The sequence below is a fragment of the Rattus norvegicus genome, chromosome 5 (genome assembly GCF_021556685.1).
Source record: "Rattus norvegicus strain SHRSP/BbbUtx chromosome 5, alternate assembly SHRSP_T2T, whole genome shotgun sequence".
NCBI lineage: Eukaryota > Metazoa > Chordata > Mammalia > Rodentia > Muridae > Rattus > Rattus norvegicus.
In genome coordinates, this window is record NC_141538.1 from 19,551,926 (window position 1) to 19,624,014 (window position 72,089).

At 40.2% G+C, this 72,089-nt stretch overlaps 1 long non-coding RNA gene across 3 annotated transcripts; it reads right to left on the reverse strand.

The window, feature by feature from the left end:
* Positions 1 to 41,981: 41,981 nt before the first annotated feature.
* On the reverse strand, positions 41,982 to 46,177 carry LOC108350923 (uncharacterized). Of its 3 annotated transcripts, none has more exons than XR_015621399.1 (4): positions 46,062 to 46,177; positions 44,241 to 44,340; positions 43,430 to 43,626; positions 41,982 to 42,850 (listed from the first exon to the last, which is right to left on the reverse strand). It is a non-coding gene; the product is annotated as an uncharacterized LOC108350923 (long non-coding RNA). The 3 variants fall into 3 exon arrangements; XR_015621398.1 differs by having other exon boundaries at positions 46,039 to 46,115; XR_015621400.1 differs by having other exon boundaries at positions 43,470 to 43,626; positions 46,062 to 46,107.
* Positions 46,178 to 72,089: the final 25,912 nt, after the last annotated feature.

A 72,089-nucleotide genomic window follows, 5' to 3' on the forward strand; every position in this document is an offset into this window, starting at 1 on the left:
ATGAGTTAATATTAATTTAAACTAGAGGACTATAAATTTCAGTTATTAACTGCTATTCCTAGGATAACTACCCAAAAAAGAACCTCTAAAACTGTACATAAAAGATAAGTGGAAAAAAATGGAAATAGCAGTCTAGAAAGAATTCAAACACAGATGGACGCCACAGGGACAAATTGAGGAACAGAAAAGATATAAGGCAGAAGACAAAGAGGAAATAGCAGAAGGGCCTCCCAGTCAGTCTAACTCCACTCTTTAGACTCTCCCATTTAAATAAATATGCTACCAGAATAGCTAAAAAATATATCCAACTCCAAGAGGTCAGTTGAAATACAAAGAACATTTCATTAAGCCAACAATATAAACAATAGAGTGGGCATGGCCATGCTAATGTTACATTAGAGTCTAAAAGTCACAAGTTGTTACAAAACAGGACAAGATGCATCAGTAATTGCAAACACATGCATATCAAACAGCAGAGCCACAAGTACATGAAGTGACCATTGGCAAAATTAAAGGAAGGTATCTTAGCTAGGGTTTCTGTTGCTGTGATGAGACACCATGATCATGGCAACTCTTGTAAAGGAAAGCGTTTAAGTGGGACTAGATCTCAGTCTCAGAGGTGTAATCCATTATAATGATGGGAAGAATGGAGGCAAGCAGGAAGACGTATAGCTGGAAAAGGAGCCACGGGTTCTACATCCAGATCCTCAGACATATTTGGAAGTTTGGCCATTGAAACTCAAAGCCTACCCCTCTAGTGACAAACTTCCTCCATCAAGGTCACACCTCCTATTAGTGCCACTCCCTATGAGCAAATGGGGGCCATTTTCATCCAAACTGCCACAGAAAGAATAAATTGTTCTAACATAATAATTTCAAACTTAAGTGCTTCATTTTCAATAACTGGATAGAATGTCTACACAGAGGGCCACTTAGGAATAGCAGATTTGAACAATGGTGCAAACCTGCCAGGCATATCAGACCTCTGTATGGCACTTCATCTAACAAAAGGTGAATAAACAGTTCTCAAAAACACACAGGGAGCTTGTCCAAGAAGAGTCCATTTTAAAAGACCAAAATCAAGCAAGCATTTTTTGGCAGGGCCATAATTCATTAAAGCAGAAAATAACAGAGGAAACTGAAAATTATATAGATATGTGAAAATTAAACAACACGGACTTAAATCAATGGTCAAGGAAGAAATCACAAGGGATTTAAAAAAATTCGTAGAGGCTAGTGAAGTGACAGCAGATTAGGGCATATGTCTCTAAGTTTAACACATGAGTTCAAGCCTCAGAACCCACAAAGTGGAAGGAGAGAAAGCAGTCTATCAAATTGTCTTTTGACATGTGCTGTGGCAGGAGCACACCGGTGTAACATGCATATGCACACACACACACACACACACACACACACACACACACACAGTGGAGAACAAATAAATTTAAAAACAAAAAAACTTAGAGAAGACAAAAATACATAAACAAATAGTTGAGTAAGTTTATGGAGTGCTTCTCACAAGCACAGTGTTTACAAAGAAATTTATATTAAAGAGCCTAACTCACTAGTTAAGCAGTCTAACTTTTCACCTTAGGGGGACTAGGCAGGGGTGGAATAGAAAACAAACTAGATACAGAGCCATCGGACTGAAAGCACAAAGATCAGAGTATTTAAAAACAACATAGATTCATAAACCTAAGTTGGCTCATTAGGAAGAGCAACAAGGTCACCAGCTCCTCAGGGATGCTCAACATTCATGACTTTCAACATTCTATTATAAGTCCAGAAGAAATTACTAATGGAAGGGCTGTGGGCCAAGACTATTGAAAGTGCTACAAATGAACATGCTTCTAGGCCATCTTGCCCTCTTGTGTCCAAGAATTGAGAGGCCCTTTTGTCCTGTGTACACATTATTCTCTAAGTCTCCAAAGGAAAGGTTAGCAGTTGACTTAGCAGCATATGCTTTGAGATAAACTGAGGGACTGAGAATGAACAAAGCACACATGAGCAGAAGGGATTCTCAGTTTCTGCTATTAGATGAACAGCAATTCCTGACCTCATCCCTGGGTTTATTAAGTTTGACTTTCTGAGAATAATAGCAAGGTTGCCCTATTTTTAAAAGTATAGAGAATCTTTTAGAAACAACAGTGATATTCACCAAGACATGAAGTTTGATCTTGCTGTTTTTCCATGACATCTTAGTTTGTTTTCTGTGGTTTTAGTCCCTTTAGATAAAAATTCTGTGCCCTAAACCTCTGACTATAATTAATTCAATTTATAAGTTAAAATAACATGTATTTGGCTTCCTCTACAAATTCTTTTATTATAGAGTGACATGAAAACTATGTGAAATGTCTGGCTTTAATCTAAACAGTACTAAATAAAAGACTTAAGGGCATCATTATTAAAGGAAATTAAATCAACTGAAAAACTGGATGTGTACAATAATCAGACAAAAGGAAATGTACATTTATTGTGTTGATCATTATTGTATATATAGATATATAAGAATACTCCTGTTCACACGGAACATTTATTATATTTAAGCTTAAAAATCATGATGTATTAACCCTGATGAACAAATAAAAATGAAACCTACATTAAGTCAATAGATAAACCAGTTGAGAACAGAAGACTTTGATTTTACATACTGTTTTGTGGTGTTTTAGTTCTAGCTTCTCCTAAGAACTGGATGGAATCACCTGGATATCAGCTTATCAGGACTTTCAATAGTCTTGACCCAAAACCTGACCTGTTTAGTGGAGATGGAAGACCTGCCAACTATTCCTCATTTGCATCCTGGGCTAGGAAAATGAAGAAAGAGAGCTGCATGGGTTCAGAATAATCTGTCTCTGATAGTGAATGTAAGGAGCGATTTCACCCTCCTGCTGCTTTTGACTTGCCCTCCAGGATGAACTGTGAACCAAAATAAGTCTTTTCTCTCAAAAGTATAATCACGTGTGTCTGTAATGAAAAGGAGAAGTCAAATCAAAACAACTTTTAAATTTTATCTTACCCCAATCAGAATGGCAAAGGTCAACAAAGCAACTGACAGCAAATGATTAAGGGGATGCTGGGAAAAGGGAGCCCTCATTCACTGTGAGTAGGATTACAAACTGGTAAGCACTATACAAATCAGTATGAAAAAAATCTCAGAATTCTAAAAATAAATCCACCATATGACCAAGCTATAGCATTCCTTAGCATGTGCCCTTAGGGCTCAGCAAGCTGTTCAGCTATCCATGCTCATTGCTGCTCTACTCAACATAGCTAGGAAATGCAAGCAGCCTAAAGGACCTAACTGATGGAATACTATTCAACTACTAAAAAAATTAAATTATGTATTTTGCCAGCAAATGGGCTGAATTAAATGATCATATTCAGTGAGGTAACCCAGCTCACAAAAGACATACATTGACTGCATTTTCTCTTTCATTAGAGGATCCTAGCTCAAAATGTTCTGATATAAGTATAGTCTTCACCACTCATCAAGGAAACTTCTCTTTGCAAAAGACAGAGACCATTGCAGAAGACTACAACCAATCAAAATGTGGAGTTGAGCCAGTCCCAGTGGGAACATCTACAAAATGCTCTCACACCTCAGGTTCAGGGAGCATTGCAGCAGAAGGGGAAGAAACATTGGAAGAGCCAGATGATCAGGGAGGGTGCTGTGAGATCGTATCTCCTGGTAACATCAGATGCTACATCCCTAAAGTTTCACCAACATAACTACCCAAATATGAGGTGAACAAGGACGATACCAATGGACATATTAAACTCAGCAGAGAAAAACCAAAATGTCCTCAACTTTACACAAAGAACTGTTGGCAAATGAGTAATGATTGTTTTCCTCAAGGAAATGGACATCAATTGACTGTTCACTGGCAACTGGTATATACATATATGACCAAGCCAGCTTAGTAAGTCAACAGGGCCTCAAGGGAGGGAGCAAGGATTGAAAATAAAAAGACAATTAGACAACATTATCACATGACTCCAGCCAGTTTTTTCCAGTCTGCTTTTTTTTAATCATTGTAGATACATATGAAGAATATGGTCAGTTCTAGATCAAGGAACAGACAAGGCAATAAACAAAGTCCTGTGGTATTCGGAGACTTAGCAAGATGATCAAGAGCCTACTTCCTTGTCCTAAGCAATGTCAAATTCTTGCCAAATTTCTAGAAGCAGCCCCAAGTGCTCTCCATACCACCCACTTTTTTATTTCATAAACAAGACTGCATCTGTCTTAGGTTGTTCTGACAAGAATGCCTTCCTTACCTATAGTAGAATATGCATTATCAAAAGCAATGCATTTCTGTCTAAGATTGATAAGACTCTGTGCAGACTGCCAGCCTATTAAATTAATGATTCTGTCTGGGGATCCATTTTTTGTTTCAAGTCATGTATTTTGGCAACCAACATACTGATGTTGTTGTTTTTTTTCTTTCTTTCTTTCTTTTCTTTTTTTTTTTTCGGAGCTGGGGACCGAACCCAGGGCCTTGCTCTTGCTTGGCAAGTGCCCTACCACTGAGTTAAATCCCCAACCCCCCCCCCCCATACTGATGTTGTTAAAGGCAAGTTTTAACACAAGGGGCAGGAATAAAAGTATTCCCGGGCAATAAGGGCTAACATGATCAAGCTATATAAGCCATTCTTAAAGCTTGACAAAGATGAAAATACTGACCTTAAGGCATGAATAATTTTATCAGCAATATTCACAGCATTAAAAGTCAGTGGACCAGCATTCTTTAAATTAATAATATCGGTATGCAAAGTTAAAATATCCAGAGAGATATTAGAATTAGCCTAAATACCCTGCAAGTGCCTTTGAACTGTCTCCCAATTATAGTGACTATCATTATGAATTTTAGAAGTGACACAAATCTATTGGTATTTAAAATGAGGCAAGATACCTTCTTACTCTTAAACTCTGATCCTCCTCTCCAATAATTTGAATAGTATCATAAAGAACATTTATTCATTGTTCCAAATGCATATCTAAATCCTATTGAATACTCAGAGCATTTATAACATTTTCTGCTAAATGATTAACAAAACTGTCTTAACATCTTGTGTCAAAGCAATTGCAGAAGCAGTGACGCTAGATATTAATATAATAAAAGCCATTATACCAGGAATAATCAAGCCCACTACCCTCTTGCTTCTACTTAAAGCCTGACTCAATTCTTCCAATATCTGCAAACTTTTTTCAAAACACAAAAGTCCTGTAATACTAACAGACAATAAAAGAAAAGCTTTTTGATAAACTACCATAATAGACATGCCAGATTTCAACACACTAACATAATTAGAAAGTGTACAATCAATATGAACTTACATTAAATACTATAGAAGAAGCAAAAGTAATTTTAACATGGCCAATTAATAAAAGACTAGGAACCTTTACACATGCACCAAAACTTGTTCACTCCAGATCCTTTTATTATTCTAAACACAAATCCTATCCCAATTTAATCTATTGCTAACATATATTCATAAAGAACTGTACCTAACTTCAAAGTGTATCTGAAAATGTCCAGAACCTGATTTCCAAAGACCTATGGACATCTCCTTTGTCCAATGTTTGACTGATTCCCAGACCAGTCCATGACTGAGTCAGAATAACTGGCCATACTAAAGAAAGGAGAAGGGTCATTATAACAATTTTTCTATTTGATTAAATTTTATGAGTTATTTTATTTATATTTCAAGTGATATTGTATTTTGTGGTTTTCCCTCTAGAAATCCCCTATACCATGCTCTCTCCCCCTGCTTCTATGAGTGCTTGCCCCACCTATTCCTGCCTCCCCACACTGGCTTTACCTTCTAAGGACCAAGGGAATTTCTTCCCATTGATATCCTACAAGGCTATATTCTGCTATATATGGAGATAGAGCCTTGGGTCCCTTGATATGTACTCTTTAGTTGCAGGTTTGGTCCTTGAAAGCTCTGGGAGTCTGTTGTAGATAATGTTGTTTTTCCTAAGGGGCTGCAAACCCCTCAGTTTCTTCAGACCTTTCTCTAAACTCCTCCAACAGGGACTCCATTCTCAGTTCAATGGTTCTCTTAAAGCATTCGCCTCTCAGGAGACAGCTATATCAAGCTCCTATCAGCATGTACTTTTTGTCATCTGCAATATTGTCTGGGTTTAGAGGCTACATATGAGATGAATCCCTAGGAAGAGCAGTCTCTGAATAGTATTTGCTTCAGTCTCTGCTCCAAACTTTGTCTCCATATCTCTCCTCCAATGCATATTTTTATTGTGCCTTTTAAGAAGGACTCAAGCATCCACACTTTGGTCACCCTTGTTCTTGAGCTTCATGTGGTCTGTGGATTGTATCTTGGGTAATTCAAGCTTTTAGGACAATACCCACATATCAGTGAGTGCATACCATGTGTGTTTTTTATGTTGGGTTACCTCTCTCAGGGTGATATTGTCTATTTCCATACATTTACCTATGAATTTCATGAAGTCATTGTTTTTGATAGCTGAGTAGTACTCCATTTTGTAGACTTACCACATTTTCTGTATCCATTCCTCAATTGAAGGGCATCTGGGTTCTTTCCAGCTTCTGGCTATTATACATAAGGCTGCTAAGAATATAGTGGATCATGTGTCTTTGTTGTATGTTGGTGCATCATTTGGGTATATGCCTAGGAGTGGTATAGCTAGGTCCTGAGGTAGTACAATGTTCAATTTTCTGAGGCACCACCAGACTGATTTCCAGAATGGTTGTACCAGTCTGCAATCCCACAAACAATAGAAGAGTGTTTCTATTTCTCCACATCCTTGCCAGCACCTGTTGTCACCTGAGTTTTTATCTTATCCATTCTGACTGGTGTGAGGTGGAATCTCAGGGTTGTTTTGATTTGCATTTCCCTCATGACTAAGGATGTTGAACATTTCTTTAGGTGCTTCTCAGCCATTCAGTATTCCTCAGCTTAGAATTCTTTGTTTAACTCTGAATCACATTTTTAATAGGATTATTTGGCGCTCTGGAGTCTAACTTCTTTGGTTCTTTGTATATTTTGGATATAAGCCCTCTATCAGATGTAGGATTGGTAAAGATCTTTTCCCAATCTGTTGGTTGCTGTTTACTCCTAATGGCAGTGTCCTTTGCCTCACAGAAGCTTTATAGTTTTATGAGGTCCCATTTGTCAATTCCTGATCATAGAGCATAAGCCACTGGTGTTTTGTTCAGGAAATTTTTGCCAGTGCCCATGTGATGCTTCCGCACCTTTTCTTCTATTAGTTTGAGCGTATCTGGTTTTATGTGGAGGTCCTTGATCCACTTGGACTTAAGCTTTGTACAGGGTGATAAGAATGGATGAATTTGACTGAACTGAACCACTCAAACAGCTCTCTACACCCAAATCCCAGGAGTGAGAGAGCTGGACCCTCAAAAGTGTGGACACTCCTGAGAAATCAGAGGAGACTACCCTCTGCCCACATTATGACGCCAAGAGGAAATCATCTAATGCCATCTGTGCTCCCTGGGCACAGGAACCTAAAAGCAGACAGCAGCGGGACCCTTCTAATTCCTGCCTGCACAAAGAGCTGAAAGACAGTCACCAGGAGCTCCTACACACCTGAGAGCTGAAGTAAACCAACTTTTGGGCTCCAAGTGACCTGCCTGGTGTACTCAGGACACACAAAGACAGAAGTCCTCTGGGACAGGGCACTTTCAGTTTCTGGCTGTGCCCTGAACTTAACTGATTCCATCTCATAGCTCCCTGCTCCCAAATCCCATGGGGGAGAGAGCTGAACACCCAGAAGTGTGGACCATCCTGAGACCACAGGACAGACTGTCACTTCTGTCCACCTTTGCCCACATTCCTTGCCCAAGAGAAAACTGCATAGTGCCTCTGGACATGGGAATATAGGAGCAGTCAGCAGCAGGCACCTATGGTTCCAGTCTGTGCCCAGAAATAAAGTGAACCAGTCAAACAGCTCTCTGAACCCAAATCCCATGAGGGAGAAAGCTGGACTCTCATAAGTGCAGATACTCCTGAGAAATCAGAGGAGACTACTCTCTGCCCACATTCCTGACCCAAGAGGAAATCTCCTAGTGTCATCTGTGCCCCTGCACACGGGGCACTAGGAAAAGTCAGGGGAAGGACCCTACTGATTTCTGCCTGCACCAAGAGTGGAAAGACAGTCTCCAGGAGCCACTACACACCTCAGAGCAGAGCGCTTTGTTCCCAGAAAATGCTGAAAGCAGGAAAACGGGTCTACAGGAGTGCTGACACATAGGCCTAAAGGAGGGTCAAGACACTCTCAGAAACAGCAAGACAAGCTAACACCAGAAACAACCTGATGGCGAGAGGCAAGCACAGGAACCTAAGCAACAGAAACCAAGACTACTTGCCATCATCAGAGCCCACTTCTCCCTCCAAAGCAAATACTGGACATCCAAACACACCAGAAAAACAGGATTTAGATTTAAAATCACATTTTATGATGATGATGATGGAGGACTTTAAGAAAGAGATAAATAAACCCCTTAAAGATATACAGGATAATGAAAGTAAACAAGTAGAAGTACTTAAAGAGGGAGCTGAAAAGTCCCTAAAAGAATTAGAGGAAAATACAACCAAACAGGTGAAGGAATTGAACAAAACAATCCAGGAATTAAAAATGGAAATAGAAACAATAAAGAAAGCACAACCTTGGAGATAGAAAACCTAAGAAATAGATTAGGAATAACAGGTGCAAACACCACCAACAGAATATAAGAGATAAAAGAGAGAATCTCAGGGGCAGAAGATACCATAAAAAAATCAACACAGCCATTGAAGATAATGTAAAATGAAAAAAGCTCTTAGCCCAAAACATCCAGGAAATTCATAATGAGAAGATCAAACCTAAGGATAATAGGTATAGAAGAGAGGGAAGACTCCCATTTTAAAATGCCAGTAAATATCTTCAACAAAATAATAGAAGAAAACTTCCCTAACCTCAAGAAAGAGATACCCATAAATATACAAGAAGCCTACAGAACTCCAAATAGATTGGACCAGAAAAGAAACTCCTCCGAGCATCACATAATAATCAAAACACTAAATGCACAAAACAAAGAAAGAATATTAAAAGCAGTAAAGGTAAAGGGTCAAGTAACATATAAAGTCAGACCTATCAGAATTACACAAGACTTCTCATCAGAGACTATGAAAGACAGAAGATCCTGGGAAGATATCATACAGACCTTAAGAGAACACAGATGCAAGCCCAGGCTACTATATCCAGCAAAACTCTCAGTTTACATAGATGGAGAAACCAAGATATTCCATGCTGACCTCTACTTGAACCAGCACCATTTGTTGAAAATGCTATCCTTTTTCTATGGTTTTAGCTCCTTTGTCAACGATCAAGTGACCATAGGTGTGTGGGTTCATTTCTGAGTCTTCAATTCTATTCTACCGATCTATTGGCCTGTTTCTGTACCAATACCATACAGTTTTTATCACTATTGCTCTGTTATAATTCTTGAGATCAGAGAAGGTTATTCCCCCAGAAGTTCTTTTATTGTTGAGTATAGTTTTCACTATCCTGGGTTTTTTGTTATTCCAAATGAATTTGCAAATTGCTCTTTCTATCTCTATGAAAAATTGAGTTGGAATTGTGATGGGGATTGCTCTGAATATGTAGATTGCTTTTGTCAAAATGGCCATTTTTACTACATTAATTCTGCCAATCCATGAGCATGAGAGGTCTTTCTATTTCTGAGATCTTCTTCAATTTCTTTCTTCAGAGAATTGAAGTTCTTATCATACAGATCTTTCACTTGCTTGATTAGAGTAACACTGAGGTATTTTATATTATTTGGGACTATTGTGAAGGGTATCATTTCCCTAATATTTTCTTCAGCCTTGTCATCCTTCGAGTAGAGGAAGGCTACTGATTTGTTTGAGTTAATTTTATACCCAGACACTTAGCTGCAGGAGGCTTAGTAGTTCTCTGGTGAAACTTTTGGGGTCACTTAAGTATACTATCATATCATCTGCAAATAGTGATATTTTGACTTTTTCCTTTACAATTTTATCCCTTTGACCTCCTTTTGTTTTCTGATTGCTCTGGCTAGGACTTCAAGTGCTATATTGGATAAGTAGGGAGAGAGTGGGCAGCCTTGTCTATTCCCTGATTTTAGTGGGATTGCTTCAAGTTTCTCTCCATTGAGTTTGATGTTAGCTACTGGTTTGCTATATATTGCTTTTACTATGTTTAGGTATGGGCCTTGAATTCCTGATCTTTCCAGGACTTTTAACAGGAGGAGTGTTGAATTTTATCAAATGCTTTCTCAGCATATAATAAAATGATCATGTGGTTTTTATCATGAATTTGTTTATATAGTGGATTATGTTGATGGATTTCCGTATACTGAACCATCCCTACATCCCTGAAATGAAGCCTACTTGATCATGATGGATGATTGTTTTGATGTGTTCTTGAATTCAGTTTGCCAGAATTTTATTGAGTATTTTTTTCATCAGTATTGATAAGGGAAATTGGTCTGAAGTTCTCTTTCTGTGTTGGGTCTTTTTGTGGTTTGGGTATAAGCATAATTGTGGCCTCATAGAATGAATTGGGTAGTGTTCCTTCTGTTTCTATTTTGTGGAATAGTTTGGAGATAGTATGGGTATTAGGTCTTCTTTGACAGTCTGATAGAATTCTGCACTAAACCCATTTGGTCCTGTAGAAGATATTTACTGGCTCTTTAATTTGGGAATCTTCACTCTCTTCTATACCTATTATCCTTAGGTTTGATCTTCTCATTCTGTCCTGGATTTCATGGCTATTTTGTTTTAGGAGGTTTTGTATTTTCCATTTTCTTTGACTGTTTTGTCAGTATTTTCTATGATATCTTCTGCACCTGAGATTCTCTCTTCAATCTCTTGTAGTCTGTTAGTGATTCTTGCATCTTTGACTCCTGATCGCTTTCCTAGGTTTTCTATCTCCAAGGTTGTCCCCCTTTGTGATTTCTTTATTTCTTCTATTTCCATTTTAATGTCCTAGATGGTTTTGTTCAACTTCTTCATCTGTGTGGTTGTGTTTTCTTGCAATTCTTTAAGGGATATTTGTGTTTCCTCTTTAATAGCTTCTACCTGTTTACCTATGTTCTCCTGAATTTCTTTAAGGGAGTTATTTATGTCCTTCTTAAAGGCCTCTGTCATCATTATGAGATGTGAGAATCTTGATTTACTGGTATATTGAGGTATTCAGTGGGAGAATGGGCTTCTGATCATGCCAAGTGGTCTTGGTTTTGTTGCTTATGTTTTTGCACTTGTCTCTTTCCATCTGGTTATCTCTGATGTTAGTTGTTCCTGCTGTCTCTGACTGGAGCCTTTCTCTCCTGTGAGTCTATGAGCCTGTGATCTTAGTTGTGTCAGCATTCCTGGTAGCCCAGCTATCTCCAGCAGGAATTTGTGTCAATAGAGCTATGCCATAGAGTTTTTTCTGGGGTGCAGATGAAGGCCAGAAGGATCCTGTCCCCAATTGCTCCACAGTTCCTGAGCCCTTTGTTTTCCTGGAAGGTCTCTCTTTGGCCAGTTATTGAAGCAAACGTGTTTCTCACTTATGGACTTAGGAGTGACAGCACTCCTCGGAGATCAGCTCTCTGGGTAGGATTTGAGTCCAGTGTGCTGTTTGATTAATTTTTTGAAGGCAGTTTCCACAGTCTCCATGTTTTCTGTTCCACAAGATCTAACATCTTGAAGCAAGACAGCTTGTCCAGTCTGGGTTAGAATCAAGCAAAGTTGATCAATAAAATATGCTCAACGCAGCTTCCCTGACACTCTCCAAGCTCATAATCAGCACCATTCTTTGTCCCAACATTGGTATGTCTCCCCAATCACTCTGGAAGCCACAATGTTCAAGCAGCATCTTTCAGAAAAAAACACAAACATGCCCTCTACCCCATATTAATCATAATCAGGATCATGCTATGCCATATGCTAGTAAGTAGATCCTTCCATTTCACCCAGCCATACTTAGTTCTAGGGTGCCATAGACCCTCAGCAGAGAGTCCCTTATCATCCAAATTTTAATTTTTTTCCAATAAAAAAAGCATGATTTAAATAAATTTCTGGTATATAGGAATATCATTCCCCCTTTTTTTATTTTATGAAGATATTGTTTTAAAGTTCCACAATGCCTTGTCTTTGAGAGTTATAAGAAATCACAGTAGTAGGGGCAATATTCCATTGTCAGCAAAACATCTCAAATGCTTGACAGCATTAGCCAGTTCCACTATCTGTCTTAATCTGATTTGGAACACCCAGCATAGAAAAACAATGTAGGCAACGAATAATTACATTTTTAGTTGCTTCTCCTGTTAAAGCAGTTGCAACAAGAAAGCTGGGAAGGTATCAATAGTCACATGTACAAATTTTAATTTTCAAAAATCAGAAATATAAGTAACATCCACTTGTCATAACTGTTTAGGAATGAATCCTCAAGGATTAACACCATTATGTGGTACAGGAAGAAATGAAGGACAATCAGAACAAGTCTTTCCTGTTTGAAGTGAACATTCTCTAGAAATACCAAATTGTTGCTCAAGCTATTACTATTTTGATGATGCGAAGAATGAGATTGGCAATTGTTCCTATGTAAAGCCTATAGTCTGCCTGTTATACAGATCTGCTGTGGCATTGCCCTCACTAAGAAGTCTGGGCAATCCAGTATGAGTTCTTAAATGTCCTATAAAGTAAGAAACAGTACGTTCTCTTAAATTGAGCTGTATTTGCATAAATAATTGCAAAATTTGAGAATTAGCAGTATCTTAAAAAGGAATAGTTTCAAGCAATTATAAACCATGAGCTATATATTGGCTATCTATACAAATTGAAAGATTGATTTTTCAACATTTCAAAAACAACAGCTACAGCACATAGTTCAATTATTTGTGCTGAAACTGGGGGAAACTCAAGAGAATGAACATGCAATCCAATTACATATGCTGTTTTCTCATTAGATGAGCCATCTGTAAATACAGTAAATATGTTCTCTCTGGGCTGCATGCATAAGTTTACAGGAAATACAAAAGCATGCATAGAAGTAAATTGTGAGGGGCTGGGGATTTAGCTCAGTGGTAAAGCGCTTACCTAGGAAGCGCAAGGCCCTGGGTTCGGTCCCCAGCTCCGAAAAAAAGAACCAAAAAAAAAAAAAAAAAAAAAAAAAGAAGTAAATTGTGGCAACTTGTCTTTTGGATATGATTATCAATTTTGCCTGAAAATTTTGCACATGCAATAGGCCAAATATCAGTATTCTGCAATAACCGACTTAATTGCTGTTTGGAATAAGGAATAAATATTTCATCAGATTCTTTCTCAAAATACTTTAGTGATTCTATCCTACAATTCTGTATTAACACAGCAACAGCTTCATAATAGTGTGTTAGAACTTTACTTGGAGATGAAGAAAGATGAGTCCACATTAATGTTCCCTTTTGCCAAATAACTGCTGTGAGTGAATGAGAAGTAGAAAGAATGCAAAGAGCCAACAGTTGGTTATATCTATATATCTGCTGTTGGCTAATAGCTTCCTCTGCTTTCTGCAAAGCTATTTGTCCCTCATCAGTTAATTGTCCAGGGGAATTAGGACTTGCATTCCCCTTGAGAATATCAAACAGAGGTTTAAGTTCTCCTGTGGTAAGCTTAAGGTGATGTCTTAGCCAACTCACATTTTCTAGCAGCTTTTGAAAGACATTTAAAATAAGTAAACTATCTTTTCTCATTTAAATTTATTATTTGAATTTATTATTTGAATTTATTATTTGAATTCTGTGCCACAATTAGTTTAGGACATAACTGATATCCCAAATATTGAAAAGGATATTGCCTTTGGATCTTTTCTGGAGCAACAGCTAATCCCCAAGATTTTAAAGCTTGTTGTACAAAAGCAAAGGCATGTAGAAAAACCCTTTCAAAGTGATCGGCTAATAAAACACCATCCATATAATGAATAGTACACAATGAAGGATTCAAAGTCCTAACTTCTTGTACTAAAGCAGTAACAATTTTGTTAGATAATGTAGGGCTATTGGCCATTCTTTGAGGCAAAACTTTCCAATGTTATCGTCTCATGTAATTCTTTAAAATTACAGGCAGGTATAATAAATGCAAACTCTTTATAATCATCAGAATGCAAAAGAATGGTATGAAAACAATCTTTTAAATCTATGATAACTTTATACATATTTTAGAATGGCAGCTGGAGTAGGTAATCCAGGTTGTAATGTTCCCATAACTTCCATAGTTTCATTAACCTTTTATAAATCTTGCAATAATCTCCATTTGCCTGATTTTTTCATAATTCCAAATACTGATGAGTTCCAGGGGGAATTAAAATCTCGAGCTTGTGATTAAATTGTAAACTGCAGCTAATGGAACATTGGCAATTTAACTATAATTTTTAAGTTTCTTTTGCAATGTCAGAGCATAACTATAATTTTGGAAAGCAAAGCCCAATTTTTAACAGTGTAAAATATCCATTCTGTCTAAAATCAATACCAAGTACATACTTTCATGTAAAAAAGCTTGAATGCCAGTTCATATATATAAATGCATGATGGTGCAGCTTTTAATACCTCATTAAACAGACATTGTTTTAAATTCCATCTCTTATAAGTCTGTTTTGTTAGGACAAGAATTACATAAAATATTACCCCAATTTAGAGGTATTGTTAGAGACCTGTTTCCTAGGTTGACTCATGCCATTTGTTGTTGTCTAGAATGGCTCCAACCCTGAGTTACCAGTCATAAGCCAAATTTTTGTTACCGATGTTAGAAATTTTTAACCATACCCAATTACCTTTTTATTGGCTTTCTTAAATTGGATTTTTTTTTTACATTTCAAATGTTATTCCCTTTCCTGCTTTCCTGTCCATAAGCCCCCAAGGCCCCTATCCCATCCCCTCTTCCTCTTCTTCTATGAGGGTATTCCTCTTCCCCAACTACCCATCCCTCCCACACCCTTGCCCTGATATTCCCCTACACTGGGGGGTCCAGCCTCGGTAGGACCAAGGCCTTCTCCTCCCATTGGTGCCCAACAAGCCATCCTCTGCTACATATGCAGCTGGAGCCCACCCAATAACTTATAGGCCAATAATCTATAACCAAGATATGTAGAACATATTTATACATTTAGGATCAGTCAGAAATAAACATGAAATGGCTACACACATCTTTTATATATTTAGACTAGACAAGATTCTTACTCTAGCTCTAATTTCAAAGGAGGAGCACCTTGTCACCTGTTGAATCCAATAAACACAGTCACAGAGACTTTTCTAGAAAAAAAAAAAACAGTCACAGCTTCCTGTCCAGAGAAGCCAAGAAGTTGCTAGCCCCTTTAAGAGCAGCTTGTGCAGCCAGTCAGCCCCTGGCAAGGCTTCTCCAGCTGTGCTAGAGTCCTAGTTACAAGTGAAGGGCTCCAAAAGCAGTTCATCAGTTTTTGTTGTGTCAATTGAAACCGCTTTTTTTTTTTTTTTTTTTTTTTTTGGAAATGAGTTCAAACTAAACCAAGAATTAAATGACCAGCAGATAAAATTTTAAACATTTTTCTTTTGAATATGAAACACAGAGTAACAATCAAACAATGAAACAAAAACACAGACATAGACTAACAGACATGGACAGACAGGTGCAACAAGGACAGACAATAGACAGGGAGGGAAGAGAACTAGATGCTCCACCAAAGGGACCCAGATACCCTACCTAGGGGATCCAGAACCAGAACTAAGCATCCATTCCAGTGGGAGCCAAAGAAAGCAGGATGTCTCCTGACCTCCTCCTGTCCCTAGGAAAGCTCTAGAGCAGCTTCCATGCACTTTCCTTTTCTTTTGCCAAAGCATCCCTGGATGCTTTTAGGTGGGAATATCTGCTTTTCTGAAACCCATTCTCTCTCTCTCATGTCTAGGGTCTAAACTATCCCTAATCAAGGTCCAAAAGCTAAAAGCATCTATGAGAATTATGTTTGCTCCTCTAGATTTTAGCATAATTCTAAACACTTACACAAAAAGCATTCTACCATTACCTTGTTCTTTTACAGAGATTATTCATTGCTGGCCCAAACTTTCCTTTGTGCTCACTCCTTTTTCCACAGTGTCCTTCACTGTATCTCTTATACTTGGGCTCCAACTTTGAGGTGTCATCTGACCAAGCCAGCTCAGTCACTCAATAGGGTCTCAAAGGAGGGAATGAGGATTGAAAATAAAAAGACAATTAGTCAACATTATAACATGGCTCTAGCCAGCACTGAGGCTGAAGTGAGTTTATATTTCTATTCTGCTTTTACATCATTTTTGGTACATACAAAGGATGTTTTGACCTTGTCAGTTTCAGGTCAAAGAACAAATAAGGCAATAAACAAAGACCTGTGGTATCCAGGCACTTATGACATAATCAAGACCTTGAGCCTACTTCCTTGTCCTGGCCCAATGTCAAATTCCTGCCAATTTCTAGAAGCAGTCCCAAGAGCTCTCCACACAAATACACATGCAATAACAGTGAAAAAAGAGGCTACAAATTTAAAGGAGAGTGGAGGGGGTATGTAGGAAGGTTTGGAAGGAGGAAAGGGAAGAGAAAATATTTTAATTATTTTATATTCTCAAAAATAAAATAAATTTAAAAATCACAATGTGTACAATTTACCATTATATGTCCGGGAGGGAAATGAGGTATGGAGAGGAAAATGGTGTGATGGCTCATGCCTCCTATCTCAACATTTGGGAAACTGAGACAGGAGGGTTATTAGTTTAAGGCAGCATAGGCTAGTTCTAAGCAAGTTCCAAGCTTGTGTGGACCCTGTGCTATGCAAGACCAAGTCGCCAGAAAAAAATGTTAAGCAAATTTATGTTTAATTTTTGCACTATTTTCATTTTTGCAACATTTTATACACTTGAAGTTGTTTCCAAACAGAAATTAAGGGAAAACATTAATTATAAAGCAGTCTTTTGCACCAGTTAAGCCTTTCACATACTAAGTACACTCATATTTAAAATAAATTTAAAGATCATGAGATACCTAATTTACCATCATATGTCTTAGGGTGAAATGTGGGGTGGGAAGGAAGCTGGGCATGACGGTTCATGCCTAGTATCTCCATTCTAAAAGGATGGACTGGAAGAAACCAGCACCAGCACCTATGCAAATATTTCCAAATGAATGACAGTTATGAGGCTACTAAACACTCAAACACCTCACCCTAACAAAGTCAGGTTTCCCTTTTCCTTTTCAAAACTCATTTAAATATAACTAGTTTGTGTATTTCTATTTTCATATTTTTTATGTTCACCTCCTCCAGAATCCTTTTCTAGAGTCAGCTTACATTTGGTCCAAAGCATTGTTTGCCCAGAAACTGCTGTAGACAGGAGACTACATGCGGAGCACTGGAGGCAGAGGGGCAGGGGGTGGGGGAGAACTGACGACACACCACACGGGACACCATACGGGGACTATCAGTCCAGAGTATGCTTGCTTTGTGTCACCTATTCAGACTGCTTTCTCCCTAGTTGTGACTGTTAGACCTTCGGGATCAGGGGTGGACATTTATCTGTGAGACTTAATATATACTGACAGACACAGACACCAACAGGCCATAGAAGAGTACCTTTTGCAAGGATTAGAGAACCATCACTGCACTTCATTAACTAAAGAATCTTGGACAGACCTGGGCAGTTCAGAAAGCATCTTTGGGTCCATTCAGTAAACACTGTTCCTGGATCCAGGCACTGACAGGGAGCCATCAATTCCTGCACAGGTGCATGACCCAGGCTCTTGGCTAACTCTTCCCTTCTGTTGGTCTCATCTAATCCCGCTAACAGTCTTTGAAGCAGGTATCATTGTAATGAAGGGATAAATAAAGTCATGGCCAATCTAAGCAACAATCAGATTTCCCACAGGATGTTGTTCACGTGGTTGGGAACTTGTGTGTCATTGTTAACACACCTCAAGGAGACTGAGGCTAGGGATGTTTGCAGGGACATGGACATTTCTTTAATCTACCAAAACACAAGTTGACTGGCTTTAGAAATGTTAAATGGGAATTGGCATCACCTCATAAACAGAGATGAGCCTACTGAAGTCAGAGCATCTCCTCTGAATGGTGAGTGTCCTAAAGGATGTGAAAAACAAGCTAGAGAAACTGTGCATGGGTAAGAGGTACACAGGGTCTGGAGAGCACTTAGAACAAGAGAGAATGTTCCTGGGTTCCTTGAGAAGTCCTGGAGAAAGTGTTTCTCTCCAACACGTAGACTGGAACCTATCACTTTCATTTCCCAGTTTCAGTTTTGTCGTACTATGACAAGAAAAATTTTGTTTGGATAATCATCAGCCTCCTGAAAACAAAGCTAAAAAGCAAAGGTTTCTGCTTTTCTCACTTCCACAGACACAGATTAGGACCTAGATTTTGTTCTAGGTTTCTTTTTTTTTTTGTCTTGTTTTGCTTTATTGTTTAACTTTTTACTTTTGTAAATTATCTAAATATTTCACCACTTGAATTTAACTACGAAATTCTAACATTGGCCAGGAGGGAAGATGGTACACTGCCATAACCCCAGCATTCAGGCAACAGAGGCAAGAGCATCACCACAAGGTTTAGGCTGACCTAAGCTATTCAACAAGCTCTAATCAGGCCTGCAGAGCAAGTCCCCATATCAGAAAAAAAGCCCCCAAAACCCCAAACCAAAACAACAAAAGTCCTCTAAAGTTCGGCAGTAATTTTCCTTCCTTCTAAACAAAATGCCCGTAGAGTATCAACTCACACTGTGACCTGAAAGATCACACTCAAAATGCTGTCAGCTATTTCTATTCTTTGTTGGTTTTACTTTATCTTCCAAATTAAGTGATGTCACTGCAGTAGGAAGTTCAGCTGAATACTGCTGGTGGTGCCGCTTTAGGTGTCCCCCTCAGAGCCTTGGGGAGCTTTGTTCTGGGTCAGTCAATTCTGGAGCAGGGGTATCAAACTAGAAAGAAGTCACCTGTGTGCTGGCTGAGCAGACAAACAGGATGCCTGTCGTGGAGTCAAGCTCAAGCTTAGAAGAGTGACACACCCAAGTGACCGGACCTGCAGTTACTTAATATAAAGTAAGTTCAGATGTTGAGAAAAACACTGACCGAAGGGTCCTCACTTGTAGATAACTCACACTGAGAATGGGATTGAGCCACATTCACTGGTCATTTGAGCAATCTCATTTGAGATGCTACTCAGAACTAGGAATATAGGGTTTGCGGGTTGTTTGCTTGTTTGTTTTTTCAGGTAATGTAGTCAGGTTGTTGAAATTCCTGAATGTGGAAAGCTGTGATAACATTCGCCATTACAAGATGGCGCTGGCTTCTGCCGCGCCAGCCCGACTTCCTTTCAGGAAACTAGCTGTGTGTGCATGTGCAAGAGTGTGTTCACGCCAAGTCTTTGCCCACCCCGGGGCGTGCCAATGAGATCATGGGTAAGCGACCAATCAGGCGTGGACACGCCACATTAGGGTGTATATAAGCAGCGACTTTCTGCGGCTCGCTCTCTTCCTCTTTAAGATGCAATAAACGCTTTGCTGCAGAAGGATCCTGGTGTCTGCACGTCGTTCTTGCTGGCAAGACGTTGGGCACGCAATATTTGGTGCCGAAACCCGGGACAAACGCCTCACCATCGCTGGCGCCGAGGAGAGCCTCCGCTCTCGGAGAGGGTCCAGAACTGCAGGACGCAGGTAGGCTCTGAGAGGCATGTTTAGTCTTGATCTCTCTCATCTCTCTCCCCCATTAGAAGATGCGGTGGAAGCTTTTGTTATCGTTTTGGCAGCGCTCATTCTTTCTCTTTTGGTTTTTGATTTTGCGGCTGCCGCTAGGCACAGTCAGAAATTGTGCCTAGAAGATGAGAAATGCTGCCCAACAGTAATAGCAGGACAGGGGGCATTAGAGGAGTTACAGGACAGCATGTCACAAACAGAGCGAGGTGAAAGATTAGAAGCTTTAAGAAGGAAAGGTGCACCTAAGAAAAGAGGCCCTTCCAAGGACCTTGGATCCGAGGAAGCGAGAGATAAGGGAAAGTACGCCCTTGGAGAGAAACAGGGAGGAGATAAAAGGAACACAGTATTTTGGGAGAAAAAAATTGTCTTTGTGCTTGTAAAAGGTGTGATTAGGCTCTGGAAACTTCACAGAGTCATACTGATCAGATTTGATAGAGGTAGACCGCCTGAAACATTTATTCAGGAGAATCAAACAAAAAGATATCTCAATTCTAAACTTTTGTCTTCAGAGTTGTATTTTACAGAGTGTGCCTACTTGGATTCCTGGTCTCAAGGACTTTTAGCTGGAACCAGTCAGAACACATCAGCTACAGCATTAGTTTCATTTTTCCTACCCCCTACCCCCAAGGACATCTCAACGCCCATGCACAGCTTGATGGAGTTAATGTAATTGGGTTGTGAGTGGAAATATTCAGGACTGTGTTTCACTTCCATACCATTTGTGAATGTCAGTCGTGCTGCTCAGATATCCCGTAATATATCTCAGTATCTTACAGGAATTTGGTTTCAACACGTTGATGGACTAGTCCAGGAATTGAGACAATCCATCGTCCATATCAACTCCACTCGAATGGATGGTCACCGTGGAAGTGGTGGGAAAGGGGAAATCCTACCTCTGCTGCTGACTCCTATTGGAATCTGGGTCCCTTTGGTAGGACACCATCTAGTTTTTTTCCCCTCTGCCTATTGTCTGTCCTTGGTGCACCAAGCTGTCCATGTCTGTCAGTTTATGTCTGTGGTTTTTGTTTCTCCTTGTTTAAATGTTTTATGTTTCATGTTCAAAAGAAAAAATGGTAAAAACATTATCTGCCAGTCGTTCACACCTTGACTTGGTTTTAACTCGTTTCAAGAAGAGAACAATGAATAAAAAGCAGTTTCAATTGGCTTTTAGAGCCTACATCTGTAGCTAGAAGCCTAAGTCCGCTGGGCAAGCTCCCCAGGGGGCTGGGTAAATCTTTATACTAGCCGATCCTAAAGGCACCAGGAGCTTCACAGCTTCTATGGTAATGAAACTGATGGCTGTTTCTCTTAGAAAAATCTTTGTGATTATTGGACTCAACAGGTGACAAGGTGCTTCTCTTAAAATCACAGCTAGAAAACTAAAATTGGTGCTTGGTGTAAATATTAAAGACATGTGTAGCCACTTCAATTTTGTTTCTGATTGGTTTTAAATGTATAAATATGCTCTACATGCCTTGGTTATGGACTATTATTGGCTTTTAAGTTATTGGATATGGTTAAAAAGGTATAATTTTGGTAACAGAAAGTTGACATAAACCTGGTAATTTGTATGTAGTCATTCTAGACAACATGTGGCATGAGCCAACCTAGGGAAACAGGTCTAAATTAAGATAATATTTTTATGGAACTCTTATCCTAAAAACCAGGCTTCTAAAAGAATTTAGGGCAACGTCTCTTTGTTGAGGTATCGGAAACCACACCATCATGTGTTCATATGTAGGAAATGGCAGTCAAACTTTGTAGCATGAAGGACAGACTCGGCGTTTTGGAGACTGGATTTTGGAGACTAGCTCATTTGTTGGAGGTTGAGTTTTGCTTTCCAAAGTTGTGGTTTGCCCTGAAGTTACCTGTATTTTAATGCTAATTCCACTGCCCCAAGGATAGCTGCCTAGTCACTACTCAGAACTCAGGTGACCTTGTGCTCTGGTGTTACAAGGAGAATTTAAGGATTGTGATTAAGGATTGCCAGTGTTTCATTGACTAACTCAAACTTATTTATTATTGAGAAAAAATCAAACAGATAGAGATTGTTACAGGATTTACGAAGGATTGATGAGGTTTTAGAACTTGTGAGAGCATTACAGCCAGTTTGCTTACTCAAACTGCCATTTCAAGATAGATTTAGAGGATGTCATGGCGATTGTGAGTTTTCATTTCGTGAGCTTGCTTATAATTTTAGAGAGCCCATAAAGTGATATCATTAAAAATTTTACAAAGGAATGGCTAATAGCCTTATATTATATAATTTTGTCGCTTCTTCAATGTAAGAAGTTAGAACTTTAAATCTTTCAGTGTATATAGGAATTTTTACTAAAAACCTTTGCTCTCAAAATGAGCTTTAATATTTGGGGAGTAGCTGTTACACTACTCCAGAAAAGAATATTTGAAACTAATTTTAAGCTTCTAAGGATATGTTAGTTGGCTAAGTACCTCACCTTACCAGAGGACTTAGGTCTTTGTTATCCTCATTGGAAATAAAGTTTGTTAGGTGCTAGAGAGATGGCTTAGTGGTTAAGAAAACTAAATACTGTTCCTTTAGAGGCCATTTAAGAACTCAAACTGGATTGCCTAGACCCCTTAACGAGGGAGGACAATGATACTAGACAGTTTATATCTTAATAAGTAAAAAAGGGGAGTTATCCCTGTATGCTAAATAATGCTCCTTTTATTTCAATTTTAAAATTTGGATGCCAAGGAACTCTGAGTGTTTATGGCACCCTATAACTAGGCATACTTCTGCCTAGGTGAAATAGAAAGATCCATATATTGGCATGATCCTGTCCAGGTATTTTTATGGGGAAGAGGGAATCTTTGTGTTTTTTCTACAGGATGCTACAAGAGTATGCCAGTTGCCAGAGGTGGCTGGTGAGACTTGCTGATCCTGAGAGCATGAAGATTCAGCTCTCCTGGTTTGGGTCCCTGAAGTCATTCCTGTGCCGTTAAGAGGAAGATAGAAGATTCCCCCTCATCTTTTGTCATCACAGAGATTTTGGCGTTGCTGCAGTCAGCGTTACCACTGTGTGTTCCCGTCTCACTGTGGCCTACGCTCAGACCCTCTGTGCACTGCTGCTTGCTGGAGAAGACTGGACTCCATTACCCTTGCCCCCCTCATTCCCCTGGCGACTCTTGCTGCCTTAACTGGTGTTGTCATTTTGCAGTCTGTAGCTTCACAGGAATGCCATCTGCGTGAAGCTGCTGTGGACTGGGGAACTCTGCCCTGGTTGTACAGATCTCAGACATGGTTCCATTGCCTGCTGGTTGGTCCAGAGAAGAATGACTGATCCTGAACTGTCCTGGGAAAGACCTTGTTACTTTCGCTGCTATTGTAGCAGCCATTACTGCTGCAGCCATTGTGTCTGCAGTGTCTAGAGTTACCCTCCCCCAATCTATTGTTAGGCAAGCACAGTGGGTGAACTTTCTGGAGTAGTTGCTAACAATTGGGAATTCTAAATTTTATTATAGGAGTGGCTTGACTACAGCCCTTGGTGGTAGCAGCTGAGGAGAACCAGATGAGGTGCCCACTACTTATCGGGAGTGGCTCTGTTTGGTACAGCCCTATGCTGTGGATTAGTGTTCATGCTATGGTTGGTTTGCAAACTCAGATCTCAACAGAACCGTGACAAGGTCGTTGTCACTCAAGCACTTGTGGCCATTGAACAAGGGGCCTCCCCTGGAATTTGGTTATCTATGCTCAGGAATTAGTCGGCATCTGAGTTCTCTGCTCTTGCACCCCATGGATTTGTGGATCCATTGCACTGGGATGAGAGAGACTCAATGATTCTTTGATCAGCCCTTCTACATCGCTGAGGTTTCCTCATTGCACACGATAGGGTGATCATGATTTCCCCACTATCTCATTTTCCGGCTGGCCTCTTTTGTAGAGTTCGCCCTAGATCGTTTAGCAGTTACTGTCACACAGCACTGCGGCATCCAGAGACGGGCAACTTTACTCATGCACAGACCAATCTAAGACATGGGGCCCGGTGGCGATAGGGTTACCCTACGACGGATAAGGCTGTGACATTAGAGGAATGACCTAAGACAGGAGCCACAGCAGATGGACGTAACTGCGGAGGCCTAGACCAGCCTCATTCTAGTAAAACAAAAAGGGGGAGATGTGGAAAGCCGTGATAACATTCGCCATTACAAGATGGCGCTGGCTTCCGCTGCGCCAGCCCAACTTCCTTTCAGGAAACTAGCTGTGTGCGCATGTGCAAGAGTGTGTTCGCGCCAAGTCTTTGCCCACCCTGGGGCATGCCAATGAGATCATGGGTAAGCGACCAATCAGGCGTGGACACGCCACATTAGGGTGTATATAAGCAGCGCCATTCTGGGGCTCGCTCTCTTCCTCTTTAAGATGCAATAAACGCTTTGCTGCAGAAGCATCCTGGTGTCTGTGCGTCATTCTTGCTGGCAAGACGTTGGGCGCATGACACCTGAATGTCAGAGAGAAATGAAAATCGCAACATAGAGAATGAGGAGCCTCCTCCTTTCCTCTGTTCACGTGATTGCTAACTAGCTCTCTATTTTCTGTGTCATTCCCTAGGTTTACACCACATGAAGCTCCATCTCCAGCATCCTTTCTGTGTGCTGGTTTCACCTCCATTGCCTGTCTGTGCTGGCTCACATCCTGGTCCTTATGCCTTTCCTGTACTGTCCTTGCTACCTTCAATGTAGGTTCCACTTGTCATGAACCTCAGTTCATTCTTTCATTGTATCTCATAAATTTGGGCTGAAGGTCTTTTATTTCCTTCTTAATTTCTGTCTTGACCCATTTTATTTTGATCAGAGAGGTGTTCAGTTTCCATGAGTTTGTAAGCTTTCTGTTGTTTTGATTGTTGATATCCCACTTCAATTTGAAGTGGTCAGATCCCACCCTCCCCCCTTTCTCTCTCTCTCTCTCTCTCTCTCTCTCTCTCTCTCTCTCTCTCTCTGAATTCATGGGCTTATCCCATTTCCTGGTTTCCCATCCACAAACTCCTTATCACATCTTCCTCCCCCTTCTTCTGTAAGGGTGTTTCCCCCCATCCCCAACCACCCATCCCTTCCCATCTCCCAGCCCTGACATTCCCCTTTACTGATGTGTACAGTTTTGGTAGGACCAAGGCCTTCTCCTCCCATTGGTGCTGAACAAAGCCTTCCTCTGCTACATGTGCAGTTGGAGCCATGGGTCAGTCAATGTGTACTCTTTGGATAGTAGTTTAGTCCCTGGGAGCTCTGGTTGGTTGGAATTGTTGTTTTTATGGGGTTGCAAGCCCCTTCAGCTTCTTCAATCCTTTCTCTAACTCCTCCAATGGGGACTCCATTCTCAGTTCAATGGTTTGCTGGTAGCTTTCGCATCTGTATTTATCACACTCTGGCAGAGCCTCTCAGGAGACAGCTATATCAGGCTCCTGTCAGCATGCACTTCTTGGCATCAGCAATATTGTCTGAGTTTGGTGGCTGTATGTATATATGCTGGATCCCCACGTTGGGCAGTCTCTGAATGTCCATTCCTTCAGTCTCTGTACCAAAGGTTCTCTCCATATCCCCTCCTATGAACATTTTTGTTTCCCCTTTTAAGAAGGACTGAAGCCTCTTTGGTCTTCCTTCTTCTTGAGCTTCATGTGGTCTATGGATTGTATCTTGGGTAATTCTAGCTTTTGGGCTAATATCCACTTATCAGTGAGTACATACCATGTGTGGTTTTTGTGGAGTTACCTAACTCAGGATAATATTTTCTAGTTCCATCCATTTGCCTAAGAATTTTGTAAAGTCATTGTTTTTGATAACTGAGTAGTACTCCATTGTGTAGATATACAACATTTTCTGTATCCATTCTTTTATTGAAAGACCTCTAGGTTCTTTCCAGCTTCTGGCTATTATAAATAAAGCTGCTATGGACATAGTGGAGCATGTGTCCTTGTTATACGTTGGAGCATCTTTTGGTATATACCCAGGAGTGGTATAGCTGCGTCCTCAGGTAGCACTATGTTCGATTTACTGAAGAACCATGAGACTGATTTCCAGAGTGGTTGTACCAGCTTGCAATCCCACCAACAATGGAGGAGTACTTTTGCTTTCTCCACATCCTTGCCAGCATCTGTTGTCACCTGAGTTTTTGATCTTAACCATTCTGACTGGTGTGAGGTAGAATCTCAGGGTTGTTTTGATTTGAACTTCCCTGATGACAAAGGATATTAAACATTTCATTATGTGCTTCTCAGCCACTCAATATTCTTCAGGTGAGAATTCTTTGTTTAGCTCTGTACTCCATTTTTTAATAGGGTTCTTTGGTTCTCTGGAGTCTAACTTATTGAGTTGTTTGTATACAGTGGATATTAGCTGACCCGTCCAGTGGGTCCAGTTATTCAGGGTCCCGAAGAGGCTTTCTACCTGTGGGTCAATGGGGGTGAAGAGAAGAAGGAGACCAAGCAAAGTTCTGTTGTCAAGGTCTCGTTTATTGGGGTGAGCGTTACAGCTTTTAAGGCTTTCAGGTAGGGGGAGTGACCTTTGTGAAACACAAAGGAAGGAGGGACGAGGGTACTCTGATAGCAGGAGGTGAAGAGGTCATGAGGTGGAGACATCGGGTGTTTGCTCAGGAGACATCTGGTATTTGCTCAGGCTGAAGCATTCTGTGATTGTTATCTTCTTGTGCTGTAAATTCATGGGACAGGATTTTGTCCAACAATCTCAAGACTTTATGGCAGTCATCTTAGGGGTGAGTATCTGTGGCCATACAGCCCAGAGTCACTTTGAGCCATACAGTCAAAAAGTGGCCAGGCCTGTCCCGCGCTACGTCTCGCCAGCAGGAACGACGCGGCACACACAGGATCCTACTACAGAAAAGCTTTAATGCGTCTTGAGAGGGAGAGCATAAGCTTACAATGCGGAGACGGAGAGTGAGGAATAACCGTCCCTTATATAGGAAACTATCCTCGCCTAGGACGTGTCACTCTCTGACTGGTCGCTGCCAATTATGCCAGATGACGTACCAAAACGTACGTGTCCCTTTGAGTAGGGACGTTACCAGGCGCCTGCGTATTGCCCTTTTTACTAGGTGCGTTCTGCCGGATGCCGGTGCCATCTTGTAATGGAGTTTGTGAGGACAGCTCCTCACATATGTGAGGACAGCTCCTCGGACAGCTCCTCACATCTCTGTGAGGACAGCTCCTCGGACAGCTCCTCACACAGGCCCAAATCCAATACGGCCCCCTACAATTAGCCCTCTATCAGATGCAGGATTGGTAAAAATATTTTCTCAATATGTTGGTTGCCATTTTGTTCTAATGACTGTGTCCTTTGCCTTACAAAAGTTTTGCAGTTATATGAGGTCCCATTTGTCAATTCTTGATCTTAGGGCATAACCCATTGGTGTTCTGTTCAGGAAATTTTCCTCAATGTCCATATGTTTGAGGATCTTCCCTACTTTTTCTTCTATTAGTTTGAATGTATCTGGTTTGATGTGGAGGTCTTTGATCCACTTCGACTTAAGCTTTGTACGGGTATTAAGAATAGATCGATTTGCATTCTTCTACATTCTGACCTCCAGTTGAACCAGCACCATTTGTTGAAAATGCTATCTCTTTTCCACTGGATGGTTTTAGATTCTTTGTCAAAGATCAAGTGACCATAGGTGTGTGGGTTCATTTCTGGGTCTTCAATTCTATTCCATTGATCTAACTGCCTATCTCTGTACTAATACCATACAGTTTTTATCACTATTGCTCTGTAATATAGCTTTAGGTGAGGCACGGTGATTCCCCCAGAAGTTCTTTTATTGTTAAGGATAGTCTTTGCTATCCTGTGTTTTTTGTTATTCCAAATGATTTTGCAAATTGCTCTTTCTAACTCTATGAAGAATTGAGTTGGAATTTTGATGGGGATTGCATTGAATCTGTTGGTTGCTTTTGGCAAAATGGCCATTTTTATTATATTAATCCTGCTAATCCAGGAGCATGGGAGATCTTTTCATCTTCTAAGATCTTTTTCAATTTCTTTCTTCAGAGCCGTGAAGTTCTTGTTCTACAGATCTTTCATTTGCTTGGTTAGAGTCACACTTAGGTATTTTATGTTATTTGTGACTCTCATGAAGGGTGTCATTCCCCTAAATTCTTTCTCAGCCTGTTTATCCTTTGAGTAGAGGGAGGCTACTGATTTATTTGAGTTAATTTTATGCCCAGCCACTTTGCTGAAGTTTTTTATCAGGAATTTTTGGGGTCACTTAAGTATACTATCATATCATCTGTAAATAGTGATATTTTGACTTCTTCCTTTCCAATTTCTATCCCTTTGACCTCTTTTTGTTGTCTGGTTGCTCTAGCTATGCCTTCAAGTACTATATTGAATAAGTAGAGAGAGTGGGCAACTTGTCTAGGTCCTGATTTTAGTGGAATTGCTTCAAGTTTCTCTCCATTTAGTTTGATGTTGTCTACTGGTTTGCTGTATATGGCTTTTACTATGTTTAGGAACAGGCCTTGAATTCCTAATCTTACAAGACTTTTAACATGAATGGGTGTTGAATTTCATCAAATGCTTTCTCAACATCTAATGAGACGACCATGTATTTTTTTTCTTGGAGTTTGTTTATATAGTGCTACTTTGATGAATTTCTGTATATTGAACCATCTCTGCATCCCTAGAATGAAGCCTACTTGCAGATCCTTTCTTCATATCTATTCTGTTAGTCTGGGTCTTTTTATTGGAGTTTAGATGCCTTTTGAGAGATATCAATTATGAATAACTTTTGATTTCTGTTATCTTGTTGATAGTGGTGGTGTTGGGGTAGAATGCATTTGTGTCTGTCTCTCTCTCTCTTTCTCTCTCTCTCTCTCTCTGTGTGTGTGTGTGTGTGTGTGTGTGTGTGTGTGTGTGTGTTTCTTTTGATTTTGTCAATCTGAGAATATTCATTCCTTATGTTTTTATGGTTACATTTTACAGGTTTAGGGTAAAGTGTTTCCTCTAGCACTTTTAGCTGAATTTGTAGATATGTATTGCTTAATTTGGCTTCATCATGACATGGCTTATTTTCTCCATATTATGATTAAAAGTTTTGCTGGGTATATTAATCTGGGCTGGCATCTGTAGTCTCTTGGAGTCTGTAACACATCTGCCCAAGCCCTTCTGGCTTTTAAAGTCTCCACTGAGAAGTCAGGTATAATTCTAATAGGTTTGCCTTTGTATGTTACTTGGTCTTTTTCCCCTAAAGCTTTTAATATCCTTTCTTGTTCTGTATGTTTTGTGTTTTGATTATTATGTGTTCAGGGGAATTTTTTTCTGGTCTAATCTATTTGGTGTTCTGTATGCTTATTGTAATTTTCTAGGATTCTCCTTCATTAGCTAAGGAATGTTTTTCTATAAATTTTTAATTTATTCTTTTCTCATAAAATACATCTCAACCACAACCTCCTCTTTCTCCCCTCCTCCAAGTCCCTAGCACTTCCCTTCTCCCCAGATCCACTACTCCTATCTTCAGAGTAAAGCAAGCCTCCCACTGATTGCAGCTGAACTCAGTATAACAAGATGTGAGAAGACTAGGTATATACCAGCATATCCAATCTGGATGAGGCAACACAATAGGAAGGAAAAGTCCCAGAAGCAGACAAAAGAGTCCTATTGTTAGGAGTCTAACAAAAACCCCAAGCTAAAGAACCACAGCATGTATGGACAAGGTCAGATGCAGCCCCAATCAAGCTTCATGGTTGTCACTTCAGTCTCTGTGAACCACTATGAGCCCTGCTTAGTTGAGTCTGTGAGCCATGTTCCCTTGCTGTCCTCAACTCTTTTAGCTCCTACAATCCTTCATCTGTGACTCTCTGTATCTGCTCCCATCAGCTACTGAAGGAAGCCTCTTTGATGATGATTGGTCTAGGCACCAATCCTGTGAGTATAACAGAATATAACAGTATAACAGGAATCCTTTCATTGACTTTTTTTGTCAGTCTTGTTTGGTTCTACCCTAGGTCTCTAATCCATTCAGCTCCCAGATCCTGGCCATCAAGGCAGTATTGTACTTTGGCTCAATTTCTTTGACTTTGGCTCAGTTTCTTTGTGCAGGCCTTAGGTGGAACCAGTCATTAGTTGGCCACTCCCACAAACTGTGAGACACCTTGCACCAGTGCATCTTGCAGGCAGAGCAGGATGTGATTCATAGATTTTGTGGCTGAGTTGGTGTCCCAGTCCCACCAGTGGGAACCTAGCCTGGTTACAAAAGATGGGTGGTTCAGGATCCATATCTTCCATTACTAGGAGTCCTCAATAAGGTTAACTTCATAGGTTCTAAGAATTTTCCACTGCATTAGGTTTCCATATTGCAGGAGTTTTCTGTTGGGGTTGTAGGCCAAGCTTTGGAGCCCAAGAGAGGAGATGCGTTTGGGGACTTCTAGGGTTCTTAGTACCAACAGGGCCTATGGTAGAGTTGGAGTCTTCTGCCAGTGTTGTGGGACTAGATATGGAGCCCAGGGGAGGGGCATTATGTTCTTAGGCTAGCATCTAGGCCTCTAGGTTCATGGTGATTATATGTCTAGGTGTCAATTTCTGAGCTTGTCTTTTTTTTTTTTTTTTTTTTTTTTTTTTTTTTTTTTTTTTTTGAAGGATTTTTTTTGTTGGTTTCTGTTTCCTTTCCTGTATTCTGGCTTATATGGCCTGAAGTTGAGCAGATACTCTCCACTGGCCTTGGGGTCTGCTCTTATAAAGCATAGGGTCTCTGCCCAAGTAGTAGGGGGCAGGAGTTCTGGTGGGCTGCTTGGCTTCTGTTCCAGCAGGAAGTCTCCACCCAGGCTAGAGGTTGAAGTACTGGTGGCTTTGTGACTTGTCATCCAGCAGGGAGTGTCCTTCCAAGTTTGTGGCTGGAGTATGGCCGTGAGAAGGGGATTGGGGGGAGAGGGGAAGGATAAAGTGGGCAGCTTAACTGGTCTTCTATCAGGTGTGGCCTGTGATTTGACAAGGAATATCTGCCAAGGAAGCAGAAAAGATAGGGTGTCCATAGTTGGCATACCCATCTGACCTCAGCAACTCCTACTTATTCCCCGTTTAATTTGCTGTAATGGATTCCAAATTTCTCCCATGTACATGTCCTTCACATAACCTTCATAAAGTTTTTGTCTAATTTTCTATGTATTGGTTCATTTTAAGTATTTAAACAACCTGGTCACCTGTCAAACTCATGGCCAACTAAATTTGTCTTCTGGTACAAAGCTTTAGTTAGAGAAGGTCCCATGATCTGATGAGGAACATGATGACCTCAGTTAATAATAGAGTATCACATATTTCAAGATTTCTAAAAGAGAATATTTTACACATTTTACTGAAAAAGCAGTGCAAAGGTGAGAGCTACTGTAGGGAAAAGGCAGAAGTGCTAAGAGCTGCTTTTCTTCTAATACGAGCATCCCATTCCCTTGCTGCTAGAGAAGAATGCTTCTGCTTATCTTCAGTGTGCTTGGCTGTAACCGTCAAACTATTAAAGAAGCAAGAGTATTGTGAGTATATTTTTATTAATTATAGTTAATTAATAAAACTGCATTTTTATTAATTATAGTTATCTGGAATTGGTTGACTACCCTTTATAAGACCCACTAATAACTATATTCTAAGCATGCACAAGCAGTACACTGCAAGCTATCATGCCTGTTTAGCTGTGCCAGCAACCCCACAGCAGTATTCAAAATGTCTTATATATGTTCACTTCCTTTCTTCATACTGATGCTATCTCTAGCAAACCGGAAATTCTAAGTCTCACCTTTGTCTGATCTCACCTTTGTCTGGTTCATTGGTCCTTTCCTGGGGGAGAACACCTTCTTCCACCTCCTACTTTCCCAATGATCACTGTAACCCCCATTACCTGCTTTCTGAGTTTGAGAACAAGTCTACACTCTTGCTCTGATTCACCTTGTTTCGCAGAATCCCATCTAGTTCACCAAGATAGCTTATATGCCTTGGCTTTACTTATAACTCCTTCATTGCAAAGGGGTTCAGTATTCTAAGATGCATTGTTCCAGCCTCCATTGATGAGAAGCCCCAGACCCTGGGAAGCACTGACAAAGGCCAACATATGAGATCCAGAGAAATAAATGTAACAAGAAAAGTATGGACACCTTTGTTCATAGCCTTCTTAGGCAGTGAAGCACTCTGCTTTACCTGCCTACTGTGATACAGTTTCCAAGTAGTTAAACCAGAGCAAGTTTGTTTCCTGAAGTTCCTATCAGAGAATGATCCTGCTGTTCATTAAAAAATAAAAACAGAACAGAACAAAACGAAACCAATGTCTTTTGGTTTTTCTTAATCCATGCTTTCCACAGGCCCCTGGAAATCTACCACCAGGGAAATAAATACTCGGTGTTGTTTCCTGAGTGGGTTGCACACAGATCTTCAGGAAGCCTTACAGCACATCTTTACTGTTACTGGGGAATCAAGGTTCCTTTTTTGTGAATTCTTAGTTTTGCTAATAGAATAAAATAAAAACAGTATTAGAAGGAAGCTTGAGGTCCCCAGAGAAAAATAACAGAGTAAGCAAGTTGTAAATCTCAGCAGCTTCTGGGAGGAGAGACAGATAAAAGGAAGAGCAATAATCATGCTTTTTGAGTCCAAGAAAGGACACAAATTCAGGAAAGGAGGTTGGCAAGCAGCTTCATTGGGGAAGAAAGGAGAAATTTCAGAGAAGAGGGAAATATCTAAAGCCCCAAGATTAGCATGATTAGATTTGGGCCTGTATCCATAGAGGAAACAAAAAGAAAAATGATAAACAGTTACTAATTTTGAGTTAGAAGTCAGAAAAATAGTCAGCTCTACCAGTGAAGATCTTCAAGCAACTGTGAGGGAAAGGCTTCTAGAAACTATAAACGCATTGTCTCACTGAGGAGATTGTTCTATCTCCCATCTCCTTAGCATAAATTCAGGATGAGAAGCTTTCCTTCTAGGTGGTCTCCTGACCATGTGACTGACAAGCCTAGCTGGACTAATATCCAGGGACAGGACAATAATATGTACTGTTTTAGACCCTTTAGAAAAATCCTTCTAATGTTCACTCAGTCAGGTCAGTGACAAAATGTAGATTCTATTGTTTTGACCAGAAGAAAGTAGCTTTCTCTTAATGGGTCTAAACAAAGCCCCCAAATCTCCACCTTTTTATATGGTGTTTTAAATCTAATAAAGGACAAAACTGATAATGAGGTAAGGTTCTATTCTCAATGAACTCCAATCCTGCTAATGCCTTGGTCATTAGCCAATATAGACCAACGACAGTGACAGAAGTCATAGGGATTGCACTTTTGTACTTATATGTTAGTAAAATTATTAAATTATTTTGCCCAAGAAGTTAAGTGAGACTGAAGCTTACTGGGAGAAAGTAGGACATAGAGATCTAGAGGCAAAACATAGCAAATGAGTCAGAGCTGAGAATTCTGAGCCGTTAGGCACTGGCATCCCCTTTATCATCAGAGGGAGTAAAGAGCTGGTCTCCAGCAGAGCTTTCCACAGCAATTTATTACCAAGCATACACGTAAGGCAGCCCACAGCTCTGTACAGTGGCATGCAATGTGGCCTCAGCGGCAGCCTCTGGACAATGTTGAAACATATAGAGAGACCATTTTGTTAGCTTTCTATTCACAACAAATAACTGAGATAATCAAGTTGTGAAGAGGAAATTTTTATTTGGCTTAATAATTTCTAAGGGTTCAGCCAATTGTATGGCCCAATTTATTTAGGCTCTGCGGTAAAGCAGCACATTGTGGAAGGCCAACCATGGCAGAACAAAGGCACTCTCCTCATGGCTGGAACACAAAAAGAAGAGGAAGAAGTGAGCAGTACATGCCTCATAGTCCTCTCCAAGGACTCATAAACATTGACCAAATACTTTCCACAAGGTCCCACCTCTTACAGGTGCCACAGATTCCTACTAGCAACACTCTTGGGTGGCAGTGGACCATTCCAGGAAACTTGGTAGGGTTGAGTGGGTTCAGAGACCAATCTAAGGAGGGTAGTCAACTCCCTGCTCCCTATCAGATTTCTGGCCTGAAACATGTGACCATATTCCCCTCATAATGATGTAACCAATGGTCACATAGATCAGAACAGAGTTTTCTATGCTAATAAGGTATCTAAATGGGCCCTGAGGGTTAAGCTAATAAGCTTCCGTGCCTGGACATTCTTTCCTGCAAAATGTATTTAATCTCCTGTCTACCCTGAGGACATGGTATGCGCTTCCCATTTTCTACAATGAACAATCAATAAACAGTTTGGAACCAACGACTGTCTCCCTCATCAAGAACCACCACGAAGAGCATAGAGAAAGCCTTCGTCTACAGAGCCTTGACACCTAAGTTACCCGCAGTGCTCCCAGACTTGCTGCTGCTGAGTTAAACCAGAGCTCCCTATTCTCCTGGCCCAGGGCTTGTAATCCTCAGCCCCTGGGCTCCCTCCTTTTGAATTCCCTGTGATATACAGTGGCATCTGGATGTCCAGGAGTTTGCGAACCCTCAGCCCCAGGCTCTTCCTCACAGACCTATATGCTCCCCACTCCCTTTTAGTCTCATCACCCTCAGCCTGCAGTCCCCTCTGTTCCCATTCTGTACTCTTCCTCAAGATTTCCAGTGGCGTCTGGATGTCTGGGAGTCTGTGAACCCCAGCTTCAGCCTTAGCCTGTGTTATTTGCCACTTGGGCTGAGATCCTCAAGGCCTGGTTGAATTCTCCCATCCCCTAAGTGGCACTTCCCACAAGCCCAACTCCCAATGACAGCATAGGGTAAATGCAGTCTAATGTCTCCCATTTTACCTGCCCAAGGTGGTATTGTGGGGTCACACACCCTGAGGATTGTTTACCACTGTGGTGGTTTAAGTATGCTTGGCCTATAGAGAGTGACACTATTAGGAGGTATGGCCTTGTTGGAGGAAGTGAGTCACTGTGGGGTGGGCTTTGAGGTCATATGGTTAAGTTCCACCCAGTGGCTGCCCTCGGATCAGATGTAGAACTTCTCCAGCACCATGTCTGCCATGCTTCCTTCCATGATAATAACAGAGACTGAACCTCTGAAACTGTAAGTCAGCCCCAATTAAATATTTACCTTTATAAGAGTTGCCGTGGTCATGGTATCTCTTCACAGCAATGGAAAACCAACTAAGACCACATAGGCTTTTGAGAGAACATTCTTGTAGCACCAATTAAAGAAATACTTCACTCCCCAAAGGTACAGCTCACATGTGGCCAATGCCAATGATTCCCTTCAGAGATATATTGTTCAACATTCTTTTGTAGTCGATACAAATAACTGTTCAGGACTTTTGCAGTGTGTCCAATTATAAACTAACAACAACTTCAACATGCTTTAGTGACTAGGAAAAATAGCTACAGTTGTGAAGGGTTGTTTTTATTATTAAATACAACTGTCAAGATGGCTCAGCAGATAAAGGCTCTTGACTCTAATCCTGATCCCCCAGGTTCACATGGCAGAAGAGAACACATTTCCATAGTTGTCCTCTGACTTCTACACATGCGCTGCAGCATGCACAAACCCACACTAATAATAATAATTGTTATTTTATTATTATTAATTTAAAAATGTTTTAAATATGTATATATTAGGATTATAAGACTATTGCATCATTTTCATCTTCTTTTCCTTACTCCAAACCCTCCTTGTACCCTTACTCCCTCTCTTTCAAATTCATGACCTCTCCTTCTTTGATTACTGTGGTGATTTGAATGAGAATGGTCCTGATAGACATATATTTGAATGCTGGCCCCAAGGTTGGTAGAACTGTTTGGGAAGAGTTAAGAGGTGTGGCCTTATTGGAGGAGGTATGTCACTGGAGGTGAGTTTTGAGATTTCAAAAGCCCATGCCCTTCCTAGTAAGTTCTCTCTGCTTCAAAATTATTAATAAAGATATAAACTCTCACTTAATGCTTCAGAACCATGCCTGCTGGCCTTCCAACATGCTCCTGGCCATGATAGTCATGGATTTATCCTCCAAACTGTAAGCTCCCAATAGACCTATTTGTTGCCTTGGTCATAACGTCTTATCAGGCATTATCAGTAGAAAAGTAACTAAGATAATTGTTATTATTGTTGTTGATGTGGTGGTGATGTGTGTTTAAAATAAACATAAGCTGCTCATTTGTATGTATGTGCTTTCATAACTGACCATTGATACTGAAAAATGAATCGGTGTACTCGGCCCTGAGGAAGACCACCTCTTCTGCTCTTAGCATTCCTTAGTTGCCTGTAGTTCTTTGCATAGTATTGAGGCCTCCTGAGCTTTTTCCCTATTAAGTTTCAGATGGCTCCTGGTGTCAGTCTTATTCAGCTCACATTTTGGCAGTCATGTTGGTGAGGCTTTATAGGTGGAACTTCTCATGTTACTAGGAGACACAATCTCACAGAAAACTCCCTGATCCTCTGGATCTTACAATCTTTCAACCCTTTCTTCTGCAATATTCAACCAAGCCTTAGGTTCTGGGGTAGTTATATAGATATGGCCATTGTGACTGATCTTGTTTTTCTGAAGTGGAAACTTCTAGTTTCTTTGGAAAGTTAGTTATGTCAAATGATGTTTTGCTGGGGCACCTAGGCGAAAGGATGTCTTGCTAAGGCAGACAGGGGAAAGAATGTTTTCTTGAAGCAGACTCAGGTGAAAGAATTTTGATATAGCAAACATGTGAAAGTATCCCTGATGGCATGTAACTATGGGAGACAAGAACTGAAGTACTAAGCATTGATTTGGTTTGTTCTGCCTCACTGTTCTTTGCTAACAATGTGGTTTGCCTTACATAGTATTATTGGCTCAACTGTGATAACACCAACATTGAGAAAAAAACTTGACAAAGAACTTCCTGTGAGGTTCATGTGGCAGCTTGTCACTTCCTTAGCCTCTGCTGAATGGCAAGCCTTGTGATTTCTTCAAAATTGATCTATAGCTGCCAATTTGTGCCTGATGTCAGCTTGCTAAAAGGACTGGACTGTAGCTGCTGGTTCATGTGTGGTGTCTGTCTGCCCAGAGGACTGGTATACAGCTACTGTTTCTAATTTGGTGTTCACTATGGAACTAAACTGCTGAGAAAGAAAATTGAACTCTTGCTGAACAGGTCCACATCTCCCATATCCTAATAACTTTTCTCTTCCACTACCTTTGCTGGGTGGTGGGCTAGAGGAGAGGTTGAACACTTATTAAAAGTAGGTTGCAAAAAATTTGTGCCTACAGCTACCATTATCTTTAACGGTCTCTATAGAAAGAGAAATTTTCTTCATGAAGGGTGAGGACTACATCTACAGGTGGACAAAGACAGATATTTAGAATAGTTAGGAATTATGCTGGTTAGTAAAGTAATGGTTGTGGCTTCTTCTCCAAGAACTATGGTTTTGCCTGCCAAAGTTTTTTTTTTATGTTTATTTTGTTTTGGACTTTGGGTGTTTTGTTTTGTTTTGTTTTTTGTTTCTGTTTTGTTTTGTTTTCAGCAAGTTGAATCCCATGAACAGGTTCACATTTACTGTAGTGCAGTATTTCTTTTGTTGTGGCTTCTTTTTTCCTTTGGCTAAATTCTTATTAAATGCTGCCTTCCTGGGCCAGTAAATGAGATTAAAAATAAAAACCAGCCTTTGTGATTTAAGTGCATACATCACACTGGAAATATTCAGGACAATTTAGAGAAGAAAAGGCTAGAAGGAAAGAGTATGAAACACTAGAGAGCTTCAGTAGTCTGCATCAGTTCCCATGTTCCCACAGTGACTGTCAGTAACATTCAGTGTATCCAATGCTTTCCCAGAGAATGAGAGAGGCTAATATTAACTCTTAGCACCAAGCTAATCCTGAGAAGAACTTAATGTAATCCTTTTTTTGATATTTTATTTATTTACATTTCAAATGTTATCCCCTTTTCCTGTTTCCCCTCTGCAAACCCCCATCCCATCCCCCATCTCCCTGCTTCTAAGAGGGTATTCTCCCAACCACCGACTCCTACCTCCCTGTCTTGGCATTCCCCTACACTGGGGCATCTATCCTTCACAGGGCCAAGGGCCTCTCCTTCCACTGATGCCAGATAAGGCCATCCTCTGCTACATATGCACCTGGAGCCATGGGTCCCTCCATGTGTATTCTTTGGTTGGTGGTTTAGTCCCTGGGAACTCTGGGGGGCTAGGGGAGCTGGGTTCTGGTTGGTTGATATTGTTGTTCTTCCAGTGGGATTGTAAACCCCTTCAGCTCCTTCAGTTCTTTCCCTAACTCCTCCATTGGAGTCCCATGCTTAGTCTAATGGTTGGCTTCGAGTATCCCCCCCCCCTCTGTATTTGTCAGGCTCTGGCAGAGCCTGCCAGGCAACAGCTATATCAGCCTCCTGTCAGCAAGCACTTCTTGGCATCAGCTAGTGTCTAGGTTTGGTAGACATGGTATATGGGATGGATGCCCAAGTGAGATAGTCTCTGGATGGCCTTTCCCTCAGCCTCTGCTCCATACTTTATCCCCATATTTCATTTAGACATGAGCAATTCTGGGTAAAATTTTGGAGATGAGTGGATAGTCTGATCCCCCAACCATGGGCCTTGCCTAAACTCTGTTTATGTTCTCTCCAGGTCCTCCCTCCCCTTTGGTGGGCATTTCAGGTCATCTCTTCCCAAATGGGTCCTGGGAGCCTCTTGCTTTCCTGGCATTCTGGTAGCTATTACCAGTTCCCTATTCCCCATTGCTACACACTTCTGGTCAATCTCCTGACCTTCTGTATATATCCCCAGCTCCTCCCTTACCTGATGCTGCCTTCCCTTTTCCCCTCCCTGTCCTCTCTTCCTCCCAGGTAGCTCCCACCCTCTACCTCCTGTGAATATTTTGTTCCCCTTTCTAAGATGTACTGAAGCATCCACACTTTGGTCTTCCTACTTTTTGAGCTTCATATGGTCTGTGAGTTGTATCTTGGGTATTATATGCTTTTTGTCTAATATCCATTTATCAGTGAGTACATACTATGTGTATTCTTTTGTGACTAAGTTACCTCACTTAGGATGATATTTTCTAATTCCATCCATTTGCCTATGAATTAATGATGTCATTATTTTTGATGGCTGAATACTACTCCATTGTGTACATGTACCACATTTTCTGTATCCATTCCTCTGTTAAAGGGCATCTGGGTTCTTTCCAGCTTCTGGCTATTATAAATAAGGCTGCTATGAACATAGTAGAGCATGTGTCCTTGTTTTATGTTGGAGCATTTTTTGGGTATATGCCCAGGAATGGTATAGCTAGATCCTCAGGTAGTATTATGTCCAATTTTCTGAGGAACCTCCAGACTGATTTCCAGAGTGGTTGTGCCAGCTTGCAACCCCACCAACAATGGAAGAGTGTTTTACTTTCTCCACATCCTTGCCAGCATCTGTTGTCACCTGAGTTTTTGATCTTAGCCATTCTGTCTGGTGTGAGGTAGAATCTCAGGGTTATTTTGATTTGCATTTGCTGATGGCTAGGGATGTAAAACATTTCCTTAGGTGCTTCTCAGCCATTCGATATTCCTCAGCTGAGAATTCTTTGTTTAGCTCTATACCCCATTTTTAATAGGGTGACTTGGCACTCTAGAGTCTAACTTCTTGAACTCTGTATATTTTGGATATTAGCTTTCTAGCAGATGTAGAATTGGTAAAGATTTTTTCCCAATCTGTTGGTGGATGTTTTGTCCTAATAACAGTGTCCTTTGCCTTACAATTGGTTTGCAGTTTTATGAGGTCCCATTTGTCAATTCTTGATTTTAGAGCATAAGCCATTGCTGTTTTGTTCAGGAAATTTTTCCTAGTACCCATGTGTTCAGAGTTCTTCCCCACTTTCTGATCTATTAGTTTCAGTGTATCTGGCTTTATCCAGAGGTCCTTGATCCACTTGGACTTTAGCTTTGTTCAAGGAGATAATGGATTGATTTTCACTCTTCTCCTTGCTGACCTCCAGTTGAAACAGCACCATTTGTTGAAATGCTATCTTTTTTCCACTAAATGGTTTAGCTTCTTTGTCAAAGGTCAAGTAACCATAGATGTGTGGGTTCATTTCTGGGTCTTCAATTCTATTCTACTGCTCAACCTGCCTGTCTCTGTACCAATACCATACAGTTTTTTAATCACTATTGCTCTATAATATACCTTGAAGTCACGAATGGTGATTCCCCCAGAAGTTCTTTTATTGTTCAGAATAGTTGTCACTATCCTGGGTCTTTTGTTATTCCAAATGAATTTGCAAATTGCTCTTTCTAACTCTATGAAGAATTGAATTGGAATTCTTATGGGGATTGCATTGAATCTGTAGATTGCTTTTGACAAGATGGCCATTTTTACTATAGTAATCCTACCAATCCATGAACATGAGAGATCTTTCTGTCTACTGAGATCTTCTTCAATTTCTTTCTTAAGAGACTTGAAGTTCTTGTCATACAGATTTTTCACTTGCTTGGCTAGAGTCATTCGAAGATATTTTATATTATTTCTGACTATTGTGAAGGGTGTTGTTTTCCAAGTTCCTACTTCCTGCATGCTTGTCTTGAGATTTCATCAGACTATCTCCTCTCAAGGCCTGGTGGAAATAGTAGTGGAAAAACATTAAGAGCCACAAACAGTAGGTGACCAAAAGGAAACAGTGTTTTTCTGGCACATTAAGGCAGTTGCACTATGAAATTACAGAGATTGGGACAGCATGCACAAGATCTGCACAAGCTCAAACCAGGTAAAAAATGGTAATAATGGAGTGAGAAAAACCAAAAGCTGAGGAGCTATATTGGTAATGTATATCTGCTAGGAAAATAAGGGTTAATTTTCTTTAAGGGTCTATTCTCTGGTAGGACTAACATGCTCCAGAAGATGGACACATGCCCAAAACTATACAAGTTATACTAATGAACTCCAGTACCAGGGCTGAATGGATGCTGTCATGCTTCTGGCCTTGATAATAATGGACTGAACCTCTGAACCTGTAAGTCAGACTCAAATGAAATGCCCTTTATAAGAGTTGCTTTGGAAGTTTCTGCTTGCGCCCAGAGCTGACCCTGTGACACAGCTTTCTGTACCCAGATCCCTCTGTGAGGAAGCCGGTCTCCAGGAGTGCTGACACAGACGCTTACAGGAGGGTCAAGCCACTGTCAGAGACAGTAAGATCAGCTAACACCAGAGATAAGCAGATGGGGAGAAGTAAGGGCTAAGTATTAGACATTCAAGTGCTCCTTACTAAGCAGTTTGTTGGTTAGAACCCATGGGACTTTGCTCTTTGGTAGGATTTTTTTGCTCCCTAGAGCTACACTCTGTGTAAGACAGAGCAGTGGCCTGTTGTAATGTGAAGAAGAGCACAACATGGTTTACTCTACATTTCTCCCCAGTAACTAAAGGTTAAGTTTTTAAGGCCCTGCAATATCTTTGGAATTATACCAAAGAAGTTCATTTTTGACCCATTTCTCTGATCTAAGGTAAATTCAAATTAAGCTGCATATTTTCCAATGCTAATATAATGTCTACGTCTAGTGCGTTGGGGGCCCTGGGTACGGTCACACACAACCAGGACACAGGGGGTGCAGAGCAAAGGCAGAAGCAACTACATGCAGTTGCAAGCTTTATTAATCCTTGTATAGATATGAATATGCACTACTACAATTTCCATTTTGGTAAGATACCATAAGATCATTATTCCCACGATCTCAGGAACAACTGAGGCAAGACTAAACAAAGAAATACGACTAAACAAAGGTTTCTTCTCAAAATCACCCCTCTTCTTATTATCAAAGTATACTTGCCATTACCAACAGAGCATGAGAACTGCTTCCACAGAAACAGGACACAGAAGACCACAGTTTAAGGCCAAGTGAGAAAAACATTTTCTTCTCAAGGGCGGCATTCCAGCCCCTACTTGCACCTATCCAGTCCTTACTTGACCCTGCTGGGAGCTGCATCTCTATGTCTTAACAATTCCTTCTTTTTTCTTTTGTTTTAAAAGTAACACTTTCCATAATATAGCTAAATGCCCTTGTAGGGGTTTACTCATGCAAAAATAAAGCAACATAATATATAATGTACATAATATTATGGCAAAACTAGCCCATCCCAAGCTATGGAAAATACTTTGAAGCCAAGCCTTGGGATCTAATCCTGTCAATTGATCAGTCAATAATTTAGCTATTTCTTCAGGGGTAGTATCTTCTAGCTGTTTACCAAAAGACATACGAACATCATATTTCAAGGCACTCTTTACTTTTGTAGCACTCTCATTACCTTCTAAATTGGCTTGAATTAACTTCCAGTCATGTTCTGTATCATTATACATATATTCAGTAACACAAAAATTAGTTGACTTCCAATCACAACTTAAATTCACATGTTTTTCAATAGATAACATCATTCGACCCAACCATTCTACTGTTTGTTTTAAAACATCTATTTGATGTTGAAGTCTAGTATCATTTTACCTTGTTCTATCCATAACTCATATGAATCTTTATGCCAGTCTTCAACAAAATGCTCTGTCTGAATAGATGTTTTTAATGCTATGCTGGAAACTCCTGCCAAGTAAGATACAATGACTCCAATCATGTTTTTACTTCTCTTTAGCAGATTATTAAAAAATTCAATAATCACATGATTAAGAGGATCTTGAGACCAATGACATCCCAAATTAACAGGCATCCATACATATAATTCTTGCTGAATAATCATAATAGAATCTTGATTTATATTAAACTGAATAGATGAATTAATACATGAATACAAATGACAGCTAATATAAGCAAATACATTAGTAAAATTAGATCTACCTCTTAAAAACAAATATGGCATATGAATACAAGTAGTAGCCTTTTCTTTCTTTTTTTCTTTCTTTCTTTTTTTTTTTTCGGAGCTGGGGACTGAACCCAGCGCTCTACCACTGAGCTAAATCCCCAACCCCTAACCTTTTCTTTTTTAAATGTGGTAAAATTATACTGAGAGGAAGACTGAACAGTCCCAGAAAAGCTTCCATTAGCAAGCACAACTTCTTCTAATGCAGCAGCAGTCTTCCACAAGTGAATTTGAAACGCAGTAGGATCTTCCACAGAGGCCAGTCAATTATCAGCAATGCCACCATCTCCCCATACCATCAGCAAGAATCCATTAAGGTGTTCCTTCTCCTCTCTGGTCATCCTGGTAACATTAGACAAATCACAAGTGGTAACATTCCATTCTGAACATGATTAATAAATTGACCATAAGGACCCCAATTTATCTATTTATCTTGAATAATTTTTCCAAATGTGCCAAGGCAGTTCTTCCAATGAATGGGTGATATTTTAAGCCTATATAAGCAAATTGAGCACAAATAGGATATACTGACTCACTAACAAATATAATGTTATTCCAGTTTTGGTTTATAGACCAAGCTGTCAAGAGAGTCCTGGAAACTGTAACATTTATTTCTGGTAATAGCCAACTTTGATAGCCCATTTGGAGTCATGGTCTCTGTCCTAAACATAAAGGCATCTTAGAGCCAGCATAAGTAAAATTATACAAAGTTCCATCATGCTTGTTCAAATAAGTCAAATTATTCCAAGGAGATGATAAAATGTTTGGAGTGTTGTATAACACCACATCTGTTTCCCCTCAAGTAGAAGGCTCAAATAAGGGTGGATTAGGAATATAAGCCCAATAACTCAGCAGAAGATACTGTGAGTATAGCACACATTGCTAAAAATAAATGCTCAGCAGTAAAGAACTTTCCCGTACGAGACAACATTTTTCGTCCTTCAATGGTTAAATGCTTCACCTGACCCCAGGTAGGCAATGGGGTTGTCACTGTACGCATCCTTCTCTGTTGTTGTTTATCAATCTTAAGAGAAGCCATGGCCTCAGTAATGGAGGACACCTCCTTCATCTCTGAAGGACTTCCATCAGGAGAAAGTACAGCTGGTTTAATTGGATTCCTGCAGGGATAGGGTGCAGTTCTTATCAGTCCGTGCTTGGATCCATCTTCCGGATAACCAGAGTTGTCTCCCATCCTGTAACAAGACAAAACCCTATCCCCTACCTAAATACAGTAATGTCCCTTCCTGCCATTTAGCATCTCGGGCAATTTTTATCCATACTGGCTGTTCCATGCCTTCAGGAGGAAGTTCAATAAAATGTCTATCTGCTCTTGATAATACTTCACCTTGTGGTAAATTAAGAAAATTAATAACAAATAATGCTTGTGCCAATATAGCTCTGGGATTAGTCTGCAAACTCCAATCAGGCTGTGTAAGGTCATCTCTTTTCCTCCTTTTTAATTTTATAATTTGTTGTTTCAGGGTATGGTGAACTCTTTCAACAAAAACTTGCCCTTATGGATCGTATTCTATACCAGTAATATGTACAATATAATATTGTTGGCAAAATTGTTTAAATTTATATGAAATATATGCTGGCCATTATCAGTTTTAATTTTAGAGGGCAGTCCCATAACAACAAAAGTTTCCAATAGATGCTGAATAACATGAGCAGTACATTCTCCAGGCAATAGCGTAGCCCATACAAATTTTGAAAAAGTATTTATGCTTACATGTATATATGAAAGGCGACCAAACTCAGAATATGGTTTACATCCATCTGCCACAATTCATTAGGTTGCATTCCTCTGGGATTAGTGCCAGACAATACATCTTATATATAAAGGCGTAAAAATAGAACAATTAGCAATAATTTGTTTGACTTGAGAATAGGGAATCTTATATTTAATATGTAAATATCCTGCTTTGGCATGATTATGATTATGTTCTTCTTCTGGGGTAGCAAATGCCACTAATTGATCTACCATATGATTGCCAAATGCTAAAGGTCCTGGCAATTTTGAATGTGATCTAATATGTGTAATAAATATTCTAGAGTTTTGTAATAACAGTAGTCCTTTAATATGTGAGAATAACATATTTAATATAGGCTTAGATGTAGAAACAACAGCACTCACAATATTCTGTACTACTTCTACAACATAAGCTGAATCAGCTATAATATTTATACCATGAATAAAATCCTGTAATACATTAATTACTGCTAATAATTCATTTTGTTGTACTGACCCAAAAGAAGATTCTTGTACCCAAAATTTATCTTTGGTCCAATAAGCACTCTTGGTTTTAGAGCCATCAGTAAACATAGTAACAGCAGATGATAATGGATCAACAGAAATTAGTGTATTTATCACAAATTTTGTTTTCTAAAGCAATCCCACAATTTACTATGGGAAAGATGAAATTCAATATTTCCAGTGTAAGAAATCATGACTAATTGAAAAACCTCAGACATCTGCGTTAAATATTCCACTTTACCTTTACTTGATGGAAAAACAATAGCAGCACAATCATATCCCAACAGTGTAACAGGTCTTTGTCTGCCTTGTTGAACAATTGAAGAAATTTGTTCCTCATAAGTTGTTAATGTTTTACTAAATTTATGTTTAGTATATATCCATTCTAAAGGCAACTCATCTTGAGCTAAAATGCCTGTATAATATTCAAAAGTATTTAAAATATATAATTTAATAACTCTATCTGGATCAATACATGCCAAAATGCATCTTTCCATTTTCAGAAGAGATATCCTTGCATGCCTTTATATAAGCATTAATATCTCCAGTCTCCTTTATAGGTAATAATGCTCTCTTACAGTCCTCATTAGCATTTTCAAAAGTAAGCCCTTTCAGTAGTTGTCCTCTAGCTTTCTCTCCTACTACTGTTCTTTCTAATGTTAATTTTAGTATAGATAAAAACTTAATATATGGTTCATATAAAGTTACTGCCTTTTTCAACCAACCAATATCATCCTTTATCATAAGTTGGTTGGGCCACACCTTGAACTGGTGCTGGCCTAACTATAGGAAAAGAAAAAGCAGGTGAATTCATCATCATCATCCTCTGAATCTAATCCTTAACATGTCATCCTCGGGAAACGATGTAGAAAAATATTGTTTCAGGCAGCAGTGCAGACAGCGAAACTTTTACTTTCACTTTCGTCTTAATGAAGCTGTAGCTTCTTGTTCTGTATTCGTTATCACCCTGTCTTCATTCATGACCTTGAACACAGTAAAAATAACAGCCCAAATACACCAGAAGGGAATTGGAATCTTTTTGCCCTGCCTGACAGACAGCCTTTTCCACCTTAGCTTTCACTTTGACCCAGATATCAGAATCTCTGGAACCCTTATCAGGGAACCAAGGAGTATACTCTCTTGCTGTCTCTAAACACATTTCTAAATCATACTGAGAGATATGAATTCCCTGCACTTTTAAAAGATGTTTAAGCATAACAAGATGAAGAGAACATTTATCTTGTCCCATTTCCCTGCAATAAAATATACTTACCTTACCTGACCATCCTGACTTACCTTCAGGGTCCCTGTTTGGGTACCATTTGTCAATGTCTAGTGCAATGGGGGCCCTGGGTTTGGTGGCACCCAACCAGGACACGGGGGGTGCAGAGAAAAGGCAGAAGCGACTGCACGCAGTTGCAAGCTTTATTAATCCTTATGTAGATATGAATATGCATTACTACAATTTCCATTTTGGCAAGATACCATAAGATCATTATTCCTACGATACCAGGAACAACTGAGGCAAGACTAAACAAAGAAATATGACTAAACAAAGGTTTCTTCTCAAAATATTCACATAACAAATCACCCCCTTCTTTTTTTTTCTTTTTTTTTCTTTTTCTTTTTTTTATTAACTTGAGTGTTTCTTATTTACATTTCGAGTGTTATTCCCTTTCCCGGTTTCCAGGCAAACATCCCCCTAATCCCTCCCCCTCCCCTTCTTTATGGGTGTTCCCCTCCCCACCCTCCCCCCATTACTGCCCTCCCCCCAACAATCACGTTCACTGGGGGTTCAGTCTTAGCAGGACCAAGGGCTTCCCCTTCCACTGGTGATCTTACTAGAATATTCATTGCTACCTATGAGGTCATAATCCAGGGTCAGTCCATGTATAGTCTTTAGGTAGTGGCTTAGTCCCTGGAAGCTCTGGTTGCTTGGTATTGTTCTTCATATGGGGTCTCGAGCACCTTCAAGCTTTCCAGTTCTTTCTCTGATTCCTTCAACGGGGGTCCTGTTCTCAGTTCAGTGGTTTGCTGCTGGCATTCGCCCCTGTATTTGCTGTATTCTGGCTGTGTCTCTCAGGAGCGATCTACATCCGGCTCCTGTCGGCCTGCACTTCTTTGCTGCACTCATCTTGTCTAATTGGATGGCTGTATATGTATGGGCCACATGTGGGGCAGGCTCTGAATGGTGTTCCTTCTGTGTCTGTTTTAATCTTTGCCTCTCTATTCCCTGCCAAGGGTATTCTTGTTCCCCTTTTAAAGAAGGAGTGAAGCATTCACATTTTGATCATCTGTCTTGAGTTTCATTTGTTCTAGGCATCTAGGGTAATTCAAGCATTTGGGCTAATAGCCACTTATCAGTGAGTGCATACCATGTACGTCTTTCTGTGTTTGGGTTAGCTCACTCAGGATGATATTTTCCAGTTCCAACCATTTGCCTACGAATTTCATAAAGTCGTTGTTTTTGATAGCTGAGTAATATTCCATTGTGTAGATGTACCACATTTTCTGTATCCATTCCTCTGTTGAAGGGCATCTGGGTTCTTTCCAGCTTCTGGCTATTATAAATAAGGCTGCAATGAACATAGTGGAGCACGTGTCTTTTTTATATGTTGGGGCATCTTTTGGGTATATGCCCAAGAGAGGTATAGCTGGATCCTCAGGCAGTTCAATGTCCAATTTTCTGAGGATCCTCCAGACTGATTTCCAGAATGGTTGTACCAGTTTGCAATCCCACCAACAATGGAGGAGTGTTCCTCTTTCTCCACATCCTCGCCAGCATCTGTTGTCCCCTGAGTTTTTGATCTTAGCCATTCTCACTGGTGTGAGGTGAAATCTCAGGGTTGTTTTGATTTGCATTTCCCTTATGACTAAAGATGTTGAACATTTCTTTAGGTGTTTCTCCGCCATTCGGCATTCCTCAGCTGTGAATTCTTTGTTTAGCTCTGAGCCCCATTTTTTAATAGGGTTATTTGTTTCCCTGCGGTCTAACTTCTTGAGTTCTTTGTATATTTTGGATATAAGGCCTCTATCTGTTGTAGGATTGGTAAAGATCTTTTCCCAATCTGTTGGTTGCCGTTTTGTCCTAACCACAGTGTCCTTTGCCTTACAGAAGCTTTGCAGTTTTATGAGATCCCATTTGTCGATTCTTGATCTTAGAGCATAAGCCATTGGTGTTTTGTTCAGGAAATTTTTTCCAGTGCCCATGTGTTCCAGATGCTTCCCTAATTTTTCTTCTATTAGTTTGAGTGTGTCTGCTTTGATGTGGAGGTCCTTGATCCACTTGGACTTAAGCTTTGTACAGGGTGATAAGCATGGATCGATCTGCATTCTTCTACATGTTGACCTCCAGTTGAACCAGCACCATTTGCTGAAAATGCTATCTTTTTTCCATTGGATGGTTTTGGCTCCTTTGTCAAAAATCAAGTGACCATAGGTGTGTGGGTTCATTTCTGGGTCTTCAATTCTATTCCATTGGTCTATCTGTCTGTCTCTGTACCAATACCATGCAGTTTTTATCACTATTGCTCTGTAATACTGCTTGAGTTCAGGGATAGTGATTCCCCCTGAAGTCCTTTTATTGTTGAGGATAGCTTTAGCTATCCTGGGTTTTTTGTTATTCCAGATGAATTTGCAAATTGTTCTGTCTAACTCTTTGAAGAATTGGATTGGTATTTTGATGGGGATTGCATTGAATCTGTAGATCACTTTTGGTAAAATGGCCATTTTTACTATATTAATCCTGCCAATCCATGAGCATGGGAGATCTTTCCATCTTCTGAGGTCTTCTTCAATTTCCTTCTTCAGTGTCTTGAAGTTCTTATTGTACAGATCTTTTACTTGCTTTGTTAAAGTCACTCCGAGGTACTTTATATTATTTGGGTCTATTATGAAGGGTGTCGTTTCCCTAATTTCTTTCTCGGCTTGTTTCTCTTTTGTATAGAGGAAGGCAACTGATTTATTTGAGTTAATTTTATACCCAGCCACTTTGCTGAAGTTGTTTATCAGCTTTAGTAGTTCTCTGGTGGAACTTTTGGGATCACTTAAATATACTATCATATCATCTGCAAATAGTGATATTTTGACTTCTTCTTTTCCGATCTGTATCCCCTTGACCTCCTTTTGTTGTCTGATTGCTCTGGCTAGAACTTCAAGAACTATATTGAATAAGTAGGGAGAGAGTGGGCAGCCTTGTCTAGTCCCTGATTTTAGTGGGATTGCTTCAAGTTTCTCTCCATTTAGTTTAATGTTAGCAACTGGTTTGCTGTATATGGCTTTTACTATGTTCAGGTATGGGCCTTGAATTCCTATTCTTTCCAGGACTTTTATCATGAAGGGGTGTTGAATTTTGTTCTTATTATCAAAATATACTCGCCATTTCCAAGAGACCGTGAGAGCCGCTTCCACAGAGACACAGTTTAAGGCCAAGTGAGAAAAACATTTTCTTCTCAAGGGTGACATTCTAACCCCTACTTGCACCTGTCACCAGTCCTTACTTGACCCTGCCTTGGAGCTGCATCTCTATGTCTTAACAGTATAACTTTGTGGTTTTTTAATAAATCAATATGATCATAGGAAATTCCCCAGAACCCACTGGCCTTAGGCTTTCCTGTAGTACTTCTTGTCATTCTTTTCTGCCTGAATAGCTTACTCAGAGACCAATAATGAGGTCCTGAGTATAATTACAATGTCCTAAACATTGCTAATGCAACACCAAGTCCTCATGTAAGCACAGGCAGAGTCTAGAAGTCAGTGCCCAAGGGTCTGTCTCTTCCTCTTCTCCTTGCCTCTGCACAATATAGAATTTTAGCAGATGGTTGTATCTGGCATGAATCTGGAGTGATGATGGCACCTAAGCTTTGAAGTAGCCTTTTGTCAGTGATTGTTATCTAACATTTTATGGGGTTATTCCTTTGAAGTTTTCTCAGAGACTTGGCATATCTTAGTCTGGAGACAGGCTGGCAAACCAGGAAGTCACCTGTGGCTGAGAATTACTTAGGTGACCAATGAAGATTATCATTGATCAGATAATACATTTTGGTTTGCTGAAATTGACTTGCCAAAGGGGCCTTTTGTGCAACAATAAAAAGAGCTTCAAGTAGGCTGTCTTGGTTCAGTTCCACTGAAGCTGATTCCCGTTGCTGCTAAGAAGCCTGAATTCATCCAGTAGAGGCTCTCTCTTTTTCCATTGATCATCCTGTATATCCCACTAACACAGACAGCACCGTACAGGCATTCTCTTACAACTCCTGAAAAGACAGAGCAGAACAGTGTGCTGTGTGCTTTCAAAGCTGAGGCTGTGCATATGTCAAATTATTTTTAGCTTCTAAATCCTTTTATACATGAAGTACTCATATTCAGGGAAATCTATTCTGGGAGGGAACTCCATGGTGCATTTCAGGGTAGGAGAGTATAATTCATACATGTTAAGATATTTTCCTGGACTTGGGTTCTTAACATCTTCAAATGCAAAAAGCACACATAATGTTTTGGTGAGTACAATTTTGACTTTTTTGTCATTTTCAAAATCATCCTTCCTTCCTCAGTCTGGGCCCTACATCTGAGAGGTCTTTACGCCACCGTGAGTCCAGAAGGAAAAGGGAACAGCAGATGGAACAAGAGTGGCTGTGTCCTCACAAGTTCAGGTGCTGTGGTCTTTTATATCAGACAACATTCATGGGACAGAGTCTTTTAACACACTCTCAAAATATAGACATTCGGGTCTATATTCAAACAGTAAAATTGTTCTTTGTTAGAAGGAGATGGCTGAAATAACTGTACACATTAAAATTACTCCATTAACTCCACAGCTTTTCTGAAAGAGTACTGTCATCACCCCTCAACCCCATACAGTATAGGAGGATGGTCATAGAGTTATTTTATGAGTACCAGCTACCATTAGATGACTTTCCTGCCAGAGCTAATTTGTTTAGTTAAGTTCATGGATGTTGCTTCCAACCCCAACCAGCAGGAAAGGAGCGACACCACGACCCACGACGTTCTTTTCAAAGCAGTTTATTCAGGAACCCTTTTGTCTGCAAGCAGCAACAATGTCTCAATCCAGCCCCCGAGGGCACTCCCTTATAACCTCCCTCAACCGCCTCAACCGTTCAGTCTGCGTAAACTCAGTTCATAGGTCCACATCATATGGCCTGATCTATCATCATGGTGCGCCTGCGCAGCTCTCACGATGGGGCGTGGCTTACTTTCAGGTGCTAGTCGTAAGACTCAGCAGCAGTCCCAGGCGCCATCTTGGGATTGCTGCTACACGTGCTCCCCACACATGGAGTTGCATAATGCTGGCTCAGGGAACAAAGATGGGGATGTTGATTCTGGGGCTGGCCTATATCAGCTGCCTGTTGATAAGGTGGGTGTGAGCCTGGAGAACAGCTTCTCACTGCTGTTTCTCTATCTTATGCTTTGATAGTTGAGGTTAGCTTCATCATTAGCGGTGATTCCTAGAAAAAGCGGTCTTAGCATCAAAAAACCATTTCATTGTGTCAAAAAAGAAAAAAGAGTAAGAAGAAATTCATGGAGCACAGTTGACATTCCTAAGAGAACTATAAGCTCCTTGGACAATAGGAAGGAAAATGGTGCCAGGAGCTGGAGACAATGGTCACATTCACAGTCAGGGAACAGGGAGATGAATGCTGGTACTCAGCTCTTCTCTTTTCCTTTTTTAAAAATTCAGTCCTGGATTTCATTCCATGGGAGAGGGTCACCCACATTTATGTTGGGTCTTCCCTGCTCAGTTAAAACTCTCAGGAAATATTCCCATAGACACACCCAGAGCTGTGTTTCCTTGGTGATTATAAATATATCAAGTTGCCAATCAAGATTTATCATCACATTTTTGTAACTCCTTTTTACAGTAAATCTATATATAAAATTGTTTTTTTTTTCTTTTTCATTTTATAGACAGGAAAGTCAGTCACTTAAATTCCTTGTTCACTGTCTTGCCCCTAGTAAACAGATTAGTTTAGACCAGTGGGTCTTGAACTTCCCAATGCTGTTACCCTTTAATATAGTCAGGAGTGGTGACCCAAACCATGAAGTTTTTTTGTTGCTACTTCACAACTGTAATTCTGTTACTGTTGAGAATTGTAATAAATATTTGTGTTTTCTGATTGTTTTAGGTTACCCCTGTGAAAGGGTCATTCAACCCCCAAAGGGGTCATGACCCCACAGGTTGAGAATCACTGCTTTAAATACTTACTTGTTTATATAGTTAATACTTGTTTATATACTTAAAAGAAAACTTACAGAACTGTGAACTGATCAAATGATTTGGGGAAGGGGATGCCAAGATTTTGAGTAGTGTTTCCCTGAGATATATGCACTGGATACTAGAATTGGAAGAGGGAGGTAGTGTGGTGTGGCTGCTTTAATGGAGCTAGGAATGAGAATCAGGGAAATGCAGAGTTAGAGAAAGAGCCAAACAAACTGTCCTTGTCAAATTCAATGTGGGGGAAGAAAAGATTTTCATAGATCTAAGAGAAGGGGACGAGTGGCAGGAGTGGAGTCTTTGGTATCTAGATGATGGAGAAAGAAGATGAGGCACACCAGAAAATATGAGATAGAGAGCTATCAGTAGCTTAAATTGGTTTCTGGTATTCCCCGTTGTGAGGTCAGAATCAAACCTCTTCCAGGACCCCTTGAATGAGACTCAGGGAGGCAGTGATCAGTGGAAAAGCAAGAGGAGCTTTTATCATTCCAACATGTTGGGGTTGCCCTGCTTTGGGAGGGAGATGACCCTGAGCAGACTCTAACAGCGGATTATATACTTTTCAAACAGTTAGACAATTCAAACATTTAAATAATTAGACAGAATTTGAACAATGGTAACTAGGCAGGGTGGAGTACTACGTACTACTAATGGATCGAGGCAACCTTCAAACAGATTCAGTGTACCATTTTGGGACTTTCCAAGGGGTCAGGGTTGCATGAGAGTCACAGGTGGCTTTGTTTAACAGTTTGGCTTGCAGCTGTTCCAGGAACTAAACTATCTTTTTTTTTATCCTGGAAAGGAGGGATACTTGTGCTTGGAAGTTTGATGTGAAATTTTCCCATTGGCCTTAGACTGACCCCAACTTTGGCTCTTTCAAAGTCATAGGAAATAATAACTCTTTCCAGCCTGTTGTGAAGTGTGCAAAGGGCAGCAGCTTATTCAGAGAAGTAAGCAGTCAGCCAGGGTTCACTTTTCCCTTTGCATTATTGGGAAAGCTAAGGGCTGTCCCATATTCATAGAGGTTCCTCTAGCTTAAGGGACCCTGGCTGGTGTTGTAGTATCCCAGCCCAGAATGTAACATAAGACTCAGAGTGACTAGTACACTTCAGTCTACACCCTGGAACAACATTTTTTATTTTCAGAGTAACAAGGGAGTCCTTCTATTTAATACCCATAAGTGGACCCTGGGAAACCCTGCTACTTAAGGTCAAAGTCTACCATGTCAGTATAGCTTCTCCTCTGAGCTCAGCACAAAATGGAGTACTCCCCTTTTCCAGCTGGGCTTCCCCTTCTCTGATCTTGATTCAGGAGCCCAACCCCCACAACCTCCACTTAAGGAAGCTTACAAATTCAATTTCCTCTTTCCTGATAAGAGTCTGCCCAGCAAGTACTTGAATGCTTCTCCATAGGAATGAGGCATTCACAGCCTCATTAAACTCCAGCCAATGAAGCTTCACCCTAAGAAAAACCCTTTCCCACTCTCCAAGGTTCATATATAGCCCTTGGTCACCCTTAATAAAGTGTATGCATACAAATTGTTTTACTGAAGATCATATAAGAGAGCTATTTCATTGATATTCTAAAAGCAGTGACACGAAAATCTTCAGATAAGGCCTTCTCCCCTCTGGTACTCACTCCCAGATGTACCAGGATCCTGTACCCATTCTGGACTCAGCATCCAGTCTTCATCTGTGCAGTCACCACTGTACCTGAATACCTTGATTGAGGAAATGGAAGACATGAAACTGAAGGACCCTAGCGGCTTTCATCAGCCTTATACCCACCTGCATTGGGGCAAGGCTAGGCCAAGTTCCATTCTCCACCCACAGGAACATTCTTGAGTAGAAAATTCTCAGAATGATCTGATGCTTGCTAGCCAATAGATTTAAAGGTCAATATGCTTAGTCAATAACCTTGCTGGTATAACCTGTGCCTGTAAAAAGTATAAAAACTGCTTTATTCCCTTAAGTTGGGAATCTTCACTCTCTTCTATACCTATTATCCTTAGGTTTGGTCTTCTTATTGTGTCCTGGATTTCCTGGATGTTTTGAGTTAGGAGCTTTTTGCCTTTTACATTTCTTTGATGGTTATGTCAATATTTTCTATGGTATCTTCTGCCCCTGAGAGTCTCTCTTCTATCTCCTGTATTCTTTTGGTAATGCTTGGGTCTATGACTCCTGACCTCTTTACTAGGTTTTCTATCTCCAGGGTTGTCTTCCTTTGTGATTTATTTATTGTTTCTATTTCCATTTTTAGATCATGATGGTTCTGTTCAATTCCTTCATCTGGTTGTGTTTTTCTATAATTCTTTAAAGAATTTGTGTTTCCTCTTTGAGGGCTTCTAACTGTTTACCTGTGTTGTCCTGTATTTCTTTAAGAGAGTTATTTATGACCTTCTTAAAGACCTCTAGCATTATCATGTGTTGTGAATTTAAATCAAAATCCTGCATTCTGGTGTGTTGGGGTATCCAGGACTTGCTGTGGTGGGGACATGTATTCTGATGATGCCAAGTAGTCTTGGTTTCTGTTGCTTAGGTTCTCCCCCTTACTTCTCCCCATCTGCTTATCTCTGGTGTTAGCTGATCTTACTGTCTCTGACAGTGGCTTGACCCTCCTGTAAGCGTCTGTGTCAGCACTCCTGGAGACCGGCTTCCTCACAGAGGGATCTGGGTACAGAAAGCTGTGTCACAGGGTCAGCTCTGGGCGCAAGCAGAAACTTCCAAAGCAACTCTTATAAAGGGCATTTCATTTGAGTCTGACTTACAGGTTCAGAGGTTCAGTCCATTATTATCAAGGCCAGAAGCATGACAGCATCCATTCAGCCCTGGTACTGGAGTTCATTAGTATAACTTGTATAGTTTTGGGCATGTGTCCATCTTCTGGAGCATGTTAGTCCTACCAGAGAATAGACCCTTAAAGAAAATTAACCCTTATTTTCCTAGCAGATATACATTACCAATATAGCTCCTCAGCTTTTGGTTTTTCTCACTCCATTATTACCATTTTTTACCTGGTTTGAGCTTGTGCAGATCTTGTGCATGCTGTCCCAATCTCTGTAATTTCATAGTGCAACTGCCTTAATGTGCCAGAAAAACACTGTTTCCTTTTGGTCACCTACTGTTTGTGGCTCTTAATGTTTTTCCACTACTATTTCCACCAGGCCTTGAGAGGAGATAGTCTGATGAAATCTCAAGACAAGCATGCAGGAAGTAGGAACTTGGAAAACAACACCCTTCACAATAGTCAGAAATAATATAAAATATCTTCGAATGACTCTAGCCAAGCAAGTGAAAAATCTGTATGACAAGAACTTCAAGTCTCTTAAGAAAGAAATTGAAGAAGATCTCAGTAGACAGAAAGATCTCTCATGTTCATGGATTGGTAGGATTACTATAGTAAAAATGGCCATCTTGTCAAAAGCAATCTACAGATTCAATGCAATCCCCATAAGAATTCCAATTCAATTCTTCATAGAGTTAGAAAGAGCAATTTGCAAATTCATTTGGAATAACAAAAGACCCAGGATAGTGACAACTATTCTGAACAATAAAAGAACTTCTGGGGGAATCACCATTCGTGACTTCAAGGTATATTATAGAGCAATAGTGATTAAAAAACTGTATGGTATTGGTACAGAGACAGGCAGGTTGAGCAGTAGAATAGAATTGAAGACCCAGAAATGAACCCACACATCTATGGTTACTTGACCTTTGACAAAGAAGCTAAACCATTTAGTGGAAAAAAGATAGCATTTCAACAAATGGTGCTGTTTCAACTGGAGGTCAGCAAGGAGAAGAGTGAAAATCAATCCATTATCTCCTTGAACAAAGCTAAAGTCCAAGTGGATCAAGGACCTCTGGATAAAGCCAGATACACTGAAACTAATAGATCAGAAAGTGGGGAAGAACTCTGAACACATGGGTACTAGGAAAAATTTCCTGAACAAAACAGCAATGGCTTATGCTCTAAAATCAAGAATTGACAAATGGGACCTCATAAAACTGCAAACCAATTGTAAGGCAAAGGACACTGTTATTAGGACAAAACATCCACCAACAGATTGGGAAAAAATCTTTACCAATTCTACATCTGCTAGAAAGCTAATATCCAAAATATACAGAGTTCAAGAAGTTAGACTCTAGAGTGCCAAGTCACCCTATTAAAAATGGGGTATAGAGCTAAACAAAGAATTCTCAGCTGAGGAATATCGAATGGCTGAGAAGCACCTAAGGAAATGTTTTACATCCCTAGCCATCAGCAAATGCAAATCAAAATAACCCTGAGATTCTACCTCACACCAGACAGAATGGCTAAGATCAAAAACTCAGGTGACAACAGATGCTGGCAAGGATGTGGAGAAAGTAAAACACTCTTCCATTGTTGGTGGGGTTGCAAGCTGGCACAACCACTCTGGAAATCAGTCTGGAGGTTCCTCAGAAAATTGGACATAATACTACCTGAGGATCTAGCTATACCATTCCTGGGCATATACCCAAAAAATGCTCCAACATAAAACAAGGACACATGCTCTACTATGTTCATAGCAGCCTTATTTATAATAGCCAGAAGCTGGAAAGAACCCAGATGCCCTTTAACAGAGGAATGGATACAGAAAATGTGGTACATCTACACTATGGAATATTACTCAGCTATCAAAAACAATGACTTTATGAAATTCGTAGGCAAATAGTTGGAACTGGAAAATATCATCCTGAGTGAGGTAACCCAATCACAGAAAAACACACATGGTATGTACTCATTGATAAGTGGCTATTAGCCCAAATGCTTGAATTACCCTAGATGCCTCAAGACAAACAAATGAAACTCAAGACAGATGATCAAAATGTGAATGCTTCACTCCTTCTTTAAAAGGGGAATAAGAATACCCTTGGCAGGGAATAGAGAGGCAAAGATTAAAACAGACACAGAAGGAACACTCATTCAGAGCCTGCCCCACATGTGGCCCATACATATACAGCCACCCAATTAGACAAGATGGATGAAGCAAAGAAGTGCAGGCAGACAGGAGCCGGATGTAGATGGCTCCTGAGAGACACAGCCAGAATACAGCAAATACAGAGGCGAATGCCAGCAGCAAACCACTGAAGTGAGAATAGGACCCCCGTTGAAGGAATCAGAGAAAGAACTGGAAGAGCTTGAAGGGGCTCGAGACCCCATAGGTACAACAATGCCAAGCAACCAGAGCTTCCAGGGACTAAGCCACTACCTAAAGACTATACATGGACTGACCCTGGACTCTGACCTCATAGGTAGCAATTAATATCCTAGTAAGAGCACCAGTGGAAGGGGAAGCCCGGGGTCCTGCTAAGACTGAATCCCCAGTGAACTAGATTGTTGGGGGGAGGGCGGCAATGGGGGGAGGATGGGGAGGGGAACACCCATAAAGAAGGGAAGGGGGAGGGATTAGGGGGATGTTTGCCCGGAAACCGGGAAAGGGAATAACACTCGAAATGTATATAAGAAATATTCAAGTTAATAAAAAAAAGAAGAAGGAGGAGGAGGAGGAGGAGGAGGAGGAAGAAGAGGAAGAGGAAGAGGAAGAAGAAGAAGAAGAAGAAGAAGAAGAAGAAGAAGAAGAAGAAGAAGAAGAAGAAGAAGAAGAAGAAGAAGAAGAAGCAGAAGCAGAAGCAGAAGCAGAAGCAGCAGAAGCAGCAGCAGCAGCAGCAGCTGGCCAGTCATAAGTAGCGGGGTGGGGGGGATGGGAGAGAAGGAAAAGAGAGGGTAAGAGAGTAGGACAGTAAGAAAGTAAGAGAGAGTGAGGAGGGGCAAATAGCCTCTTTTACAGTGAGTCAGGCATACATGTCTGTTGCCAGGTAACTGTGAGGAGGAGCCTAGGAGAAATGCTAACATAGTTCCTCAAGTGATTCCAGCTAAAAAATCAGCTTATCAGTGTAGCTTACTCCAATATGTTACATCCATAATTCCTTCAAATTATAATATGAAAGCTTCCCAAACCAGTATTATAAATGTCATTAACACAGGAATCTTTTGATTCAAAGTTATTTAGGTTTTCAAGAAACCCCCTCCCCCACCCCACACACACCAATGTCTAGGAAAAAAAGATATTGTTAACTATTAAATTATAAATACCAACATACCAACAGTTAAGCCAGTGTGGACCCAAGTGGAGGCATATGGTAACTTCATGTGTTTATTTTTTGTTGTTGTTTTTATTTTAAATATTTGAGAATTATAACAAAACAAAGAATAACATTGTATCACAGCACCTCAGCCTATACATTGCAGAGACTAAGGAAACAGCTAGAATAGATCTCAACTTCTGGACACTGAAAGATCCTCCACAACAGCCCAGTCACCACTTGGAAACCATAGTCCTGTGGACATTGGTCTTGGAAGTCATTGCTATATTTAGGTAGGGAGACATGGGGGGTGAAGAAGTAGGGAACAGGTGCCACCTTTTGGGCCCCCTGAGGAGAGGGCCAAGCATATTTTCACAATTACCAAAATATCTCCCAAGACAGTAGCAATGAAAGAACTATGGTAAGCTAACCCACATATAGCTGCAAAACACATTAACAAGGATATAAGCCTACCTAGGTGACCTGGAAGGACTGTGAGCTCTTTCTACTCAGACTTCCTTATGTTCTCTTACCTTCAACACCATCATGACCTAACATCTGCATGCGAGCATGTCTGGTATTCTCCAGACAAGCTTGCCCCTCTTCCATCACAGAGACTCAGCTTGCTCATCCTCCCAGTGTGGACCCAGACCACAGGCTTCTTCGGGTGGACCCAGACAGTGTGAATATGTAAAATCAGCCCACAAAGGCAGGGAGACAAGAGGGGGCCTCTGCAGAAAAGCAGCCAGGCTTGAGTCAGAGCCCACAGAGCAGCAGAGTGATTCTCAGCAGCTATGGTGTTTGATTCCCTTGTACCCCTCTGCTGGTCCCATGAGTGTCACGTAGCTCTTCTCACCTTTTGCTTCTCTCTGCTGATTGCTGCTTCTGATTTTTACTGCCTTTCTCTCGTGGACCTCTTGTGTATCCTCTCATATCAGTCTCACTGCCTACCACTTTCAGCTAAGTCCCACAAGTCAATGTCTCTGAGGAAAGGGCCGGTTAAGCCGTGACTGCTCACCTGCATGAATCCCTGACATTATGGTAGTTCTGTTTGTCATCTGTCAGACTTTAACCAGGACCCATCTAGAGGTGCCCGTGCAGGGAGTCACTAGGCAGCAAGCACAATGTCTCAGCATAGTCTGAATAAGGTCACTCTTAGGTAGTGCAGGGTGATTTTCCCATCTCTTGTTGTAAAGCCATTTTGTGGAGTCCTGCTTAAAATCTACTTCTGAAATAATCCCATCAAAGAACTCACTGCCCACATGGCTTGACTGATGGCATGTGACATACATCTTTTCCTCACCTTTGTATATCCAAAGATGACCTAAACTTTTTAATATTGAAATAGGAACATTTCAAAAGACAAAAAAGATTTATAATAAATGTTTAAAAAGAAAGTAGAGATGTTAGATTGAAACTTTATCTATGTTATTTCAAAGATGGATTTGAGCCCCCAAACTGAAAGTCATAAGAACTTCTGGTAGAACATAAGACAGTGGTCACTCTTTAAAAGGCGGATTCCATCAAAGGTTTTGTAGGTGGGTTGGTGTCCCCATCCCTCCACTGGGGGTCCTGTCTGACTATTGGAGGTGATCTCTTCAGCCTCCATATCCCCACTGTTGGGCATTTCAGCTAAGGTCACACAGTAAGGGTCCTGGGAGCCCCTCACATCTCCGGTCTCTGGGACTCTCTAGAGGTTTCCCACACCCCATACCCCATTCCCTACCCCCTGCAGCTTCATATTTCCATTCATTCTCCTGGCCCTCCTGGTTTCTCTCCTGTCTCCCACTATAACTAACCCTGCCCACCTTTTCCCCTCGCCTCTCCCATCCAGGTCCCTACCTTCCTCTTTCTTCTATGATTATTTTGTTCCTCCTTCTCCGTGGAATTGAAGCATCCTCACTTGGGCCTTCCTTCTTGTTTAACTTCTTAGGGTCTGTAGGGTGATTATGGGTGTTCTGTACTTTTCGGCTAGTATCCACTTATCAGTGAGTACATACCATGCATGTCCTTTTGGGCCCTTTTGGGTAACCTTTGAGTTACCTCACTCATTGTATTTTATCATTTCATCCGTTTGCCTGCAAAATTTATGATATTCTTGTTTTTTTGTTTTTTTTTTTTCTTTTCTTTTTTTTTTTGGAGCTGGGGACCGAACCCAGGGCCTTGCGCTTGCTAGGCAAGCGCTCTACCACTGAGCTAAATCCCCAACCCCGATATTCTTGTTTTTAATAGCTGAATAATATTTGATTGTGTAAATGAACCACATTTTCTGTGTCTATTCTTCAGTTGAGGGTCATCTGTCTGGGATGCTTCCGGTTTCTGGCTATTATGAATGAGGCCTCTATGAACATAGAGAGCACATGTCCTTGTGAAATAGTGGAACATCTTTTGGGGAGCAAATTCCCAGGAGCAATATAGCAGTATAGCATCTACATGAAGATGTTGAACTATTTATAATTTTCTGAGGAACCTCCAGAATGATTGTGCAAGTTTGCAATTCCACCAGTTTGTGGTGTCACGTGAGTTCTTTATTTTAGCCACTCTGATCAGTGTAGAATCTCAGGGTGGTTTTGATTTTGCATTCCCCTGATGACTAAGAATGTGTAGTGCTTCTCAGCCATACAAGTGTCCTCTGTTTAGAATTCTCTGTTTAGCTCTGTACTCCATTTTTTAATTGAGTTATTTGGTATTTTGGAGACTAATTTCTTGGGGGTTTTTTGTTTTGTTTTTTTTTTACATATTTTGTATATCAGCCCTCTATCAAATGTAGGATTAATGAAGATCTTTTTCCAATCTGTAGGTTGCTATTTTGTCCTATTGACAGTGTCCTTTGCCTCACAAAAGCTTTTCAGTCTTAAGAGGTCCCATTTATCAACTGTTAATCTTAGAGTCTGAGCCATTGGTGTTCTGTTCAGGAAATTGTCTCCTGGCTGGGGATTTAGCTCAGTGGTAGAGCGCTTACCTAGGAAGCGCAAGGCCCTGGGTTCGGTCCCCAGCTCCGAAAAAAAGAACCAAAAAAAAAAAAAGAGTTAAGGAAATTGTCTCCTATACCCATGTGTTCTCGGCTATTTCCCACTTTCTCTTCTATTAGATGCAGTGTATATGGTTTGATGTGGAGGTCCTTGATCCACTTGCACTTGAGCTTTATACAAGGTGATAAATATTTACATTCTTCTACAAGCAGGCTGCCAGTTAGACCAGCAGCATTTGTTGAAGATGCCTTCTTTTTTCCATTGTATGATTTTGGCTTCTTGGTCAAGGAGCAAGTGTCCATAGATGTGTGGGTTTATTTCTGGGTCTTTGATTCTATTCCACTGATGGTCCTGTCTGTCTCTATGCCAATATCATGCTGTTTTCTATCAAAATTGCTCTATAGCCTTGGGTAAGGGATGGTGATTCCTCCAGAAGTTCTTCTGTTGTTCAGAATTGTTTTGCTATCCTGGGTTTTTTGTTTTCCATATGAAGTTGAGAATTGCTCTTTCAATGTCTGTAAATTGCATTGGAATTTTGATGGGAATTCCATTAAATCTGGTAAAATGGCCATTTTCACAAGTTAATCCTACTGATTCATGAGCACGGGAGATCTTTCCATCTTCTGAGGTCTTTGATTTCTTTCTTCGGGGACTTGAAGTTCTTGTCATACAGATATAAAAATACCTTGCTTAGAGTTACACCAAGGTATTTTATATTATTTGTGGCTATTGTGAAGGCTGTTGATTCCCTAATTTTTTTCTTATCCTATTTATCATTTGTATAAAGGCGGGCTACTGATTTGTTTGAGTTAATTTTGGATCCAGCTCCTTTGCTGAGGTTGTTTATCAGCTGTAAAAGTCTCTGGTAGAATGTTAGGGGTCACTTTACTCTTACTCTTAATGAATTTCCTCTTCAAGTTTTCAAGAGAAGCTTCTACTTTCCTTTAAGCTTTGTTACCTCTAATCCTTTCTTCTAATCAAGCTCATTTATGACGGGTTATTATGTGACAACTTCCTTTCACTGAATATCCAAACCATGGGTCTTTTTCTCTTTTCTCTATTTAACAACTTGATATCCGATTTAAGAATCTTATGAGAAAACAAGGCCATAGACTATCCTGCTCCTCCTACTTCATTTCTGCAAGTTACCATGTTGTTCAGTGCTCCTTGTACACTGATTCACTCACCCAAACGACTGGACATTCCTTCTTCCTTAGATTCGAGGCATGCTTATAAAGCACAACAGTTTGGACAATTACTGCTTCCGTCTATGAAGGGATTTTTCTCCTAACTATATGTGTAAAAAAAAAAAAACAAAAAACAAACCTCAAACAAGATGACTCCAGTATTAGGGGGAAGATTTTTATTATGCATAAGGGAGGGAAAATACCCAAAGGAATCTGGAAGAGTCCAGTAAAGAAAGAAAAAAAGTAGATTGGATATGGCCAGATCTAGGGAATTGTGAGAGCCAGAGAGAATCATGGATGTAGCTGTCTCCATCTTTGCTGGAAGGGATAGATAGAGATGGGTTATATGTAGGAAAAGCAGCTGGGGAGGAAGCAAGGACTAAGTGCTTGTGAATAGGGATTGTGGGAACCTGGAGGCCTGCAGGGATTTTGATCTTCTGAGATGGGACCATGCATATCCCATATGTATCCCATATGTTCCTTATGCCAGAGGTAAGGGAAATGATTGTTTTTAACAGATGGAAATCATTTTCACAAATTTCTGAGGAATGCTGACTTTGATCTAACTGCCAGAAATCCTCATATAGACCAACTTGGGCTCATTTCTAGGTAGGCACTGCCTGAGACCTACCCTCCACTTTTATCCTGCTTTTGAAAGAATAATCAACATTCTTTGAAGTGCTGGGAAACAATATGCGCCTGTTATAATATTTGGATACAATGTTAAGAAACACAAACGTACTCAGAGCGCTTTCATCTTGCCAACTGACTTTGCCAGGGGCAGCCGGTTTGGGAAGCTAGAGAAGACCTCTTAATCAGAACAGAACATCCTATGAAGCAAAATGTGAGAAATTTCAAACTGAAAGGATTAGATCACAGAGTTCACGCAACTTTGCCACCTACTAATAGTGATTTCAAATTTTAGTCTCAAATATTCTCCATTATCAAAGGCAAATAATGAGAACAGAGAAAATTTTAAGTAATTTTCACACAGATCAAAAGCATTAATAATTGGCCCTGTGCTTTCCAAGATTTGACAGCTGGAGGTTACAAAATTATTGAAATTTTAATTATATGAGAGTTAACACCAATAACTCAGAAGTAGATACATAAGAAGAAAAGGGAGATTATTTTAGGTGGAAACCCTACGTAATGTGATATTCATGACAGCTAGGCACAATGTGGGGGTGGAAGGACCACTGCATGTATCTTTTAACATAGGAAAGTCAAGAAAACCCAGCAGGGCTAAGGAAGCAAGACTTGATTTCACTTTCCCTCCTATGTGAATGTATGTGTCTTAAATTTTAAATTCCAAAGTTGTCTTCCTGGAAAATAACCACGATTCCTTGCTCAGGAAAATATCATTAGAACTGATGGGTGACATTTTAAAAACTGACTTTTCTTGGGTTTCTCGTCAGACTTTAGAGAACCTATTAAGCCTTCAACAGGAAGCAATAAAATGCCTAAAATCTTGTCTGTGTGTGGAATATGTGTACAAAGGCTAGAGGTTGACTTAAAGTGGCTTCCACTATCCATCTGTTCTTACATCATTTTATTGTAATAATCTCTAGGTTATTTTTAAGGCAGGATCTCTCTACTTAACATGAAATTCACTGCTTCAACTAGGTGACCAACAAGTTCGGAAACCAACCATTCCTCTTTTCACCCCTCCCAAAGCTCCTGGGGTTACATAGGCCAAATAATGCACTGTTTCTACAGAGATGTTGGAGACAGAAACTAGAACCCTCCTGCACAAGAAGTAGTTTACCCACTCAACCATCTCTCTAGCCTCCAAATACCAAATTCTTGGGGTTTTTTTTCCACTTGAGACTGGTGGTCAAAACCACTAAAGGATTTTAAGATATGGAGTGGGCGAAATGTCTCCTAGTAATGAAGGCATACAGCACCTAATCCGGGGCAAAAATATCATGGAAATGGATGATGCCCAGTTACTTGAAGATTCTCATGAAATACTAGATTGAAAGGAAGAGGGGAGTTAGAAGTCACATAGGCTGTTGTAAAGCAGAAGTGGCATCACTCATAAGAATGGATTTTATGGTCCAGGAAGAGCAGCTACACACCTCATTCCATTGAAAATGAAAGCTGTGTACTTGATTGTTCTGGATTCTCCTGTGCTTATCTGTGTGCACAAGGTCTTTTTTGGGTCCTCTACAGCAGAGGGTAGAGTATGCCAGCCTGAGAGAACCTGTAACAGATGGAGACTGAGGGATGTAAGGAGAATCTGGTAGCCAGGTTCAATTTGATGTGTTAAATAGGCACTTCAGCCATTTGTCCCAGGTTGGAAACCTAACATCCCAAGCTTTTTTGTTGAAAATAAATAAATGACATGGGGTGTTGTGTAATTTTTACTATTGGGGGGAAAGGGGCTAAGGATGCTGAATGCTGGTCATATTCAAGAAGAGAAAGCTGTTTTACTTGCTGTCCAGGCTCTGCAGTACATTTTAGGGCAAGGGACCTTACAGACAGGAGTTGGAGCAATTTATGAGGCTGGACTGCCTGGGGCTAGCCACTTTGAAGCTGTCCAGGATGCACATTTTAAGAGAACAACTGCTGGTGCTGGACCAGTCTGTAGTTGATTTGAAATCTGCTGGGACAGACAGATTAGGGAAAGAAAGTAAAGCTAAGTGTAGGGGAGCATTTTTATTCGAGGTGCATATTTGATACTTTTAGACCCACAGTCCCTGGCACAGTCCCTGGAGGGGAGTCCCAAGACCAGGAAGATGGGGAGAGATCCCACCTACAGGAAGGAATAGGCAGTGGGTAGGAAAACTTAGGCTGATGATTGACAGAAGTACTTATCTAGAGTCTGTTTGACCTGTGAGAGGTGAATCCAAGTCATCTGCCTGAAGCTTACAGAATTTTTTTTTTTAAGTTTACAAAAAGAGACAACAGTTTTCGATTTGTTAGCTTTACTGCTGCCCGCAATGCACATTAGAGTAAAGGCAGTAGACTCAGCCTTTGAGTCATAGAGGAAACTTGGACACACAAAAATGATTTGGGGTTAAAAATACTAACACACTGTGCAGAGGGCTAGATATATAGATTAGACAGAGATATTTTTAGCACAAGAAGTGGTTTTATAAGTCTATACTTGAAGACAACCAAAGAACATTTAAATGTTTAGTTTGTGATTATAATAGTTGTCAGTGCTTTACAGAACTAAATTAACATTGATCAACGCTAAAATTCTGAACTTTTGAACTCTTTTTTTCCATCTTTATTAAATTGGGTATTTCTTATTTACATTTCAAATGTTATTCCCTTTCCCGGTTTCCATGCCAACATCCCCCTAACCCATCCCCCTCCCCTTCTGAACTTTTGAACTCTTAGTATGACAATAGCATAAAGAGAGAGAAATCTAAATTTTTTATATATCTTCAACCACTTTTTTACACTTTTATAAATTGCACTCACAAATCTTAAAGCACTGTCTTGGACCCTCAAAACTTAAAAATTTTACATCCTCAGTCAAACCATTACAGCTTGTGAAAACATGAAACTTTTTTTTCTTATCCAATTATTTACCATAAGACTTAGCTGGTTGATAACTGAGAGCAGTCACTGTAAGGCAAGTCCCCTTAAATAAAAGAAAAAGTTACTTCAAAACCTATTTCATGAGTTCTTCTCTTTTTTAGAGTCTGGTAGGGAGGTAAGGGACTTATATTTACATATAAAGAGAATGTAGTAGTAGCCTCAAGAAAAAAGCTAGTATGCTTACAGTCAGTCAATATTATCAGAGATCTGATTATAGCTGGTAGTATAAGCCTAACAGTCTATGTTTCAATTAGAATGACTGAGACCCATTACCTAGATTGTTTACCTTATCCTCCTATGGTCTCCACAGGAGTTGTTGGGGCAGTAGTCCTAAGTTGTCAGCTGTCAGCTGTCAGCATTTAATCTTCAGTAGCTATTCAGAGCAGTAGGCTTTTGGCTCTTAGACCCAGGTCTGACATATTTTTCCTGTAGAGGAACTTGAGAAGACTGGCCTTACTTTGACCAGGCAAAGTAGACCAATCAACCCAAAGTGTGAAGTTTGTGCAGAGCCCTGTCAGCAGGTAAGGTATTCAGCAGTTTGCCCAGTGGTTTGCATTATGACAATCCAGGTGGAGTTATAGTGTCCTCACTGTCTTTTATGGAGATCTGTGAGTTCACATTAGGAAGGGGCATATATTATGGGAAGCTCAAACATTTTGCCATATTCAGCAGATCTCTGAAGAGATTGAGTACCATTTACCTATTAAATATACCTGATTTTAGGCTTAACCTTAAAAACACTCTCAGGAATCTAAATAGAGCTTGTTATTAAATGAATAGTTTATAAGTTAGTAGTTTAAATGGGGTTAGGACTTTAGAGCTTTATCCCTGTTATGTTTGAGCCTTAAAAATTAGAGTTAAAATTTAATTGAACTACCTTTATTATCAAAATAACATATGGCAGTTTATTGTATGACTTAATTTATCCAAATAGCTAAAGCTTAACAAAGTAACATACAAAGAAGGAGCTAGTCTAATATTACTGTGAACCTGAGTGGAACTTAGATATTTATAAACCTTGATTATGAAATCTACCTTATTTAGTAAACATACTTTGTTACTTATCTATATTTTCTAGAGGGTTGGTGTTGAAAAGTCAAAAAAAAAACATAAGTTGTTAGGTATAAATCTCTAAGTCACTTTTTGTTAATAAAGTAGATCACTATACCCTTAAAATGTTATCGTAATACAAAAATCCATACCAACCAAAATACTTTACTGACCTGTTGTTCTTTCCTTAATTAAAAAGGAGACACTGTGATAAGCACAGGGCTCAGCAGAACTGAGGAGTTTTATAATTGTTGCTTTATAACATATAGTTTTCTTAAGACAGTGTAGTTACAAACTGAACCAGTTCCACAGCTCCCTGTACCCAAGTCCCATGGGGGAGAACTGGACTCACAGTAGTGCGGACAATCCTGAGAGCTCAGAGGAGACAACTACTTCTGCCCACATTTCTGACCCAAGAAGAACCCACCTAGTGCCCTGTGTGCCCTCTGGGTACAGGAACCTAGAAGCGGTCAAGGGCAGGATCTTTCTAGTTTCTGCCTGCGCCTAGGGCTGAAAGCCGGTCACCAGGAGCACCAACACACCTAAGAGCAGAGGCAAGACCAACTCTTCTGCTCGGAAACAACCCGCCTGATAGCCTCAGGACACAAAAAAGCAGGAAGAGGTTGGGACAGGACACTTCCAGTTTCTGTCTGAGACAGAGCTGAACCACAACCACAGCACTCTGTACTCAAATCCCATGGGGGAAGAGAGCTATGCTCTCAGAAGTACAGACAATCCTGAGAGCTCAGGGGAGACCACCATTTCTGCTCAAACTCCTGGCACAAGAGGAACCTGCCTAGTGCCCTCTGGATACAGGATCCTAGGAGTAGTCAGGGGTAGTACCCTTCCGGATTCTGCCTGAGCCTGGAACTGAAAGCCAGTTGATTAAATCACTGACACAACTGAGAGCAGAGGTAAGACCAACTCTTCTGCTCCAAACAACCCACGCGGAGGCTTCAGGACATACAAACCCGGGAGCTGTTAAAGAAAAGGGGTCTCCAGGAGTGCTGACAAACAGGCACACAGAAGGGTCAAGCCACTGTCAGAGACAAACTAACACCAGAGACAAGCTGATGTCGAGAGACAAGCACAGGAACATAAACAACAGAAAACAAGAATACTAGGCATCATCAGAGCCCAGGTCTCCCACCAAATCAAATACTAGATATCTAAATACACCAGAAAAGTAAGATTTGGATTTAAAATCACAACTCATGATGATGTTAGATGTCTTTAAGACAGACATAAATAACTCCCTGAAGAAATACAGGGCAACACAGGCAACAAGTAGAAGCCCTTAAAGAGAAAACACAAAAATACCTTAAAGAATTACAACCAAACAGGTAAAAGAATTGAACAAAACCATCCAGGATTTAAAATTAGAAATAGAAACAATAAAGAAAGCACAAACCTGGAAACAGAAAACCTAGGAAAGAGATGAGGAGACATAGATGCAAGCATCATTAACAGAATACAAGAGATAGAAGAGAGAATCTCAGGGGTAGAGGATACCATAGAAAACATCGACACAGTAGCCAAGGACAATGTAAAATGCAAAAAAGCTCCTAAACCAAAATATCCAGGAAATACAGGACACAATGAGAAGGCCAAACCTAAGGATAACAGGTATAGAAGAAAGTGAAGACTCCCAACTTAAAGACGAGTAAATATCTTCAACAAAATTATAGAAGAAAACTTCCCTAACCTAAAGAAAGAAATGCCCATAAACATACAAGAAGCTTACAGAACTCCAAATAGATTGGATCAGAAAAGAAATCCCTCTCATCACATAATAGTCAAAACACCAAATCCACAAAACAAAGAAAGAATATTAAAAGCAGTGACAGGAAAATGTCAAGTAACATATAAAGGAAGACCTATCAGAATTATACCAGACTTCTCACCAGAGACTATGAAAGCCAGAAGATCCTGGGCAGATGTTATACAGACCCTAAGAGAACACAGATGCAAGCCCAGGCTACTATATCCAGCAAAAATCTCATTAACATAAATGGAGAAACAAAGATATTCCATGACAAAACCAAATTTATACAATATCTTTCCACAAATCCAGCCCTACAAAGGCTAATAGATAGAAAACCCCAACACAAGGAGGGAAACTATACTCTAAAAAAAGCAAGAAAGCAATCTCCTTGCAACAAACTCAAAAGAAGAGAGCCAATCAAATATAATTCCACCTCTAACTACAAAAATAACAGGAAGCAACAATCACTATTCCTTAATATCTCTTAACATCAAAAGACTCAATTCCCCAATAAAAGACATAGCCTGGATGTGTAAAGAGGACCAAGCATTTTATAACACAACTCGGTGACAATGACGGACACTAACTCAGAGAAAAAGACTAGAAAACAATTTTCCAAGCCAATGGTCCAATGAAACAAGCTGTAGTAGCCTTTATAATATGGAATAAAATCAACTTTCAAATGAAAGTTATCAAAAAGATGAGGAAGGACACTTCATATTCATCAAAGGAAAAATCCACCAAGATGAGCTCTCAATCCTGAATATTTATGCTCCAAATGCAAGGGCACCTACATTCATAAAAGAAATTTCAGTAAAGCTCAAAGCACACATTGCACCTCACACAATAATAGTAGGAGATTTCAACACCCCACTCTTATCTAAATTCAAATCATGGAAATAGAAAATAAACACAGACACCATGAAACTAACAGAAATTATGAACCAAAGGGATGTAACTGATATTTATAGACAATTTCATCCTAAAACAAAAGAATATACCTTCTTCTCAGCACCACATAAGTACCTTCTCCAAAATTGGCTATATAATCAATCACAAAACAGACTTCAACAGATACAAGAAGATTGAAACATTAAATGAAATGGAGAGAAACCTGAAGCAATACCACTAAAATCAGGGACTAGACAAAGCTGCCTGCTCTCTCCCTACTTATCCAGTATAGTATGGAAAGTCCTAGCCAGAGCAATCAGACAACAAAAAGAGGTCAAAGGGATGCAAATTGGAAAGGAAGAAGTCAAAATATCACTATTTGCAGATGATATGACAATATACTTAAATGACCCCAAAAGTTCCACCAGAGAACTACTAAACCTGATAAACAACTTCAGCAAAGTGACTGAGTATAAAACTGACTAAAATAAATCAGTAGCCTTCCTCTACTCAAAGGATAAACAGGCTGGGAAAGAAATTAGGGAAATGACACCCTTCACAATAGTCACAAATAACATAAAATACCTCAGTGTAACTCTAACCATGCTTGGTTAAAGATCCGTATGACAAGAACTTCAAGTCTCTCAAGAAAGAAACTGATGATCTCAGAAGATGGAAAAACCTCCCATGCTCATGGATTGGCAGGATTCTTATAGTAAAAATGGCCATTTTGCCAAAAGCAATCTACAGATTCAATGCAATCCTGGGACATCAAAATTCCAACTCAATTCTTCACAGAGTTAGAAAGAGCAATTTGCAAACTCATTTGGAATAACAAAAAACCCAGGATAGCAAAAACTATCCTCAACAATAAAAGGACTTCTGGGGGAATCACCATCCCTGAACTCAAACAGTATTACAGAGCAATAGTGACAAAAACTCTATGGTATTGGTACAGAGACAGGCAGGTAGACCAGTGGAATAGAATTGAAGACCCAGAAATGAACCCACACACCTATGGTCACTTGATCTTTGACAAAGAAGCTAAAACCATCCAATGGAAAAAAGATAGCATTTTCAACAAATGGTGCTGGTTCAACTGAAGGTCAGCATGTAGAAGAATGCAAATCTACCCATTCTTATTGCCCTGTACAAAGCTTAAGTCCAAGTGGATCAAGAACCTCCACATAAAACCAGATACACTCAAACTAATAGAAGCAAAATTGGGAAAGAGTCTCAAACACATGGGCACTGGAGAAAATTTCCTGAACAGAACACCAGTGGTTTATGCTCTAAGATCAAGAATCAACAAACGGGACCTCATTAAACTGCAAAGCTTCTGTAAGGCAAAGGATACTGTCATTAGAACAAAACACCAACAGATTGAGAAAAGATCTTTATCAATCCTACATCTGATAGAGGACTAATATCCAATATATACAAAGAAATCAAGAAGTTAGACTCCAGAGAGCCAAATAACCCTATTAAAAATGGGTTTCAGAGCTAAACAAATAATTCTTACCTGAGGAATATGGAATGACTGATAAGTACCTAAAGAAATGTTTAACATCCTTAGTCATCAGGAAAATGCAAATCAAAATAATACTGAGATTCTACCTCACACAAATCAGAATGGTTAAGATCAAAAACTCATGTGACAACAGATGCTGACGAGAAAGAGGAACACTCCTCCATTTTTGGTGGGATTTCAAGCTGGTACAACCCTTCTGGAACTCAGTCTGGAGGTTCCTCAGAAAATTGGACATTGAACTACCTGAGGACCCAGCTATACCACACATGGGCATATACCCAAATGATGCTCCAACATTCAACAAAGACACATGCTCCACTATGTTCATAGCAGCCTTATTTCTAATAGCCAGAAGCTGGAAAGAACCCAGATGCCCTTCAACAGAGGAATGGATACAGAAAATGTGCAACATCTACACAATGGCATACTACATAGCTATCAAAAACAATGACTTCATGAAATTCATAGGCAAATGGATGGAACAACAAAATACCACCCAGAGTGAGGTAACCCAATCACAAAAGATCACACATGGTATGCACTCACTGATAAGTGGATATTAGCCCAAATGTTTGAATTACCCAAGATACAATCCATAGACCATATGAATCTCAAGAAGAAGAATATTCAACGTTTGGATCCTTCAGTCTTTCTTAAAAGGGGGAACACAAATATTCATAGGAGGGGATATGGAGACAAAGTTTGGAGCAGAGACTGCAGGAATGGCCATTCAGAGCCTACCCCACCTGGGGATCCAGCCAATATATATACAACCACCAAAACTAGACAATATTCATAAATCCAGGAAGTGCATGCTGACAGGAGCCTGTTATAGCTGTCTCTGAAGAGGTTCAGCCAGAGCATGACAAATACAGAGGCAAATGCTAGCAGCCAACCATTGAACTGAGAATGGTGTCCCCGTTGGAAGAATTAGAGAAAGGATTAAAGGAGCTGAAGGGGCTTGCAACCCCATAAGAACAACCCAAGGACTAAACTACTATGCAAAGACTACACATGGACAGACCTACAGCATGCGTAGCA